This window comes from Macrotis lagotis, chromosome X (assembly GCF_037893015.1).
Source record: "Macrotis lagotis isolate mMagLag1 chromosome X, bilby.v1.9.chrom.fasta, whole genome shotgun sequence".
NCBI classification, from domain to species: domain Eukaryota; kingdom Metazoa; phylum Chordata; class Mammalia; order Peramelemorphia; family Peramelidae; genus Macrotis; species Macrotis lagotis.
In genome coordinates, this window is record NC_133666.1 from 358,701,686 (window position 1) to 358,773,774 (window position 72,089).

Below are 72,089 nucleotides of genomic sequence, written 5' to 3' on the forward strand. Positions count from 1 at the left end.
ATATGTGTGTTTGTGTATGTATATATATATATATATTGGATAAAAATATATACATATGTATGTATTAATCATGGTTGTACACATATATGTTTGTGTTTGTTCTAAAATCTTCAGATTATCAATTTTCTCAAAAAATTCTACTATACATAGAAAACCTAGAAAATATAGGCATTAACTGGGATTATTTCCAGAAGATCATAGATGTAGAAGCAAAAAGTACTACAGAGACTATCTTGTTGAAATCTTTTATTTTACACAAGAGGAAACAATTTTAAGAGATTAAAGAATTTATCCAATGTCACACAGGTAGTAGAAATCTGAGTTTTGAACATTGCACTCCTGACTACAGTGTCAATTTTGTTTTTGCTGTTTCAATTCTAGTTTCACCTGATTTTGTGGAGGGAAGATTTGCAGGAGAGGTTCATACTGCAGCCTCAATGAAATCTATACTCCCAGATGTAGGGGTTTTTGTTGTTGTTGTTGTTATTTTTGAAAAACAAATGTATTTTTATACAAGTTCAAATAACTCTGTTCTTATGGGGTTTTTTTAAGTAATTTTCATTCTTTCTTTTCTTCCTGACCTCATTTGGAGCTTTCTTAGCAAAGATCTTGGAGTTATTTACAATTTCCTCCTCCAGATCATTTATAGATAAGAATATTGAGGCAAATACGGTTAAATATCTTACCAGGATCACATAGTAAATGTCTGAAACCAAATTTAATCTTGCATATTCCTTATTATAGACCCAGCCCAGCACTCTATCCATTGTGCTAATAAATTTCCCTTTAAATATTTGTTTTCTTGTTTCTCTTTGAAGATTATAATTATCTTATCAATAAAATTTCCATCTATGCAGTTCATATCAGTTCATGCTTTCTTTGTAAATGTTAAATGTTATGATATAGTCACATGTTGAGTTGGAATGGTGCTCTTTTGATGGATGTGTGTATGTGTGTGTGAGAGAGAGTGACAGAAGTAATCTTCTATGTGACAGATTCTGAATGAATAGAAAATATAGTGGACATCATGATTTATTTGCAGGGGTAGAGAATATGACACAGCTCTACATTTTAATTAGATAATATGCAAAAGATTTACATTTTAATTTTTACAGACTGAAATGACTAAGCCTGAGGTGCTTATTTTTAATTTACCAATTTCTCTCTGCCAGATAGACATCAAAACTATTGCTTTCTGGACACCAATAGGTCTTCAGGTATTTTGATATTTCCAAGCTGCAGCTGAATTGGAGATGCTTTGTGGTTGCGTTTCTGCCTGAGGAGAGAAGAACATCTGAGTGAATTTGGCATTCTCTAGAGATGAGCTGACATATAAAGTTAACTTTTAGGTTCCAGTATTTAATTGGACCTGACTTTTTTTTTTTTTTGCTCAATTGATTCTTATGCCTCTGGCTTTTTCTTAGTTTTTTAAATGTGGTGGACATTATCTATAGGTTATATTTGTGTTTTAACTTTTACTTTGTTCCCCTTTGTGACTAAAATTTGTAATTTTTTCTTTGTAACCAGCAACACTTTGTACCTTATTATACAAGACCAGTTTTAAGCAAAACTGTGAAATGGACCTATGTATTTGGCACTGTTCTTTCCAAGACTCCTCAGGTTATTATCCAGTGATCCATTCCAACAGTTCCTTCTTCTTAGCAAGCTCTAACTTATGAAAATTTATGAAACTTTAATCCTGGCTAAGATATTAGCAGATAAAAGTTAAAGGTGTTTGCCTTCCTTAGGGTATTTATATTTTAATAGGGAACTCTTTCATACCTAGAACCTTCAAGATCTCCCAAAAATACGCTTGTATTTAGAGAATTTCAGGGGCTTGAGAAATAACAGAAAAAATATTTGAGGATTGAGAGGTTTCCTAAGCACCCCTTATGTCTCACCACTTAGTCACAAATTCTGCTTCTTATAAAATGAAGCATATTATAGGAAAATTTTAATGCATTATTTCTCATCATATAAATGAAATGACTTAGTAAAACTCCATTTCACAGAGCAAGAATTTGAAATAGTGTTTGTGATCAGAATGAGAAAACCTTCCTTGTTTTAGGGCAGGAGAGAAGAGGGTTTGAGAAAATACTTTATAATCGCTAAAGCCCTTGATCTAAGAAAGCAGGTTTGAGTTAACCATTTAGACAAAGCTTCAGGTGACTCTAAGGACAAAAAATATTTTTTAAAGCAATGGATGAGATCATGTTTTACACCTTTTCTCTCATTTTATTAAGTTCCTCCTCTTTTGCACCTTTTTTCTGTTACCTCTCTTCTCTACTTCCCTTGCTAGAACAGGAAATATTATCATTGTTCATAAATGTACTGTTATTTCTTTGAAAATTTGCTACTATCTCTGAAAGATTGGCACATTTTTACATCATTGATCATCAACATAAATATAAATAAGAGATAATATGGAATTCAGGAAAGGTAATTTAAGTTTGTTCAAGGAGGATAGATTTGAGAGAACAAAACAACATTATAACTTTTTAATATCTAAAAGGGTGGGTGGAGAATGCAGGACAATTGAAATAGAGGAGAATGACTATCTAGGGAAGGAGGGCTGTGATAAAAAGATTGAAGAAGGCCAAGGATAGAATCATGAATATGATAGCTAAAAGAGACCTTGGAGACCATTTAGTCTAACTCCTACATTTTACAGATGAGTAAACAGAAGCCAGAGAGTTGAGTAGCCCAAATTATTAACAAAGGCAGTGATTGACAGACAAAGCTAGAACCCAAGACTCTTGATTTCCATATTAAAACTTTTTTTGCACTTCACTGTATTTGTCACAGATTCTATGTCATGTTTTTACAATAGTTGGCTCTATTCCCAGAATCTTCGTCTATTCCTAGATGAATTGCATTATTAATATGAGCCTCCATGGCCCTTATTAAATCCATTTCCTATGTGTCAAATTCTCTTATGTCAAATTCTATGAATTTAATTCTTGTGTCAGGGAGACACTCTTGAAATCGAGAGACAATTGTAGCTTTATACAAGCATATTACATTTCCCTTATACACGTATCATTTAATTTTATTCATATGTAAGTCCTAAATTAATATTTTTTCAGTTGCACCATTCTAGGAATGCCTAAGAAATCCAGGAAAGAGAATAATTTCCCAGGTAAATTTTACTTTAATGAACACAATATAAAAGTGAGTGAATAACTTCTTATTATCCACAAAGATCTGGATTTTATCCTTCTTCTTACCCTAGGAAGAATGATAGTTTCCATAATTAGTCACATTTACTAAGAATATTTCTGAAATGAAGCGAGGAAGTCCCTTTTAAATAATTGAAAATATATTTTGCCTATTAGATTTGTCACTATTTTCTATACTTTGTCAATTAAAATCACTTTGATGATTTGTTTTTATTTCCGTGCTTACTTTTTTTTGGTTGTGGTTGTTAATTATGCTGGAAAGAGTAACAATTCAGAGAACTAGAAGATTACATGCTTAGTCACTAGCTTAAAAATTATAATTGGAGGCAAAAGTCCTTGAACTTGTATGCATTCATGAGATATTGTTTAAATTTAAATCCATCTCTTCCTTAAAATGCCCCAAATATTTTCACTATAGGGTAAGCTAACTTCTTCAAATGCTAAATTTGATGCAATAAATCTCTATAAGTTAAAAATGAAAACTTTAAATTTCATTTTGAAAATTTACTTATAAGTCTAATAAGAAACTAAATAAAACCTGAAATAAAGACTCTCTTCCTTTCTGTTTCCCTCTCCATCTATTACCTGACCATGTACAATGCCTGAAATTTTACCATTCGAAGTTCATTCCCTCCAATTCATGTTGAAATGAAAAAGAAAAAAAAGTGTTTTTTAATACTTTAAACAAACCATTTCTTTTTAACTATAGGTATTCTTCCAACAGATGGGATTGTCTACAGTAGACCTATTTGCTTTCTCTTTCTAAGCTATCCTCCCCCACAAATAGTCCATGGAAAATTTATTCAGGAGAATTTTACTTTAATTTATTTTAATTTTAATTTAGTTAGAATTAAAAGTAAGCAGGACTTGAGATAATTGAGATTCTTGATATCATTTAATCTCATCTCTTTATTTTACTTAGGAGGAAGAAAGAAGGTCCAGGAAAAAAGGAAGAGGTTCACTGAATGTCTGTCATTGATAAGAGAAGTGAGATTGATTTTTCTTAGTTCCAAAAAAAGCAGAGAGAAAAGCAATAGATAAAGGTTACAAAGAAAAATATTTATATTTGAAATAAAGAAACACATCCTAACTGTTAGAGATATAAAAAGTGGACTAAGGTTCTGTGAAAGTGATGGATTCAAGCAAATTATGGATGACCACTTTGATTAAGTTGAAGGGTTAGAAAGACACCATAGCCCATTAAAATGATCCTCAAAGTGAAACGTGGGCTTACTTCGTACCTGGATCAAATCAATGACTAAGTGCAAAAACTAGATTGTACTGTGTTCTCTCTCAAAAAAAAAATTGGTAAAGTTTGTCCCACACCAACCTTTAAAATACTAATACCTTAACACTACTTCCCTCCCTCAGCAGTGTCACTTTCCAACCTCCATGATTTTAAACCATCTTAATATTTTTTAAAGGAAATTGATTTCTAATTACTATGCAGGCATCCAAATTATAGTATACAAATTACAAAACCTGAAATATCTCAAAAGGCCCACCCTCTCCCCCCCCATACTAGTTCCTGGTAGGAGGTAACACTTAGTGAATGGTGACTAAAAGTCACATTTCCCCATTTTTCATTTAGTAGAGTAGCTTTAATCACACAGGATGAAGAAGCATAAATGGGATATGAACTGATCACAGATTTTATTAAACAATCCCAACCAGTCCTTCCAGAACCATAGGTCCTATCTAATTTCCTATTACTTTTGAATCTACCACTAACCTCTTAGTTGTTCAGATTGTCCTTTTCCCCTTCCTCTTCCTCCTCTCCCTTTTTTTGTCTTCTTCCTTTTTATTCATTGGACTTCCTTTCTTTTCTTTTCCATTCTTTTTAAAATAAAAAAATAATGTACTGTCTTTTCAATGCTTTATAGATTTTTATAATACCTTCTTTCATTGAACTCTACATAAAGGAAAATTGCCAATATCCTGGACAGTTCCCCCCCCCCCAGAGGATATAAAGGAAAGCAGAGAAAGACTGATATAAGATGAAATAATATGAAGACATTATGACTTTATCATAAAGATAGCACCCAGACAAATAAATTCAGAGATCTTTCAACATATAAAAAAAAAAAAACTTGAAAATTTTACTTAAAAACTGCAGTACTCCTAATAAAAATGAGAAAAAAAGGAATTCACAGGAATCAAGAAGAAGAAGATACAAACTATAAAGGGAACTCTGTAGGATGGAAAGGCAGGAAAGGAGCAACATGAAAAGGCATCTCAGAAAATAATTTGAAGTCACTTTTAGAGAGCTCTTTAAACTTTACACTTCTTGGTGGTAGCTAGGTGGCGCAGTGGATAGAGCACTGGCTTTGGAGTCAGGAGTGCCTGAGTTCAAATGTGACCCAGACACTTAATAAATGCCTAGCTGTGTGGCCTTGGGCAAGCCCTTGCAAAAACTAAAAAAAAAAAAAAAAAAAAAGAAAAAAAGAAAACCCAGCAACAACAACAACAACCAAAAAACCTTTACACTTCTATTTTTCTCAATAATCTTGCAACTTTTCCTCTTCTAAAACTGGAATCCATGGAAGGCAATAAATAGGAATATATATACTTGGAATACAAATCATGATATCTTTCTTGGGAAACATTTGGGAGAGGGGAAAGCAGACTTCTATTGATGAAGGTGAGACAGAGACCTACAGATAAGAGTACAAGTCTGGGGGGGGGAGGGTAGAAACTTACCTCAACATGCCATCAGATAACTCCTATTTTAATTAAATATTCTTAGCAACTACCTGTTGTTTCTATGATGCTATAGCAACCTAGACTAGAAATGCTGGCTATACCCTTGAAATCTTTCACCTCTGATTTCCCTCTCCAAATTTCTACTTTGGTGGCAAAAGCAGGCTGATCTTCTATAAATTATTAAATTAATATGAAAACTCTCTGACAGTGACTTCTTTTCCATGAAAGATGAGACATGTACTTAAAAGACTAAGAGAAAATCTGTACTATAGCCTTAGTTTGTTAATGGAAAAACACTGATGTTTTATATTCTATTTAGGTTCTATAACTCACATATCACATTGTTGCTTTTAATTTAATTATACTGATTTTGTTGTAAAAAATAATGATACTTCCTAGCAGATTCCAGGGGATTTCTCTAAGCATATCCTATTCATTTATTTTATTATTAGACTTTCTTTAAAAGAAAAACCATTCATTCATTCAGAAAGTCATTAATTCACACAAGACATGGCATAATGAATAGAATACTGAATATTGAATCAGAGGGGCCGGATTTTAATCATGTGATTTCAGATTTCTTCCTGTGTGAGAAGTGACAAAAAATCTCATTATCTGGATCTTGATTTCCTCTTTTCTTTAATGAGAGGGTACTTATTCAGATCAATAAATATTTACTAAACCTCTATAGACTATAGTCACTGAGCTAGTTGATGGAGATACAAAGGAGGATTTAAAAAAGAAACAATTCTTGATTAAACATCCAAGGAGTTTTTAGAATGATGTTGTACTATGTGACCTCTAAGCTTCCTTCACACTTTAGAGCCAGATTCCTAATAAGTATATATGAATACCCAGTTTAGGGTAAATGGACAGTGTTGAGTATTATGAATGAAACATGGCCCATTCTCTTCAACAGCCTATATCTATTTGAGAAAAAAAGAAACAGAAGTAACTGCAGAATTACTACTATAAGATGCAAGTGTTTTATAAAAGATTAATGAATTTCAATGAAGAAATTGATTCAACTTTATTGGATAGTAAAGTAAGTGCATCCCTGCTGGAAGAAAGGGTGAGAGTCTGGACAAACTGTCTTAGTCATAAATAAATACCTTTGCTAACCAAACCATGGGTTCTTGACCTTTTTTAGCATCTTGATCACTTAATTGTAATATAATTGGTTTCATTTGTAATCCTGAGTCCTGAGCATTTTATTTTATGAATTTAAAACTATTACCAGAAGGGTTCCAAAAGCTTCACTAGACTCTCTAAAAAGTCCATGGCATGCACAGAAAGGTTAAGAGCCTTTATTGTAAGGAATTTTTTAAGCAAATTAAGTAGAATTTCAGATAATTAATTGGGTCGGATTATATAAGTATGTTGAAAAAAAACTGGCCTTAGAGAAGGGAAGAGAAATTTGTACCTTTTCTCTTCTTTTCAGGGATGGGAAGCTATTGGTAAGGGACAATATATATGTTGTGAGACTTGATAGAAATACTAATTAGTTATGTTAAATTTCTTCTTTCCTCCTCTTTCTTTTAAAGATATTTTTATAAAGTTTGGTTCACTCAATATGGGAGGTATATATTCAGGAATGGTAATGATGTAAAAATAAAAGTATAAACAAAATAGGTTATAATTTTAAAGTTGTCAAAGCCATTGTCTTTATTTAGCATCAACTTTATTTAATTTAAATTTAATTTTCTGTTTTTATTATGAACAGAATAATAAAGAACAAATGCAAGTATTCAAATATGCAATGACAAAAGAGGATTATATGTGAAACCATGAACTTTTGTTACTGTACAGTTTTCTTTAAAAAAATTCATGTTAAATTTATCTTATGTTAAATATAGTAAGGTAACAAAATAGTACAACTTGCTTTTTTCCTCATGTAATGTTTAAATTTCTTAGTATTTTTGTAGTTTTTTTTTAATTTCATTTCATGAGTATTTTTAAATTTAATCTATTTGTTCTACCACTATTGACCAGATTGAATAATTTTAAAAATCTCTTAATATATCTGGAAGCTAGATGGCACCGTGCATAGAGTATGTTGGACCTGGAGTTAGAACTTCAGACACTTAATAACTTTGTGTCCCTGAGAAAGTCATTTAATACTATTTACTTCAGTTTCCTCATTTATAAAATGAATTAGAGAAAGAAGTAGTATCTTTAACAAGAAAACCCCATATATGGTCATGAAGAGTACTATGTGACTGAAATGACAGAATAAGAAAGATAGAATATGTCTATGCTTTTAGTCAAATTCTCTCATCCTCCATGTATGAAAATGATCATCATTTCTGAAAGAAGGTGAGATTTGCATTTCCTCTCCATCCCTTTGGATATGTGGCTTTTCATTGTTTGATTAGAGCTCTAAAATCTTTCAAAGAAGCTTTTCTGCTTTGAAATAAACAATTTTTAAATCATTCTATCTGTGTTCATTTCACTATGTATTAATGTATAAAAGTCTTTGCTTTTGACTTTGAAATTATCCATTTCATCATAGTTTATAGTTCACTATTATTCTATCCAAATATCACAAATTACTTAACCATTTTCAAATTAGAAAGACATGCTTCTTTCCTCTTCTTTTAGTTCTTTGAGGTATGACTAGTAGCAGTACAGCAGAGTCAAAAGCTATTTTCAATATAGAATTTCTAATTATTTTCTAGAATGACTGCAAAAAGCTGTAGTTTCAAAAGTGAATCAGTGTACCTGTTTTCCCACAACTTCTCTGATTATTGACATTTTCCTCTTATGACATCTTTGTCTTTATGGCAGTTGTGAAATAAAACCTGAGAGGTGTTTTTATTTGAATTTTTCTCATTGTTAGTGATTAACAACAGGAACAACAAAGTATTTTAAAATTATTGTTATAATTAATTTTTTTCTTTCAAAACTATCTGTTCATTTTCTTTAATTATTTAGTCTACTAGACAATGACTCAGTCTTATAAACTTGAGGCTCTTAGTCTTATAAGTATATATATATATATATATATATATATATATATATATATATATATAAAATATAATATATATCAACTAAATGCATAAATTTGTTTTATAAATATATATGTATATTTCTATACCCATACATATGAATATTCTATTAGATAAATTTGTTGCAAAGTTTTGCTAAATGTTTCCTTGTTAAATTTTACTATATTATTTTTGTGTAATGTATATGTGGTGTGTATATGATGAAAATAATCCATTTTAATTTATTTGGTGCCATTATTTAATTATGAATTCTTTTCCTATCCAGAAGTTCTAAAGGTAACATCTTCATAGTTTCTATCCTTTTTTTTTGTAAAGTGATATTTACATTCAGAGATTAGCATTATATAAAAGGGGAGAAGTTGATAAAAATATTTTCTGCTAGACTTCTATTATCTAGCATTTCCATCAGATATTTTTCCCAAATAGTGAGTCCTTAATCCAGAAGCCAGGATTTGCAGTTCCTGAAGTCCAATGCTGATAAATACTAAGCTAATATAAATACACACAAACATTTATATACATATAGGACCACATATACTATACCTATGGAGAAATGGAGATAGGCTTTAATCTGGACATGAACTTTTGAAATAGCAATACATAATCCTCATTCTGGAGGAAAGTCCTGGAAAAATGTAGCTACAGGAGCTACAGTTGCATTTTTAGGAGACCCCCTCCTATCCAAAAAAAAAATCTTTTTTTAAAACTAAAGATCTCACAATAGTCAAATGGTTCACAAACAGCAACTAATATGACTTTTATTGATGGAAATGATTTTAATGAAAAGACATTGCCATATAACTTGTGACTATGCCCTAAGGATTATGGTACCTCTCCTATTTAATTTCAACTAAGACTATCCATATGTGTTTTTTGTTTGTTTTTCATTTAAGTGTTTACTTCATTCATTGAATTCTCCCTTACTTCTAATGACTTCAAAGAGATTATTATAATATGAGCTCCTTGAGAGCAGGAACAACCTTACTTTTATTTCAATCCTCCAAATTTAGCACATTGATTTAGGCACATAGTAAAAGCTCAATGAATGACTTATGTATCATACATAATATATATGTTTATATGTGTGTTTTTTGTGAATTTACATATATATATACACAGTTTTGATATAGTCATATTTATCTATGGAATTTGACAGAAAGATTCTGGCTTGTGGATTATTTCTGTTTTTATTTTATATTCTGCTTTTAGTAGTTCTGTACAGTTTTCTATGTTTTTTTGAAATATGTCATACAGATCTATTTATTCATGGTTTTGATATAGTCCAGTGATTCTTAAATTATCTCTCATCAGTTGCTTTTTTGTAATACTTACATTATAGTATGCACAGTAAATAGACTGTTAGGCATGGACTCAGGAAGATCCCAGTATAAATGTGACCTCAGACTCTAGACGTGACACTGGGTAAGTCACTTAATCCTGTTTGCTTCAATTTACTCATCTGTAAAATAAACTGGAGATGGAAATGACAAACCACTCCAGTATCTTTGCCAAGAAAACCTCAGTGGGAGTCATGAAGTGTCAGACATGGAAAAAATGAACAACAAACTTATATGTTCAACTGTTCTTTTCAGCTCTCTTACATTGTTTAAATGTGTTTTCTTGTTTCATTGAAATGTTTGATCCATACCATTTTTCAGAATATCTTCTACTTGTATGAGATTTTCTACCATCTCTTCTAATATGTTTACCTTTAAATGAATCCCTAATTTTTATATATCATCTCTTTTTTCAACACTTCATTGCTTTTATGAACTTTGGGAGCAGGGCAATCAATTCTCTATTTTCTAGAATATTCTTTTTTCTTTCAAACTTTAATTATACATACACACACAGTGAATTTAAATATAGTAATTTGAAATGCAAAATTATTTTATTATAGCATGTGGAATACTCAGGTTACAAATTATATAGATGGAATGTTATAGACATATAGTACCTTGATGCACAATTAAGTATTTTTCAGTTTAATTCATTTAATCAGTTTCTCAATAGCCTATTGTTTTAGGCTTCAATCATCTATAGGCACATTTCTTTAGCCTTAATTAAGAGTAATTTCTTACTGACTCTCAAACAGAAGATTCAAATAGAGTTTGAAATTTTTGCCTTAATAAGAAATAAAATCATTTTTGTCAAGTTCTTGAGGGAGGAAATTCAATATCATCATTGTTTAGTAAAAGTAGCAATGAGTGTATTCCAGTTAGGAATAATACCTTCTCTGCAATCACAGGACTTTGCTTCAAATTCCATATGACTCTTAGTTACTCTTGGCTTTAGGTGAGTTACTTAAATTTCCTGAAATATCAGTTGTTTCTTCAGTTGTGAAAAGTTGATGTTAAAGTAGCTGGTCTATTTAATTAATTCTATCCCTAGAACAGTGATGAGTGACCTGAGGTTTATACAAATTAAATCACTCACCCATGTTCTTTGAGTATTAATCATCTCATTTTATTGAAAAGGACACATTGTCTCTAAGATAATAATTGACTCATTCATCGTCATATAGCTAGCAAATTCCAGAGCCAGGATTTAAAACTAGATCTCTCTGATTTCAAATCTAACATTTTACCCATAATTCCACACTACTGAGTATACTTAAGTTTTAAAAAAATCATCTTCATTATTTAACATGGGGAATGTGAAAAAAGGCAGTAATATATCTGAAAAAATAATTAGAGTTTTATTGGACTTCATCCTCTATCTGAGTTATTAGTATTTTGCACAGTCTAAGAAAATTGATGGCATCACTAGCTGCATGCATTAAGAGAAGTTAAGTGTCCAGAGATTACAACAGAAATAATCCCATATTCTATAGTTTAATCACATCACATATAGAGTTGCATTTATTTATGATGGTTATTATTTATAAAAGCAAATTGCCTTTAGTACTAAAAGATATGTATGAGAACAACTGGTATGTAGGCTGTGTGGATATGGAGTACTGACTTTACCCTCTTAGGTTACATTTTGTCCTGGTTCTAATTCATTTTCATCCAAGCCAGAGAGTATCTTTGGAGCATGTAAAGATAGTCAAATTATATGCTAGGTCATTTCTTTGCTTACAATAAGAATCAATAAGGATTGTTAGTGATGACATGTGTTGTTTTTATTTTGATACCTGGGTATAGCAACTATGATTGAAGAGATGTCTACCTGATCTTACCAAGGACAACTTCTAACTAGAACACTATAAAGGTGATAGATAATCCTTAAGAGATGAACCCAAAAGGTATTGGGAGAGGGTAATGCCATATCAGAGACACTTAGGCTAGTAAAGTAACCCAGAGGTATGGCTGTGTGTTACAATGGGAAAGACTGCTAGATATGGAATATATGGATTCAGGGAAATGAGTTTTGATATTTTACCTCAATAATTTACTGTGTAACACTGGGATAGTCTCGCTTTACTTATCTATAAAATGGAAATAATAATAACACTCAACTATGGAGTAGTTGCATGAGCTAATGTGCAAATGACCTGTGTAAAACTGACCTCTATTGCATAATGCCAGATATGTTACATTTTACTATTCTTCCAAGGGTTTTCTATTAACTTTAAGGGTATTTAAAATGTGTTTGGCTCTCCGAAAATAATTCCAAACCTATTGATGTCATTTCTTCGATTGTAGGGGTAATTCCCTTGCACACAAATTCCATTTAGCCATGGTCAGACAGATTGCTTTTGCAAAAAGTGTTTTATCAAAGATTTAATCACATATATTAACCTATTTTTCTAATATATAGAAGGCATGATCCTCTCTCCCTTCTCCCTTGTACCATTTAAGTTATAAGGTGGTGGGAGGGAAGGGAATGAATTAGGTCACAGTTTAGCTAAGTTCCCAAGAGCACAGGTGTGCACCCTCCTACCTTGGGCTTGAGTCCTAATATTTTTGTAGGATCAGTAATTTGGTACAGTGAATGGGGTGCCAAGATTGGACTCAAGAAGACCTTAATTTAAATCTGACTTTAATCATTTACTAGCTTTGTGACCCCAGGGAAATAAGTTAACATCTGTTGTTTTCTCAGTACTAAAGAGGTATAATAATAGTACCTGCCTTCAAAAGTTATGGAGAGGAACAAATTACACAATAATTGTCAAGTGTCTGGCACATATAGTAGACACTATATAAATGCTATTAGTAATAATGATGGTAATATTGTCATGGAAATAAATGTAATTATATAATTGTGATGATGATGATGATGATGATAATGATGTTGATGGTGATGATGATGATAATAAACACTCAGGGAGCCAAATAATGATGAAAGTATTACAAAGCAAGATAATTATACCTACCACAGAAAGGAAAATAGGCTCAATTTGGCAATGTTTGTAGTAAAGAAATCACTTCTTCTATCAATATATTTGACCCTAGAATACAATTCGTCTGAGATTTGTTACTTGAATTTGAGTACAAGCAAGCTACTCTTACTCTTTCCTCCATCTTCGCCCTTCCAATAATCATTTTCTTTTAAAAAAGAAAACAGAAGCAAAATTAAAAATGAATAGTTTTGGCTTCTTGCCATCTGTTCATCATGACATGTATAAACAATGTTTTCCTGCTTGTTTTCCTGCTTGTTTTCATTCTCACACATTTTCGTTCTCAAATACTTCCTATTACCTCAAAACTTGAGTATCCTAACCATAATTTCTATAATATCTGTACATAAACTCCATTTAACTTTGGTCAGATTTACAATAAGTGTTTCCTCAAAGATAAAATCACATATAAATATATATATATATATATAATAATTTTCACACACACACACACACACACACACACACACACACACATATGACTTAAAATTTATTCCCCCCAACAAATGGAAGACATAATCCTCTTTTACCCTTTGCACAATTTAAGTTTCTAGGTAGCAGCACATAATATACATATATTTTCTCTTCTTTTCTGTCATGAAATCTATAATAGAAAGGTCCATTTCCCCATAATCATTCTATCATTTATACTGTATAAATCAGCTCTTTAATATTCATTTGGATCATAATATCTATTACCCTTCTCCCATTCTCTATCTTTTTAAAGGTGAAATTTTTATTAGGTTGAGCCAGGAACTAATTGCTCTGTTTGTCAGACGGAGCACTGTGGATGGTGATAGAGTATCTGATGTTCTGCTAACACTACAATATTATGCTTCCATGCTAGGTGAATGATATAATTCCCAAAGATTATGACTATGTCTTCCTTAATTCCATATGATCCAAGTCATACTCGGATTACGAGATTATTTCCTTTTATTCCTCAATTGACCAAAATATCTCTTCGCTATCACCTTTACCACTAAAATTCATGGTGTTTTCTCGCATATGTATATATTAAGTACAATACTGCTACACAAAGAAAATAGAATAGCAGTGTGAGAGAAATAAAGGAGGCAGAGAATGCACATGGTAAACCAATAAATATTAAGTAACTACTATGTGATAGCACTAGAACTAGCACATTATTTCAGGAATTAGGGAGGGCTTAGAGGATGAGGTAGCACCTTAGTTGAGCATTGAAAGAAAACAAGACTTAAAAGAAAAAGATATATTATAAAAGGAAATGAATTCCAGACCTGGGGAATGATTTGTGTGAATTCAGAGAAGTGGGGTTTGGAGTATTTTTTGAATTTGGGGAATAGATAGTGGCTCATCTGAAATGCATATTCCATAAAGGATTGTCAATGAATTAAGGCTGGAAATATAACTAAATTCTGAACAGTTTCAATTGTAAGACTATAATGTTTGGATTTTATCCTAAGTGAGGGGAAGAATATGCATATTGAAGGCATTTGAGAAGGGGGTTGACTTAGTTAGACATTCTATGGTTGGTTGATTTTGGTAGTTGAGTAGACAGTGAATATTATAGAGAAAGCCTAGAAGTAGAGAGGATGATTCAGGGCCTATTTAATTAGTGTAGGAAAGACTCAATGAAGAATGGAGCAATAATGGTGGTCCTTTACAGAGGGAAGAAGTATGCAAATGTGATGGTCATAAGCTATATTTCCTGTGTGAAAAGCAGTTTGCCTCTTTTACCTTAGTACTCTTTATTGCCTTTTTCTCTTTACTACTTTTGAGGAAATATATTGTTGGCCTCACTTATTTCACCTACATAACCACACACTTAATATTTGGCTCTTCTTTGATACTTGAATTATTTCCCTTTGTCTGACTCAGAGGTGGGGGAATCTTTTTTTTTTTCTTCCAAGGACCACTTGGATATTTTTAACATCACTTGCTGGCTATATTTGGATAAACATTTAATCAATTAATCCCTAAAATGTTGAAAGATTTATTGAATTTCAAGTCCCACCTATGCTTGCCTTGGCAATGCTACTGTAATAAGGCCCTTGGGCTAGAAGCCCCTGATCTAACTGAATTCTAACCTTTATCTTTGTCTTAATATGATCTATATAATATAGATTCTTTCTTTTAATTTCTTTTATTTCTCTCTCATGCTTTGCTTCTGATCCTAATTTGTTAACTTGACTCTTCAATTTATAATTCTACTTGGTTTATTTAGCCTGATATATAATTTTTTGAGTTGGTTTAAGTTTTCTTCTTTATCCAGGGTCTAACATTACATAACAAACATAATAATAAATGACATTTATGAGGTGCTTTAAGATTTACAAAGCACCTTCCGCATAATCTCGCATATGCAAGTACTATGACCTCCCTTTTCTAAAAATGAGGATATCCAATTCTATTCAGAAAGATAATGTAATTTGCCCATGATAACATAGATAATCTAAGGTAGATCTGAATTTTCTCCCCATATTCAGTGTCAATTTAATTGTACTAATCAGTATGCTACAGAACAGTAAAAGTCAATGACAATTAGTCATTAAGTAGTTGGATTGGCTTCCTATCCTATGATAACCAAATTTCTGTGTATTTTATTACAGGAATCAATTAGAAAGACAAAATATCATCATGTAGCCATAAAGGACTAAGCTGATATAAAATAAATAATGAATTCACATTCATTGTTCTCAAACAGAAATTGTTTAAAATGAGTGGACTCTGAAAGGCTATACGACAATTTTCCATTTAAATTTTTGAAATGAGTTTCACATTTTCCTTCTAAGCAGCCAAATTAAGTGGCATTGCCGTTTATCACTGAGCTGATTAGGCAGCTTCTAATATGCTTGTAATGAGAAAAATTAGAGAGAATGAAGATTTCCTTGTTAAATTGTGTTGATCCTTGTGTCTCCTTATTGGAAACATGTGCAATAATGACCTAATTAGAACACCAATAATATGAGAATAAAGAGCTCCTAGATATATTTCCTGAAATAGACCATTTATTCTAAGACCTGATGACTGAAGTGATATTGGGGTCGGAAGGTAGAGTTCAGAAAATAACACTACAATGTCATTTCATTTGACTATAATTTCTACTCCTCTTTGGGTTCAACCTGAGCCACAATCTAATATAGTCAACACATTCTACTCTATAGAGCTGCACTTCTCATTGATGAGATAGATTTACATCATTCTATCTTTTCTAATATCACATAATGAAGGTGATGGAAAAATGCAAAAGCAAGCAAACCCCAAAAGAGAACAAATAAAGTTATGAGGAACTTAGAGAAAATTGACCCTGATTTTTTTTAATATGAGTAAGCAGGACAAATATTGGCTCATGATATCAGATTTTAAAAGAGGAATTGTTGTAGTTTTTCATAGGCTCTGAGTCATTCAAAGTTGTGAAGCCTCACTTGCTTTAATATGCTTATATGATTGACTCTAATAGTATGCTTACTGTCTGAAAAATTAAAAAAAAGACTTTAGTGAAAAGGCAGTTTCCCTCCCATGAGCTATCTTCCTTGCTCCCCAGTCCCTTGCTATTCACAAAACCGGGTAACACAAAGGCAAAAAAAGGTAACAAAAAACCCTGACCCCAAGGACATTATACTAGGTATGGAAAGTAAAATAAAATATATATAAAGTAGATATAAAGCAACTTGGGAAGAGAAGAGGTAGTAAGGGAAGAGTCTTATCCTAATGAATTCCCACATTATTGAAATATTGCGTGACAATGATGAATAAATGTTTGAAGTCTAAATCAAACTATGGTTAGTACATTTTTAAAGCATAGTCTGAATTATTTAATATGCAAAGTGCTATAAATGGCCACTCTTCATATGTAGTAATACTCAGCTTTATGGTTCAGCAATTATGATAACAAAGGTTGGCAATAATTGTTCTTTAACAGATGTATGGTGCTGTATTGGGTCTCTCTTTTAATGATCTATGTGATTAAACATATTAGATTAAACATATTACTGAAAAAGCACTCCAACAGACACTTTTAAATGAGTCATTCTCTATGCAATGCTTAGAAAAGGAAATTATATGACAAATACTAGATCATCAATGAATTTGGAAGTGTAGCTTTGGAATTTTAAACCATGAAATTACATGAGGAGTCTAGTTCTTGCTGATAACTAATAACTTATAAGGGCAAATTCCAGAGTCTTTCTTCCAAGAATTCATTTCTGATAAGTATAGCCATGAAGAGTTGTTCACAGTTTCTTAAGAAATCCTATTTCTCAAATTGGTAAAGTTCTTGTATTGCTTATTATTAAATTCACAATAAAAAATAGAAATAAAAGAAGATATTGCAAAAGTGATAAAACCAGAGTATTACATCTATTATCTTCTACCTTAACAAGAAACAATGATCCAAACTCCACTAAATTTATTCAGAATACAGACCAATTTGCTATTTTTGTCTGTGTCAAAACTGCAGGTTTTAAAATATTTTATTGGGAAAATCAAATTAATGTACCTTCAAAGGCCCTGTGTATTTACTCTTTGCTTATGAAGTCCAAGCTAATGAGTTTGTTTTTCAGCTGTTCAGTTCTATCTGAATCTTTGAGACCCCATGGACCTTAAAACACAAATATTCTCCTTGGGGTTTTCTTGGCAAAGGTACTGGAGTACTGGACATCCCTTTCCTGTAAATTAGGACAAATAGACAAAAAGTGATTTGCCCAGAGTCACATATTATGTGAGACTGGATTAGAACTCACCTTGCTGATACCAGTCCCATTGTTTTATCCACTGAGTTAGTTAACTGTCTCAAGAGAAAAGAGATTGAATTGTTTTGTGTGTATCCTAATGTCTCTTTCCCTCAATCAACCTAACATTCTCTAATTTTCAATGCCTGTTGAAAGAATCATAATACCTCAGAACCTGAAGCTAAGGCTGATATTCTATTACTCATTCATTGCAAAGATTAACTTCAGGAGCTAAGGTTAGTGCTTAAGAATATTTCTAATCCATTTTGACCCTAATTGTAAACAAGGGTTTTATTCAGAATGTGACATTATTTTTAGAAGGGATAGCTGATTTATCACACAGTTAATAAGTAATGTGTTCTGTTTTCTAATAATACTAAATTTAAAATGTTAATGCTATTTATATCTGGGATAATATGTACAGGAATGAATTTGAGCAATGAAAGAAACAATATATGTCAAGAGGGAAAGGTCACTAACAACTGATAAGATTGAGATTATTTTAAAGGAAGTGATATCTGAATGGAGATTGAAGAAACTCATTAAATTCAAAAGACTGAGATAAAGAGAAACTTCATTCCTGGAATGGAGAAACACATAGATAAAGGAATAGTGGAAGAAATGGAAGGCATCCTTTATAGCACCTTTGTTGTTAGTCACAGCAGGTGCTTAAATGCTTATTGACTTGAATTGGATGAAAAAAGGTGGGCTCTTTGCATTTTCTTTGAGGGAATAGCTAAAAACATTTGAGGGTTGTGTGGTAAGAGGAATGACATAAAATTTCCAATGGGGAAAAAACTATAAAACTTGAGGCATTGAGGTTAATTCTAATCTAGGTAAATTTAGACAATTCTCTATAGTTTGATATCATTGAGATAATTATGTATAAAAATGCAGTGAGTGTCTGGTACTGCTGAGACAATCTAAGATGCTTCTCTTTCTATATGAAGTTGCTTCTGTAAGAATCATTAAAACAAGAACGGGGTGCTGCTAGGTGTTACAATGGACAGAGCACAGGCCTTATAGTCAGGAGGACCTGAGTTCAAATGCAGCCTCAGACATTTAATAATTACATAGCTGTGTGATTCTGGGCAAGTCACTTAATCCCTCATTGCCTTGCAAAAATCAAAACCAAAGCAAAACAGAACAAACAAGACCAGGAAGTTATAAAGAGAGATAGACTGTGTAGCATATGGAACATTCTTGGCCTGGTTTCTATTAGCTAACCACATATTAAAATTAGAAAATGAAGGTTCTTAGAATAGCTGCAGTGGTAGTTTCATTTTGTTTTTTATTTGTTTTGAGAAGGTCCTCTTGAAGGAACTTAACAACCAGTGAAAGAAGTAGTTTACAACCTTGTGAGTTAAAAATAGCCAATGTGGTACAAGGCTCAATGACAATAGAAAAAAAATCTGCTCCATGGCTTTCATTATCTAGGAATTCTGAGAGGAAATGTATCCAATTTCACCTTTAATTAACTAATTTATTTATTCTTATTTTGTACAAATAAATTTTTTATACATTACTAAAATATTTTTGTCTAAGAGTAAACATAATACCCCCTCCCCTAAGAAAATATAGACCCACATAAGCAATAAACTAAAAGGGAGGGAAAAAAATTAAAATTAAAAAAAAACAATAATAATTTTAGTGTGGTTAGGTGGCGCAGTGGACGGAGCTCTGGATAAAATAGTAGTAATAATAGTAGGGGCAGCTGGGTAGCAGACAGATCACTGGCTCTTGAGCCAGGACCACCCAGTCCAAATCCAGCCTCAGACACCCAACAATCACCCAGCTGTGCAGCCCCAGGAAGGCTACCCAGTCCCATTGCCCTGCAACACCCACCCAGAAAATAATAATAATAATAAAACATGTGCTTCAGTCTGTTTTCTAACACCACCAGCTCTGTTGTGGGTAGGTCACATTCTTTAGGATAAGTCCATCACAAAAGTTATTTCCATATTTTTCCACCCTTGCCATTGCTGATCTCAACTCCCTCCATTCATGCCTCTCTACTGTAATGAACTATATTTTCTCTCTCCTTTCACTATCTCTGCTGTAGGGTAGTTGAGTGGCACAGCAGACAGATCCCCAGCCCTGGGGCCAAGAAGCCCCAAACCCACATACCACCCCTCACCCAGCATCTACCCAGCCCTATGGTCCTGAAAAGGCCATCCATTCCCAGCCCCTTGCAAGAAGTAAAAAAAGAAAATGTGTTATACCTGACCACTCTCCCCCCATGGTCCATCTTCTCCTCCATCCCTCACATCCCCCCCTTCCCCCTGCCCCCCCTTCTTCTTACTCCAGATGCCTACACACCATTGAGCATATGTATATGCTGTTTCCTCTCCTAGCCAACTCTGATGAAGGCAAAGATTCCCTCATTCCCCCTCGCCTTCCCCTCTTCCATATCATTGCAATAGCTCATTGTAATAAAGAAAAACCTTATAATATGAAATATCTTAGCCTATTCCTCCTCTCCGTTTTCTTTCTCCCATTACATTTCCCTTTTATCTATTGACTCCATTTTTATACCACAATATATCTTCAAATTCAGTTTTCTCCTGTGCTCCATCTATAAAAGTTCCTTCTACCTGCTCTATTAACTAAGGTTAATATGACTATTATCAGTGTCATTTTTCTATGCAGGAATACATGCAGTTCATCATCATTAAGTCCCTCATATTTTCCCCCTCTCCTCCAATCACTATGCTTCACCTGAGTTCTGTATTTGAAGATCAAACCTTCTGTTCAGCTCTGGCCATTCCAACATGAACATTTGAAATTCCCCTGGTTCATTAAAAGTCCATCTTTTTTCCCCGGAAAAGGATGTTCAATTTTGCTGGTTAGTTGATTCTAGGTTGCATTCTAAGCTTTTTTGCATTCTGGAATATTCTAAGCCCTACATGCTTTTAGTGTAGTTGCTGCTAAGTTCTATGAGATCCTGATTGCAGCTCCACTATATTTGAGTTGTGTTGTTCTGGCTGCTTGTAATATTTTCTCTTTGACTTGGGAGTTTTGGAACTTGTCTATAATATTCCTAAGGGTTGGTTTTTTGGGATCTCTTTCTCAGAGAGATCAGTGGATTCTCTCCATTTCTATTTTGCCCTCAGCTTCTAGGATATCAGGACAATTTTCCTGTAATAGTTCTTTGAAAATGATGTCAAGGCTCTTTTCCTGGTCATGACTTTCAGGTATTCCAATAATTTTTAAATTATCTTTCCTAAATCTGTTTTTCATATCAGTTGTTTTTTCAATGAGATGTTTCACATTTTCTTCTAATTTTTCATTTTTTTGGTTCTGAAGTATTGAGTCCTGATTTCTCATAAAATCAGCAATCTCCCTGAGTTCTATTCTTTGTTTGAAGGATTTGTTTTCCTCAGAGAGCTTTCTTAGCTCCTTTTCCATCTGGCCAATTCTGCTTTTTAAAGCATTCTTCTCCGCAATAACTTTTTGAACTGTTTTATCCATTTGACCTATGCTGGCTTTTAAGATGTAATTTTCTTCAGCATTTTTTTGGATATCCTTGACTAAGCTGCTGACTTCATTTTCATGTTTTTCCTGCATCTCTCTCATTTATTTTCCCAATTTTTCTTCTATCTCCCTCACTTGATTTTCAAAGTCTTTTTTGAGCTCTGTCATGGACTGAGCCCAATTTCTGTTTTTCTTGGTCTTTAGATGCCGAGCTTGTACCTCCTCATCTTCAGATTGAGTGTTTTGATGCTTCTTGGGATCACAGGCAAAGTATTTATCAATGGTGTTCCTCTTTTTTCTCTGCTTACTCATTTTCTCAGCCTGAGCCTGGTTTTGGGTGTTTCCTGAGCTTTTGGGACACCCCCACAAGGGTCTCAGTTTGTGAGGCTCTGTCCTCCCTCCTAGTCTGTGAATGACCTTAAGCACCCCCCTCTACCATGGGCTGAGGTGGGGGGGGCCCTGCTGTTCTATTGGGGGGGGGGGGTTAGACTGCAATCAGGATCTGAATGTGGTCAGAACCCCACAGTCCTGTTCCAGAGGCACAGGACAGAGCTCCGAACTCTCTCTCTTCACTCCCCTCCCTAGGCTCAATGGGCTCATGTCCTGGGGGCTCGTGCTTACTGGCTCTGCCTGCTTCTGGTTCCTGGATCTGGGCTGCCATGGCCTTGCTGCTTGCTCTGTGCCCTGAGGGCTGGGCTTCATGTGCTCTCTCTGGCAGAGTTCACTCCCCCTGCTGTTCCCCCAAGTTGTGCTTGCTGCTCCCCAGGATGTAGATCAGGAAACTGCCCTTGCTGCTGTGAACCCAGCTCCCAGCGCCCTGGGGCTGCCTCCAGGAGGCTGAAGTTCCTTCACTCTGGCGGGCCACCCCTCTGGTGGCCCACCCCTCAGATTCCATGGAGTCAAGTCTTACCTGAGCCTTTCTGCTCTTTTCCAGGTTACCTTGGGTTGGAGAATTTCCTCACTGGATACCTCTGTGGGTTCTGTCTTTAGAAAATGTAGTTTGAGTCCTTAGTTTATAAGTTTTGCTCCAGAGCAACTGAGAGAAGGTTCTCTCCTGCCGCTATCTTGGGTCCATCCCCCTTAGTCCCATTTCACCTTTAGAAAGTGATATAGAGCAGTGACAACTACAACAATAATACTCCAGCAATTTCAGTTCACAAATAATTATGCAAAAATAATACTAAAGGTGAAAATAGTTTTAAACATTGTTTCAAAATACTAACATAAAATGCACAATTAGGGAAATTGCACCATATCAGAGCACGTCCATTTAAAATTTTAAAACACTATTGTAATACTTTTTGTAATAACAAATAGAATAGGAAAAATTATCAAATGACTGAAGAAATTATGATATATAGAAACATAATAATCCTCTTGTGTCATGAGAATGATGAATATGAAGAATTCAGAGAAACATGGGAACACTTTCATAAATTGATACAGAATTCAGTATAATCAGGAAAATAATGAAGTCACTGTTGCATAATAAAAAAACATATCTTGGACACATACTAGAATTGAGGACCCAAGACTCCCATGTTTATTTGACAAATTGGGAAGCCATGTGTGTAAATGTCATATGTATTACTGGATATAGCCACTGTGTGAATAGGTTTTATTTAACTAATATATCTCAACAGTGCCACACTCTCACTGTATTTTTGCATATGATTATATCAAACTATTGGGAATTGGTTAGTTTCTATTGCTCTCACAAAAGAAGGTTCATTAAAGAGGATATACAGACATTATAATATATGTACATATACACATATTCCTGTGCTTTGATGAAAAAATATCAAATATTTTCTTCACAAATTATTATAATCTGAACACACGAGTATCTAAATTATTTGAATCATTGCTGCAGTCTAGAGAAATCATTTCTATTAGAAAATATTATTATTTGTTTAGTTATAAAATGCTAGCATATAATAAAGTATAACAAAACCAAATAATTTTTAAAGGACACTATTTTCCATAGCTTACATTAGAAAATAAGCAAATTAATTGACTGTCAGAGTTTAAAATGCACAATATGTGTATTTAATGAAGCAGAGCATCCGTAATAAAAATTGTATAGAGTCCATTTAAATTCTACAATAACAACAAATCATGACACTAAAAAAGTGAAAGCTTCAAATTCTACTAAAAATATAAAGAAAAATGGAATCTAAAACAGAGTTTTGGAAATTCAGAACACTATTGTCCTTCCACAAATAATACCTCTCCCCTCTCTGCTTCTAACACATAATAAGAATAGTTTGTTTGTTTTTAATGAAACATTAATGAGTCAAGGCAGTTAACTTCTCTGGGCTTCAGTTACCTCAGCAATACAATTAATGATTTTAGATAACATGGTATAAAAACATTAAAGCTTCATTGGAAGGATAGCAAAGTAATTTTAGGTATCTTTAGAATATTCAAAAATGTTTAGTTAAATGAATGACTTATTAATATTTTAAAGAATATTCCATATCAATTATAAATGATATCATTGTTTGTCCTTCATGTTCCAAAAGGATCCATGATATCCCAGAATCATGTATTGACTCATGGATGAACTGAATTTAAGTGAGGATGAATTTCACTAAGTCATAATTCTCATTTTCTCTTCCTGAGTCATCAAATACCAATGGTAAAACAAAACTGAAGACAATTAATGATGGCCCAAGGTGCAGTGGATGATTTTTATGTCTTCAGTGTCTTACCGTGGCCTAAGTAATCAAATAATCTTCCTGGCTATTGGAACAAATTGTTCACATCTTCTTATTCTCCTGGGGAAATTTATAATATGATTGCATAGACATCCCTCTAAGTCACCAATGGGCTTGAGGTCTGTGGCCACAATCTGATTTAGCCCATCTGGCAGGATGATTCCATAGTATGGATACTGATACTGTGTAAGCTACAGCTTCTTTGAGCCATGGTTAGAATTGAGTACCGGGTGGACACCAATGGAGGAGGAATAGCCCTGAAAAGGGCTCAGCAAGTTTTTTTACTAGAGCTGCTAATTTTCTCTGGACATTCCATTTACCCCACAGAGAGAAAAAAATGCCACGAACATCCAGAATTGGAACACAAAGACTTGGATGTTATTGAATATTAAAATGAGAACTTTGAAGACTAAAATAGAGAAAGAAAGCTTCATTGTGAACAGCAGTGGAACCCAGATCAGCCAGTCTTGAGAGAGATAGGTGAATGCCATTCAGAAGGGTCAGGTGATGGTTTCCATTGCCCTCATTCATTCAAAATAGAATTGGTTTCAGATCCTCAAATACCAAGTAGTAGAGATGGATGCCACAAGCCATTCATTGCCATAACACTACTGATCTGGAGAAGCTGGCAGGAGCCCTGAGGAGAGGTCCCCAGGGACCTCTTTGTAAAAAGCAGGGTCACCCTGGAATGAGTTCACTCACTTACCTTGGGAAACATCACTGTTCTGGAGACATCTAGCTCTAGGGAGTATACTAGAACAGAGCAATGTAGCTCTATAAATGGCAATATGGCAATGTCCTAGTCTTAAATTTATAGTTGATTGTATCACATTAATAATTACTCACAACTCAAAGATGAATTGTTTGAGAGGAAAGATTGTACTTATGATTAGTTGATTGGGATACAGGGTGGGATGTACCTGATAGTTGTATTCTGTCATCACATAGCATATAAAAGTGCCCAACTGGTGGAGGAATCAAAACCATTTAAGGCCAAGAGACTCCTACAGCAGCAAGACCATGTCCAATAGCCCTTTTTCCTATAAACAGGGATAGAATGATTCTGGTAAGAGAAAATGAGAAGGATGCCTCCTCACTATAAGAAGCATAATTGTGCAACCCACACTTCCAGTCATTTTGTTGATAGTGCGACTGCCTTCGATACCTAAGGACTAGCAGTAGAACAGTAAATACTCATTCACATGTTTTTGTTTGTTTCTTTAGAGTAAAACAAGCTATTTTTTGTCAAAAATCCAGTGTTTCCATTACAGAGGAGCTAAAATTCCTTCATCTCTTTCCTACCTAAGAGCTGTTCCACAATGAACACACATAGAATAGCAAAGAAATTCATTTACCCAAATCATAGTTAAAGAGAAATTAGAGATGGTATAAATAGGAGAATATCAACCAGACAATACAGAATGGAGCTCAGTCCAACCAACATAATTGTGTCTTAAGGTATCATCCAAGGGGAATATCTCCAAAATCTCTAGAGTATCTAGTGAAAGACAGGAACATGATGGATATTACCTGCTCCTTTCATATCCTCTCAGAATCTTTTACTTCAGCAATCTGAGGTGTGATTGACCTCTTCCAGCTTCTCTGTTGAATACAGGAGCACCTGAATTATGAGAACCCAAAGGGGCACTACCAAGAACTAAAGCCCACTTCTCATGCAGAGCCAGACCTTCATTTCCATCAATAAAGGTAATCCCATAATAATGGGCTTTGGGTTACATTTACTATATATGAAGCCCATATTGATGCAATTGCTATTACTCTGCCTCAAAAGAAAAAGTTACTGTAAGTTTATTATATATAATATATATTTATAGATATGTATTCTTCTCCAATATAGATTATATATACAAATATATGCATATAAATTTTACACATATTTGTACATATAAGTATGTATATTTTTTCCACATACTTATACATATACATTCTTCTCTAATAGAATGTAAGACAGCAACCATTTCATTTTTGCCTGTTTATCCCTTTTAGCATTAGGTCTGGTGTGTAGGAGATGCTCCATAAGAAGTTAGTGATTGCCCTAACATGAGGGAATAAGGAATATTTAATCTGTCCAGATGAAAAAGATATATTTATTAATGTAAGACATCATGTGAATTGTTTATTATTATTTCTTTCTAAAAAATAAAGAAAAATGTAGTGTAATGTTATCACTTGTAAACTTGTACATTACTGTCTATAACAGACATCCTGTGGATTCAAATTCATATCATTGATATCAATTTTCTCCAATGGGGAAAGAAAAATGGGAAGCATAGAACCCATAATCTCTGAAAAATTAAAATTATATGTTATCCAAAGGCAATACAAGGTTCAAACTACAGAAAGTTATCACTCACAAACATGTTTAAGAAGTGGTGTAAAAGATGCTGTCAAAAATGTGACTGGTAAAAAAGGTGGGTTGATCATGAAGTGTGAATGAGAGAGAACATGTAGTTGACAGTAGGTCTGGAACAAATAGTTCTTTTCCTTCTTGAATATTAACTCATGTATAGTTATTTTAAAGAACAAGAAATGGAATGATGAAAAATTATCTGCCTACCTATATTTGTTGATTGTTTTAATATAAGCATGGAATCTCAACCACCATATATGATTTCTACTTGAATAGATGGATTTGTTCTGTTTCATGCCTTTGAATGCCCTATAAAACTCAGATACCAAATCTTGCTGGTGGCATATATACAGATGTTCTTAAGATTTTTTTTTTATTTAGAAAGTATATTATTTGGATTTATTGCAGATTAAATCCAAATCACGTAAAATAAAATACAAAATCTAAAGAACCCACATAAAATAAGATGGCTACATCAGTCTTGGTGTCAGAAAAAGGTGTTCAGCATTCTAATAAAAGGGGAAAGAATGATAAGTTACTTGTCAAAATACAAAAATTATTGAATATAGCTGCAAATGAAGCTGAAAAATATAAGACTATATATCTCATCAACAAGCTAGCAACTTGATTGCCACTATCAAGGCCATTCCTGTTTGAGTTGGTTTACTTACCATAAATAGTTTTTAATCCAATTGCCTAGAAGTAAAATACCCAAATGCATGTTTTTTACAGGACATTCAATTTCAGTGTTTTATTTGTCTTCAGGCAGATTAAAATGGAAATGATTTGAGGCAAGGAATAAATCATTGTTTCAGAGTTCCTGGTGAGTCAGGGACTTTTTCTTCTCTTCTTTCTACCTTTTTATTCTCTCTTATTTTCCCTGGGTCAACAGTACATTGCCTAATAGAGAAGATCTTGCTACATTCCAAAATGCTGACATAACTTTTGCCAGAGTGCTTGACTGATAAACGAACATGAAACTGGGAGAATTATGTTTCCAGAAAAGCAATCTAGTCAAATCAACACATTTCCTAGCCCATACTGATCTAATGTGTGCTAAAAAGCTCAGAAGAAAAAATAAGTCATCAGCTATTTGTTTTTATTGGGGCTGAGGGATATATAGATTTGTAAAAGTTGGGTTACACAACAAAACAGTTACTAAAACATGGAAGAATTACAGTCTATATTAGTTAGGGATAAGACACAGATATAACCAACTATTTCCAAATATTATTTTCCTTCTGAGTATTAGTGGGTAAATAGTCACAGTAACTCATTTTATACACCCTTTTAAAATAGACAAAGTGTTTTTCTTCTATGACTCCCATGAAGTAAGTGGTACAACAATTAATAAATCCATTCTTCAAATGAGGAAACCAAGGCACAAATTTATTGTAATAATTACTCATGTTCACATTTATAATATATATTCAGGGCCATAATGCAGGATTAGGCATTCTAATTATAACATAAATATAACTTGTTTTATTGGCTAGAGTGTTGGACTTTGCATCAGGAAGACATATTTGAATCCTATTGCAGCTACTATATGACTGGATAAGTTAATTAATCTCTCTATTCCATTTATTCATTTTTAAAATGAGAAAGACTATATAACTTCTTAGGCCCCACTGAGCAATAAGTCTATGATCCTATGGGCATTGTCATACTATTCTGCTGCCATGTAGGTGTAATTATTAGTTTCCCACCACATTTCTAATAGCATGTTCCTAATTTAATCCAAACAAGGAAACGAACATGATGAGAATAGCTCTTTTCTGTCTCCCCACTGAAATTCAAACTTGAAGGGTGTTGAGTCCCAGTGCATATCTGAGAATGAATGTTTGAGCACAGGAAGTTAGAGAGAATCTAAGACTATTATGCTTGTCCTCAGACTAGAGGAAACAGCATGCAGCCTCAAATGGCAAATCTCACCAATTCAAGGCAACAACATAGGTAATTGATTAACAATTGAGAGGAATGGGGGAAATGTTGAGTAGGGAGTGATAAGAGCTAGAGACAAAAACTACCTAGTCTTTCTTATGTAAATTTTTCATTTTAAAATTTGCTTAAGGCTTTATACACAAGTGGCATTTATTAAGTGTTCCTTGAAAGATATTAAATTGAATCAGTATCAAAATTCCAAGTTTCTACTAATTTTGACTAGGAACTCTGATAATGTCTCAGGATTTATTTTATTTCCCACTTTTCTTAACATCATCAAATAAAGAGGTAGTCTCCCATTAGGAGGGCTGGTATTCTAACCTATGTACAAAAGTTAACCAAATCAAACTCACTTGCTTATTTGAAGAATTGATTTGTAGTCATGTTTGCAGGATGAATATACAATATAAATGGAACTTGGATCCTAAGGGAAACCTCTGCCCACATATCATCATTTCTGAATCAAGATTTAAGAAGAAAATTTGGCATAAGTCATATAAAGTCAGTCTGACAATGCTTGATTTTGTTCACACTCTCAAGAACATACTTTCTCAGTTTTATGCAAAAATGTGGCAATTTATGTTCTCCACACAGCAACATGTTTGCCATAAAACTCATGTTTGGTAAACATGTGAACTCTTTCTATTTGGATTCCTTGGTAAATGAAAATGTTTAGCTTTAGCAATCCATGACTGTCTGTCTATTTAATTTCTTAATATAAATCTAACTCTTTTCCTCTCCTTTATCTACTTCTTTGATTAATAACAACACTTTCACTGACTTGAAGAAATTAGCATATTCAATTTATTTAAATATTTCTAAGTTATTAAAAAAAACTGAAGACTTTACTGCTACTGAACATAGGATCAAAATGAAAAATATGCTTAGGCCCCCATGAAGTCATCTTCTCAGAGTGCTTTAGACTTTTAAATGAATGTACCTATATTAATTTCTACATTGACTATTTGAAAAGACTTTCAACACTTAAATCCTAATTTGTTTTTTATTTTGGGGGGTAAAGAAGGTACTTTCTATGTATCTATGCTATTCCAAATATCTCTACTCTCTCCAGGGATGCAGATTGAATTTAATTTGTGCTGTCCTTTCTTGTATGATTCATATCTATTTTTTCCCGTAAAGCCTCCATAACTAATTGATATGAAGTACTTTGGACATTCCTCTGGGACTCTTGACACAGTATGAGTGCTTTTGGCATATATTGCCTGCTCAACATTTAACAATTGCCACTTTTTAATAAAATTTTCATAATTATTGATTAGTGTTTCAGCATCTTCATACCTACTATTCACCTCTTCTTGTCTGCTCCCCCTATTTATTTTTGGAAATGCAATTCAAAAGTACATATTTTGATGTCACTTTAAGTATGCAAGATAATAGTGCCTCAACATGATTGCACATGCATGTACATGTCTATGTATATCCATTCTCCATATAGATATCCACTATATATATATATATACTATAATATGTGTATATGCACATCTATACACATTTATATGTGTGTTTATGTACACACAGAGACAAAAAGAGATATATCAAATGTATATTTCTGTGTGTACATATACACAAATACATACTCACAAAAAGAGAGAGAAGGGGGGGTCTGGGGGAGAGGAGAGGAGAACAGAGGAGTGAAAAGGAGAGTGTGGTTTATGTTACTATATTCCTTGTTGTTTTTATGCATTTACTATATAGCCTCTTATAATCATTAATTAACTGAAACTTTGAAGTGAAGCTTTCAAAAAAGCCAATATAATTATGCCCGGTTAATGCTGAGGAATCTTCTTAAAAACAACTCTGCAGCCTGAGTCCTCTTCTAAGCTTTCTCAAGTACTATTGATATTTCTCCTGCAAAAAATATCCAAGTGAATATTTTCAATTACTTTTCAATTTACATGAAATCTAAATCACTTTGAGAAGAAAAAATTAAATGAACAACTAGGACAATTATATGGAAAACAGAAGTCAAAATACAAACTTTGTCTTAAACATGCATTTTTTCTGGACATGTAATTTCATTTGTTTTAACAATTTATGGTGTGGAAATTTGTCTACCTATGAAGATAAAATTTCTAGCCTTAAATGCTGATTGCAGTTAATATTGATAGCTAAAAGGTATCAATATGGTTGTTTTGAGATGAATCAATGAATTAGAGAAAATATCAACTAATTTGCCTCTGTTCTAGGAGCTAATGTGTATTATAGAAATAGTTTAAGCAAAAAAAATATTTCTCCCCCCCATGCTGACACATTCAATAATCAATGTTACTTAAATACAAAGTTAAATTTAAAAGTGTCTGAGAACTTAAAATTATTTAGATAATTTCCTCACATCTAAACTGTATGTAGATATGAGGTGAGGGGGCAGCAGGTAAGGCAGGGTTGAACCTCACCCCTGATTGCAGAAGGTTGCATGAATATACTTGGTACATAAACTAAGCCTGTGCGAGATGTATGCACTCAACTCTTTGCAATTAGAGATGAGACTCAACTCTGCCTCACCTGCTGCCCCTTCACCACACTTATGGGAGGAAGTACACCAACTATTAGGACTTCTAAAATTCTCCCCAATCTAGTCATAACTGATCTTTGCAGTCTTTTTTTCCCCTCATGTTATTTAATAAACTCAACTTCCTTTATGCATTTGTTCACACTTTCAGAATTCTCCATTAACTTCTAGGTCTTTCTTAAGCATGATATCAAATGAAGTTTTACCCAATTCAGCATTTTTATACCAATCAAGTTTCCACATCAAAGACTAAGAAACCTCCACATTATAGACCCCAAAATATTGAATGAGGAAGTAGAAGTTTCTTACAATGTAAGAAAATGATATCAGGAATAATATGCATAATGGCAGTATAACAGAGAGGCTACCAGCTAGCCAAAAGAAGACTCAGTCGATAGAACACGAGCCATGGGTGAGTTCAAATCCAACTTCAGACTCTTGACACTTACTACTGTAAGACCTAGGCACTTAATCCCATTGCATCATCACAAAACAAAATTGTCTCCATATTAATACTCCACTAATGTCTCAAGCCAGTCCCCACCTCATCCCCCCAGAAATCACTTCTTGTTCTAGAACTTCCTTCTCAATATGGATATTTTGAGGTATATCAGGGAATAAGAGAAGACATTGAGTCATCAGGTCCCCATTCAATCAAAATATCAAGCATACATGAACTTCTGCTACCATCAAGGATCATTTGCCAAAAACTACTCCACCTGCTGTTATCTCTGGGACAAGAAAGATGGTGAGGTCCTATTCACTTTCTTGGATATTTGAACTCTTGCATTAAGTATATTGGTTACATCTCTCTCAGATTTCTGTCATCTGCAAGTTTTATTAGGAGATACTTTTATTTATTATGAATAAAAACTGTACAAAAGTATAAAAATTTCATTCAAATTTGTGAATATTTTCCTTGAACTATTTTTATTTTTTTTACAGGGGAGATTTTTTTTATATTTATAATCATCTCTTGAGAATGAGGGTAAGAGATAAGGATTTAAAAAAAAAGATAAAAGAGGCCAATGACACAAAAGAGAAGATGGATCAAAAAAAGGCATAAAAGTAGGATTACATTAGAATTTCCAGTACTTACAATATACATAATTCATATATACATATATGTTTAAACTATATGAATATATGTACATGATGGATTCATATTGTCATGTGTAAACCTATTTTTGTTTAATTTATATAAACTTTTTAACTATGTTTGCCAAACTTATTATTTAACATGTAAATGTATGTATCAAATGCATGTATAAGATAGGTAATATAGGGGTTTGTTTGGTGTGTGTGTGTGTGTGTGTATATGTGTAAAGTTAGATATACATAGTAAAAATAGAAATGTGGGTTGGGTAGGGGGGAAATATCAACCTGCACTCTGTAGGTTACTTTTTCTCATGACAAAATACTCCTTTATAGCTTAGCCAGAAAGGATCTTGGAGGTAAACATATGAATGAAAACCATAGGGAAGGTACTTACCTACAATGTAGTTTAGATCTATTATCAAGACATAGAACTTAAAAACAACTAGGTTCTCTCTTCCTATTCCTGTTTTATTGGGTTTCATCTATTAATCATTTTTGCTCTACTTTTTACAAGTCAAAGACCATCCTCCAGAGCAGAGGAAATTGAAGGAAAATAGTAGTTTAACAGTTTTCCCTTCAATCTGTCATTCTTTATCAACCTCCCATATATCAGAAGTAGCAGCCTTTTGCCTCCTGTGTTCTTTCTTCTTTCCCTAACATAGGTAAAAACAACAACAACAAGAAAAACCTTTCCCTTGGCTTTCCTTGCCAGTTTCTGCTCCTTCTAATATTTTATGTTTTGAAACTAATATTATATCATTATGACAGCCTTTCAACTTCTCTTGTATACTTTTTACTTTCTAAGACTTGTGCTTTCTTCAATCATCAATACATACCTTTCTAAATCTGTGCAAGCAAATCTTCATTGAAATTATTTCTCTCCTTTGACTGAAGAAATTCAACCCTAAAAAAGTTCTTGACTCATTGACTGACTTTATCATTAAGTCAGCCAATAAATATTGTGCATTTAGTAAATAGAAAGTGTAAGATTTTAGTCCATAAAATTTTACCTATCTTATATCTTAACTTGTTGAAGGTAATTTTCTACATGAAATGAGTTTTTCGTAACATTCCTGTCTCTACTTTAGTTTTCTATCATAAATTCTAAGGTAAAATAGATTTTCTTTATTTCCATTAAATTGAAAATTTTCTCCTCATTGGTCATTCAAATCCAGAATAAAGGTTATCATTATGTCAAGGAAAGAAAATATCATCTTTCTGGCATTGCTTGTTCTACATATATATCAAACCTCCATAGTCACATCTGATATAAACTGGAATGGGATACTCTCAGTAAATTAATTCAGGAATGAATGCAAAATGAGAAGAGAAAGAGAGGGGTGCAGGGGAAGAGAGAGAGAGAGAGAAAGAGAAAGAGACAGAGACAGAGAGAGAGAGAGAGAGAGAGAGAGAGAATGAAATTAAAAAAATTGTCACTTAATCCTTAATTTCTCTATTCAACCACTGTTCTGTGTTTTGCATCAGTCAGTAATTGAACATCAATTTCTCTGTGGACAATAAATATTCTTAATACTGTTAGGTTCAACAATTAATTTTATTATTTATATGATAGAAAAGAAATATATGAAAATATATAAGATAACTTTGTCACTTGTTAAAATGTGAAACCAAAGTCAATATATAGAAACCAGTTCTCTCTGTAGTAAGTGGCCTTTTATGTTGTAAGCCCAGTCACATGTTGATTTTTATTGTCATTTGCCATATTTTAGCTAAAAGCCAATTTTATTTATTTCAATTATAAGGAATCTGATGATAAATACCAAGAAAGGAAGTTTGTATACTTCACTGCACTAAGGTGAGAAGAAACTAATGTCATTTTAGTTGATGAAGCCAGATGGTCTCCTAGTAAATGCAGCCTGCCTGCACATCTGTGGATAATGGAAATTCTAACTGTTATCCGTGCTGTGCTGTTTGCATCCTCATCCCCACTGGGAAGACTGTCAAATGAACTAATTATGTACTCCTGCCAGCTGAAAGTAGGGTATAGCACTTCAGACTTCAGACAAGACTCTGGAGTTGCCTCATCCCGCTCATTCAATAGAGTAGATATCTTTAAAATTGAATGTAAACTTGTTATGCAAGGACTAAATTAATGTAGTCCAGATGATCATGGCTAAACTTTCCAGTACGTTAATTATATGTACCTATACTTTTCATTACTACAGTAGCCTCAGAAATAAATTGTTTCTTAGATATCAAAGTATGAAAATAGGAGACACTGAACATTTTATAACAAAATTGCACTTTTATTATAATAGCTGCTTGAATAACTGAATCTATATTGCTTAAATTTATTGATAATTTTGCCTATCTGGTTTAATCAAGTCCAAAAAGAAAGAAATGTGAAGCCAAAATGTTATTTTTTTTAGCATTAAAATTAATTTAAAAAATTTGTGGGAGGAACTCATTTTGTACAAGATAACATTGGATTGAGAATCATAAAATATGTTCTACTTAAATTCTTAACACTAATTTTACCATGTGACATTTGGAAATCACTACTTCTATTAGCTTTAAGCTACAAAATAAGAATTTGGAGCTACATTATCTCTTAAATATCAGTTTAATTCTATTCTCCTATTCTCAAGGAAAGTCACCTGAAATGATCTCAGTCCTTTTGAAACTTTTGGGATATAATTCACTAAACATTTCCCCAATCATTTAAAAACAGAATCCAAAGGAAATTCTTTTTTGTCCACAAAAGTCTAATTAGCAATCCTGTCCCCTGAACAAACCACCACAGATGATTCCTTGGGACAACCAATTGAGGTTGATTGAAGAGAAAGAAAATTTGTAGACCTTACCTTACCCACACACCCAATTATATTACTCTTACTCAGTACATTCTAATGTCTATTATTTCAATATGCTGTATCATAACTACCATTAATAACCTTCTGCTTAGATTTTGGTATCCTGGAACAAATTTCTGATCCTTCCATGTTTGATGGAGTTACCTGCATGACTCCCTACCCATTTGAAAAAAAAAAAGCAAAACTGAGGATAGAGTTTTGAAAAATTCCACGTTCTTCAAACATTTTGTTATTTGTTCTTTGTCACTTAATTCTATATTCTAAAGGCTCTGAGAGACTGAGAAAGTCTAAGAGCACTGATTAATCTACCCATGAGCAGCAGCAAAATAAAATGGTTAAGTTGCAGATTCAGTAGGATTTAGCAGATTTGAGTTCTATTTGGGGCTCTGCCAATACTCATCATGTGATTTTAGACCAGTTATTTATTTCTTAGGAACAGGATTCCTCAATTATCAGAGGACTGTGGGAGACGAGATCACTCTCAAATTTCTTTCCTACTGACATTTTGGTTCTCTTACTATGATACTGTAGGCTCCTTTGTAACCTTGATTAGTAAACAGAAAAGATCAATGCTGTCACTGGAAAAGAAATAAATACTAACTATATAGAGCTGGGAAAGATTAATAAATTGAACACATAAACATGATTAAATTCTGATGGGTAAAAAAATATAACTGGATATCCTACATATTCAGTGAAGACAAAGGTCTAAGAGGATGAATTATCAAACACCATTTACTATGTTTACAAGTGATGCTAGTATATATATATATATATATATATATATATGTGCATATATGCAATACACAAATATATTTATATATACAGATTTGCAATACACATATATATAGGAATACACACATGTATGCATATGCATTCAAAAAAATTTTTTGATTGAAAAATAATAAGAGTCTGGGGTTAAATTTGTAGCAGACAAATGTCTTCTTACTGATTTGGATTATATAAATTTATAAAGTTAACTACAGACCATTATCTGATTTTTAGTGCCTTCCTGGCTACTAAAATTCATATGCTGAATGGACCAAGTGAGGTATTTATTATTTTCTGAGAAGACATCCTATAGATATCTTACTTTCAGTATGTTTGAGAATCTTTTTAGTGAAGAAACTTCTTTCTAAACTGGAAAGAAGAGTCAGAAATAGAGAGAGACACACACATAGAGAAAAATGAGTGAGATTAAAAAAAAGGCAGAAACAAACAGATTGAGAGGTAGAGAGAGACAGATATGAAGAGGCAGCAGAGAGAGTCAAAGAGACACCAGAGATAGAAGACAAAGAAACAGAGAGGCACAGAGATAGCAAAAGACAGAAAGACAAGGATAGGACAAAAACAAGAAAAGACTCACAAATACATGGAGAGATAATAGAAATAATTTAGAAACTTGATTCTCTTCTTTAAAAAAATTATCCTTGGTTTATATTTTAGCAGTCTACTTATGGCAAAACATCCATAGTAACAACAATAACAAGCACAGTTTTTGCTAAACTAGTGTTAGCTATTCCTGTGTATAATGCATAAAATAATTTGTTAATAAATTACAATATTCTCCCAATGCAAAATACAAATTATAACATGAAATAGTATTTCCAAACCAGTGCAACAAGTGATGTGGTAGATTGCCAGCATGTCATTCATCTAAGTGTTCTAGATTTCCTCATTTCCCCTAGTACAATTTTTGAAGGAAAAAAAAAAGGCAAGAATGATAGTCATCATCATTACGTGAGAGTGGGTGCCCTGGTAAGGATTCCACAGAATGTGAAGGCCTAAAATGACTAGATGAAAGAGTTATAGATATAAAAGTAGGAATGCCTACAGATAAAAAATATATATATTTGTTTCTCATTTACTAATTACCCCTTTTGTTACTTTCCTCTCACCCATAATTATAACAGTAGCTTACAATTCTGATCACTAGCAAAAACCATTTCTCAAACTATAACATAAAGCTATAATGACAAAAAAATGTAATTTGTTTTAAAGAAGAGAAAGGTTGGTCACTGAAATAATTTATACAAATAGCATACTGAAACAAATGATTCTAGCATTCCAAAACCAAAAATTTCCGCTAGTGACTACAGTCAGATCTCAAGATTTAACAAAAAATTCTGAAAATATTGGAAAGGAAAACTTGCAGAAATTAAATTCAGACAAATAACTCCTACCACTTACCAAAATAGGCATTAAATTCCATTAAAATTAGAGAAGCAAAGAAATATCACCTTTCTGATGTTTGGTTAGGATTTATGATCAAACATGCAAAAGAAGGAATTAATAATTTAAATTACAAGTTTTTATTTTTTAATGTACAAACAGATCTAATAAGTATAAAATTAAAAGTATAACTATTAACTGCAAGGCAGGGAATCTTTGTAATAAGTTGCTTTGTGTGTGAATGTTTTTTTCTTTATTTCTTTTTATTCAAATGTTTCATCACTTATGTATATGAAACTGGGGAAAATGTATAATAAAACTATACATTCCCCACTGATAAACTGCAGAACTCAAGAGAAGAAATTCATCCAAAAGAAAAAAAATTCCAAATCATTAATACTTAATGAAATGAAAATAAAAACTAAAATTCAAGTTCTATTTCACAAACATTAAATTAATAAAGTTGATCAAAAATGAAAATTATAAATGATAAAAAGATTGTGGAAACACAGGCTTACTGATGAAACATTGTTAGAGTTTTAGATTTTTCAAAAATTATTTAGAGGGGTTCTTTATTTTTGTCATCACAGAACTAGACTTGTGTTCACATATAAAGGGTATAATAAGAAAATAGAAAAAAAAAGCAAAATTTTACTGAGGTAAAGGTAAAAGCAATCCTAATCATTTGAGTTATCTAAAAGTGATTGCACTTGGCTGCTTGGAGAGCAAAATGGTTACTTCTCTTTAGAAAACTTGAAATAAAAAAATTGAATTATTATCTGTCTTATTCAAGTATAGAATGGAGCAGACAACTTCTGAGTCATATTTTTCATTCCCGAAATTTATGATTCTTCCACGTTGCCAAAAAAATTCTATAGACTTAAAACAATTTGATAATGTGAGAAAATTATCTGAAAACATCTAGTGGACAATAGTTAAAAAAACTTGAATAGATACAAAAGCTTATATTCATTTTGCAAGAATAGCTATCCCCTATAAATATACATCTCATATTTTCTCCAGTATTCTTTCTTCTTCACATCCTTTTAAATGCATGTTGCACATAATCTATTCATATGCTTAACACCCAAAATTATGGGGTTTAACTTTCTGCTACATTGTACCATGAAGTTAGTTTTCAATTAAAGCATTTTATGTTAATTGTCTTTCTTTTATATAAGTGAACAAATTGATCTAATATTTATTACTGAGCCAAGATGGCAGAGCAAACAATAAGTCATTAGAATACTATTATATTCAGTCCTAAACAGCCATAAAAATAGCATCTCACAATAAATTCCGGACATCAGGACCTTGGGAACAGGTTGAGGAAATCTTTCTATATAGGAAACGTGAAGGAAACTGAGAAACGTTGTCTCTCCAGAGCGGGACTTTTGTGGGGAGGAGAAGAAAGGGAGTACCCTCCAGAACAAGCAGCATCCTGGCAAGTCAGCAACAAGTCCCACTTAGCAACTAGCAGAAGTCTCTCAACCCCATTGTGGTAGAGGAGGCAAACACCAATAATAGGAATTTGAAGAACAATTAATTCCAATATTACATAAAATATTTGGAAATATAAGTGAAGAAAGAGTCTTATAAAATGTGATTTATGGCATAAATATGATTCTAATGCTTTAACCAGGAAGAAAAAGCAAATATAGATCAATTTTACTAATGAATATTGATGGAAAAATGTTGAACAAAGTACTAGCAAGGTGATTACAACAGCAATCACCAAAATAATACACTACAACCAGGTTGGATTTATATATAGTTTTGGTTCTATATCAGGAAAACTATAAAAATAATTAACCATTTCAATAACAAAACTGACAGAAATTATGAGATTATCTCAATAGATACTGGAAAAGATTTTGATAAAATACAGTACCCATTTCTATTAAAAACAATAGAGGATTTAGAAGAACAAGATTTAGTCTATCTCTCAGATCTTTGGGGAGAATACAATAAAAATACAATTCAATAAGAAATGATTTCAGAAAAAACCTAGAAAGACTTATATGAATTGATACAAAGTGAAATGAGAAGAACCAGGAGAATATTGTAGGTAGTATCAGTAACATTGTGTGATGATTAACTATGAATGCCCCAACTCTTCTCAGCAATACAATGATCCCAGATCTGAATGGTACCTTCATCATTCAAAACCCTGCAAAATTACTAAGGTAAATTTTATGCTGGATCAGATCTTTATGAAGGAGCAATAGATTGCTAAGAACAAAGTGATGGAAACATTGGAGAAAGATGGGTAATGATCCAATGATCTTGCCTTCTAAGTGTAATAGAGGAGTGGAAAGATGTGCTTGGTATAACATACATTCAAATTTCATGAAAGAAATTTTCATAGATTTCTGAGGAAAGATAGGATAGGATCTCAATGTACAAAATTTTTCAGGGTAGTCTGTCCTGGGGTGGGGGTGGGAAAGCTTTCAAAATGAAATCTTGAAAATGAAAAAGGAAAAATTCCAAGTGAGAGGACACATCCATAAAGAGAGAGAGAATGGGGTGGGGTAAAAGAGATGTAAATACATGGAGAAATCACAAGTTGACTTTGAGATTAAGAGTTAATTTTCTGAAGGTAGAAAGAAGGATAAATAGCGTAATAGGTAATATGAATGCTATGGCTTAAAAAGAGCTGAGCTGAAACTAGTACTAAAAAAAGACATAAACCAAGGGCTTTTTGTTTTTATTTTGAAAGCTATATAGAGATAAATAAAATGTGTATATTTAACATGTATATGATAAAATTTTCTGTAGCTAGGTAGATAGATAGATACAAAACCTGAAAAAAGAATAGACAAAGAAAGATAGTATAAAGAAAAATGATAGAATGGTCTGTATTTAGTTAGATGAGATGGAGATAATTAAATAGAGATGGATGTTCCATAGATAGATGGATAGATAAAAGATAGGTAGATGGTAAATAAAAACAAGAGTATCCCAGCATTTATTGAACTGCTATGTGGAGTAGGTTGAATGTTGGCAATGGACAATGTATGGAAGACCATTCTATTCAACACTTATTTTACTCCTTTCTTCAGGGTCAATGAGAATGATGTTACATTAAGGATTTCTCACATACATAGGCCATAGAAGAATTACTAGATAAGAATAAAGAGCAACCAGTTGCCACTGATGAATTCAAGCCACCTAGATTAGGCAAACAGTAACTGCTTTGATTAAAGGACTGTCTGGTGTTATTGATGAGTCACTGTCACTTATAAATGAAAGATTGGTATAACTGTGAGACTTGACATAATTGTTATAAAAACGGAAGAGAAGAGAATTAAAAACTGTAGTTTTAATGAAGTGACTATGCAATCAATAATTGTCAAAATTCTAAAATATATATTTAAAGGGATGATTACTGAATATCTGGAAAAATAAATTATTAGTGTAGATTAAGCATGGCATCAAAAGAAATACCATGATAGATATTTCTTTTTATTGCCATTATTAGAAACCAGAAATTTCCAATAAAGATGATTAAGCCTCCATGTCAGAAAAAAATCAAGGCAAAACAAAGAAACAAAAGACAAATAAAAACTTCTTGGCAATTGGCACCATGCAAAAGTAAAATGGGACATAAAGGAAGATAGTGAGATTTTTATTCTTCCATATCTTTAAAACAGCATCTGTGTCACTACTTCTCTTGTATTAGGGATTTCTTTTCTCAGAAAGTATTGAACTAGATACTAATTTTCTTCCATTCTAGTTCTCAAATTATGTGTATTTGTCTATCAATGTCCTGTAAGTTATGATCAGAAGGCAATAAGGTCTAAGATTTGAGATCTACAAGTTTATCAAAGAAAGTATGAAGCAAAGATATAGACTCTTTAGCCTGGAGGCAAAAGAAAATCAACCACAATGTAATATATTCCTCCTATCTTCAAAAGTTGAGTAGCATAGTCAGATATCCTTCCCTAATAAGAGAATTATCACAGATATATAAATATATCACAATATATAAATATATATAGTGAAAGCTATTGGAAGTTCCTAACTCTAATGGTTATGTTATTCAATTTTTCCTCTAAATTTAACCTTACTCTTCCTCACAATTTCAGGACTCTGGGTCTGTGAACTTTGTGTTATGAAGGATATATTCCAACATAAGTACTGGAGTCCCTGCATGAATAGAATGATGCCAATTATGGTGAGTGTGGGAGGCTGTTGCACTTCCTAACTGTATTTCCATTAGGCGGTTTCTTAATTCTTCAGTTGAGATTTTACCATCTTTATTGTACTAAAAGTATTTTAATATAAAGGAAAAATCATTAGAAGTTATGGTAACAGCAATCTAAAATAAGGTTAAAACATATATTATATTATTTAGAAGATAATAGTCCTGACTTAGCCAGGAGTCTGGGGGAATAAATGGAATTTAGTATGATAAGTTAGAGGCATAAAAGGTAAATATCAGAAGCCCTGAATTTCCAGATATTGCAATGAGATTCGAATCCTTTGTTATCCCCTAGAATTCTTCCAAAGATAACATAGAGATACTTAGTACTTGAGAAATATTAAAGAAAATATAAAAATAGATATTTGTGTTTGACATATTTAAAAAAAACACAATGCAAAAGAATTTACTAATTATATAGAATGCATAGTTTTAAAACTGATACAAATTTCTTTTACAACAATATATAGCAATTTTTAAAAATTGTCATTTATTTATATATGTAAATTCTTTTGAATATTTTATTTGTATTACTGATGATGAGAATGATGTTTATTAAATTTTACTATAACACTACTATATATTTGTCACTTATTGATTATATGTGTTTTTGTATCTGTGTATAGAAATTTCTGACATATATTCTAATCTATTCTAACAACTCATCCTTCTCTTGAAATACATGATATTAGCATTTAACTTTAAAGAAAGTACAAGAACAAAATTCTCATTTATCACTTTATGGTACAATAATCAGAAGAAATAATAATTTGTAAAAATGATCTTGCAAGATTTTTATATATTAAAATGTTCCTAAGAATTTTGATGAGAATAGTTTGTGAGGTGAGATTCTCTGGCCACAGATAATGATCAAAGTGACCTTCAAAGACATTGGCTTCAGAAAATTAGACTAGCTGACTAAGGTTTTCCTGAAATATTGCTGTATTTTTCTCCGCACAATGATGCAAATGTGATAATAAATCAACCATTAGGCTTCTATATGCCATCCTAATTATGAATTATTACTTTGTATAAGTTAAAATGACAATGTCAATTTTAAATGTTTGAATTGAGGCAAAAATTTAGGCACGTGACCTGAATTTTCTGAAATTGAAACTCTAGGCTAGCATCTTTATTTCATTTATCAGATAATCACTATCTCTAAAGTGTTATATGATTCTGAAAATAATACATCATTTCTTCTTCATAAAAGAAAACCACATTAAAAGTACTGACCCTGGGGGAGGGGGCAGCTAAGTGGTACTGTGGATAGTGCACAAGCTCTGAAGTCAGGAGGACCTGAATTGAAATAAAACCTCGGATATTTAATAATTGCCTAGATGTGTGACCTTGGACAAGTCACTTAACCCCATTGCTTTGAATAAATAAAATTTTAAAAGTAAGTACTGACGCTGATCTCAGACATCATCTTTCTCTGTATAGTTAGTTTTCATGAATTCAAGATTCTATATTAATTGTTATCCTATATTCTTGAAGAAGACCAGGACATCAGGGAAGTGATGCCATGACAAGCATATAAATTGGATTTGAATGACAGAGTGCTGTGCTAGGTCACCAGTCTCACTTTCTCCTTCAGAATCATCTGAGTACAGTGACCAGATATGAATTAGGATGACTGGAGATGGACCTGGCTGGGGGTGATCAGGGTTAAGTGACTTGCCCAAGGTCACACAGCAACTAAGTATCAGAGGCTGAATTAGAACTCCCATCCTTTTGATTCCAAGGCCAGTGCTTTATCCATTGTGTCACTATATCTAAAATATACAAGGATCTTTCTTCTGAGAACACCGATAATAGTAAAGGATAAGAAATCAGTATAGTCCAGTTCTTCCTCACGTATATTTCAAAAGACTAAGTACTGAGCTGAGTTATAACCAAGAAATCTAAGGGAAATAAATCATGAATAATTTTTTTCCAGCCCAGGTAAGCATATTAAGATAGAACACAATCTTTGAGCACTGGTGTTCTATTGTTGAGGGTAATGAAAACAGCTTTACTTTGCATTGCCTATGTAATGAGGCATTTGTTAATATTAAAGAAATAGATCTTGTCTTTTTTTTCAGGGAGGAAGATAGATGACATATTTGATATAAGAGGTGCTTACACTCAGAGGTGACCAGCCTGTGGGTTCCATGAACCAAAGAGCAGTCTTGGGATAAAATGGTATATAACACACGGAATAGAAAAACAATTTAGCAATGGCTTAACAAGTCTGAATCAGGAGCAGCATCTCAGATTCATCCTGTAGATCAGGGGATGGGGAAATTTTTTTTCTGCTACAAGTCATTTGAACCTCATTCACAGTCTTTATTTGGTCAAACATTAATTAATTCACCCCTAAAAAGCACCTACTTTCATTGACTAATAAGACCCATAGGTCAGAGGTTTTCCTACCCCTGCTATAGATAGTCTAAGATCTGTAGTTAAATAACCAGGGCTACTAGCAAGGGAGAAATTGCAGGCCTAATGCTTTAACCCAGGCTGTCCAAACTGTGACCTGGGGCCACATGTGGCCTGTCAGTCAATATTATGTAACCTGTCTGTGAGTTTACTAAATGAATTAGTAAAGGAAGCTGAGCTACCACAGAGCTCTCACTAAAATGGCAAATGAAAATATATTACTGTCAAATTATTTTGGGCATACATAAACTTCCTGATCCCCTAGGATCAGGACAGTGCTATCTTCTGCCAAGGGGAAACTACCTAAACTGAAGGGAAAAATTCTAAAGTGTTGACCATAGAAAGGTATTATAGAGATGGAGTAGATCAAAATACCATTTCAAAAGAGGAAATCAGTAGAAAAATTTCTACATGTAGTGCTTCAAAGGGGAATATGAACTAGTATGAAGCCCCAAAATTTCTCTTTGAAGAGCTCAAAAAGGATTTTTGAAAATCAAATTAGAGATACAGAAGAAAAAGTGATAAAAGAAATGAGAGATTTACAAGAGAGAGTCAACACTTTGGAAAAGGAAGCATAAAAATTGACTGAAGAAAAAAGTTCTTAAAGATATATTTGATCAAATAGAAAAAGAAAAATAGAATTAGTTAAATTAGGAAAAAAATGTCAAATAAAAAAACAACTTCTTTAAAAGTAAAATTTGCTAAATGGAAAATACAGGCAAAAACTAACTGAAGAAAATATTTCCTTTAAACTAAGAATTGGAGGGCAGCTAGGTGGCACAGTGGACAGAGCACCGGCCCTGGAGTCAGGAGGACCTGAGTTCAAATTTGACCTCAGACACTTAATAATTGCCTAGCTGTGTGGCCTTGTGCAAGTCACTTAACCCATTTGCCTTGCAAAAACCCCAAACAAACAAACAAAAAAAATAAGAATTGGGCAAGTAGAAGTTAATGACTCTATGAAACATCAATAATCAGTCAAACAAATTTTCTTTTTAAAATGAAGAAATGGAAGAAAATTGAAACTTCCTCATTGGAAAAACAACTTCCTGGAAAATAGACTCATAAGATACAATTTAGCTATGCGAAAGTTATGATTAAAAGAATGGCCATGACAACGTTTTTCAAGAAATTATCAGAAAAAAAAAAAGACTGTCATGTTATCCAGAATCAGTTAAAATAGAAACTGAAGTAATCCACGAATCACTTAAAAGTCATCTCAAAATGAAAACTCCAAGGAATATTGTAACCACATTTCCAAATTATCAGGTCAAGGGGAAAATACTGCAGGCAGCCAGAAAGTAACAATTAAAATAATAAAGAGTCACAAATAAAAATATGTATTACAGGATTACATAACACTGAAGTATTATAAGACCTGCAGTCTGATACTGAGGAAGGTAAAGGAGTTTAGACTACACCAAGAATAAACTATCTTGAAATTTGAGCATGCTCTTTCAAGGGGGGAAAAGTTGGAAATTCAATGCAATTGGAAACTTTCAAACTCTACTAATGAAAATACCAGAACTGAACAGATAGTTTGATCTTCAAATAAGGAGAATCAAGATATAAATTAAAAAGGTAAACAAGAAGGAAAAAAATAATTCCAAAAGATTAAACTCTTTACATCCCTAAACAGGATGATAATACTTGTAACTCTTGAGAATTGAAATTCCATTAGAGGGAGTATTCTTAGATAGAGGGTATATGCATATGCTGATTTTCATGTGATGATATAAAAAAAAATAAGGAATGAAAAAGAGATAGTAATAGGAAAAGATGAAAGAGAAAGAAAATAAGACAAATTTCATTACATGAAGTGGCACAAAAGGGGGGAAAAGAGAAGGTGTAAGAGAAATGTTTGAATCTTATTCTCATTGGGTTTGACTCAAAAATGGAACATGCACCCCCAATTGGGTTTAGAAATATATCTCATGGGGCAGCTAGGTGGTACACTGGATACAGCACCAGCCCTGGAGTCAGGAGGACCTGAGTTCAAATCCAATCTCAGACATTTAATAATGGCCTAGCTGTGTGATCTTGGGCAAGTCACTTAACCCCATTGCCTTAAATAAAAATTAAATTAAATTAAAGAAATGCATCCTATTCTACAAGAAACTAGGAAGGCAAAGAAGAAAGAAAAGAGAGAGAGAAGGGTTGAAAAGGAAAGGAGGTAGAAGTAGGAGATAAAAGGAAAAAGAAAAGGAAGTACATTTGAAAAGGCAGATTGACAGAATGGGTGGTTAGAAGCAAAACATCAATGAGGAGGATAGGATGAAGAGAGATAAAGTACAAAGATGGAGAAGATAGGATGGAGGCTAACACAAAGTTAGAAATCATAAATGTGAATGGGATGAATTCTCTTATAAAATGGAGGGGGGACACATAGTGGAATTAAAAAAAAACAGAATCCTACATGTTGTTTACAAGAAACACATTTGAAACTAGAGAAACACAAAGACTAAAGGCAAAAATCTGGAGAGGAATCTAATATACTTGAACTAAAATAAAAAAAAAATTACCAAGGGCAGGAATTCTGACTTCAGATAAAGCAAAAGCAAAAATAAATTTAATTAAAAATGATAAAGAAGGAAACTATATCTTGCTAGTAAATACCATAGACAATAAACTAATAGACAAGGTACCTTCGACAAATAAACACGTATGCACCAAGTAGCACAGCATTCAAATTCTTCATTAAGTTAAGAGACAGAAAAACTTAAACAGCAAAACCAAACTGGTAGGAGCCTTCAACTTTACCTTCTCATAACTAGGCTAATTTTGCCACAAAATTAGTAAGAAAGAAGTTAATGAAGTGAATAGAATTTTAGAAAAGTTAGATATAAAAAACCTCTGGAGAAAATTGAATGGGGATAGAAAGGAATATAACATTTCCTTGGAGGTACATGTCATCTCCACCAAAATTGATCAGGGCAAAAAAAAAATATATAATCAAAGATGGAAAGACAGAAATATTAAATTCATCCTTTTCAGATAATTGTGCAATAAAAATGCAATGTAATTTAGGGTCATAAATAGGTAGATTTAAAACTAATTAGAAACTAAAAAGACAATCCTAAGGAATTAATGGGTCAAATAACAAATCTTAAAAACAAATAATTTCATCCAAGACAGACAATAAAGAGACAATATAACAAATATTATGGAATTGAATCAAAGCAGTTCTTAGAAAAAATTTTATCTCTAAATGCATACATAAAAAATTGAAAGGTGATCAATAAATTGCACTTGCAACTATAAAGGTTGGAAAAAAAGAACACATTATACTCCCTAATTAAAAACCAAATTTAAATTTAGAATATCAGTGGGATTAATAAAATGGAATATAAGAAAAATACTGTACCAATAAAGAAAATTAAGAGTCATCTTATGAAAAATACATAAAATAGATAAATCATTGGTTAATTTTATTTTAAAAGGAATAAAAAGTAAAATTACCAATAAAAAATGAAAAAGTGAAATCACCAATAATGAAGAAGAAATTAAATTAATAAATTGGAGCTATTTTGCCCAAATGTATGCCAATAAATCTGAGATAGCCAAATATTTACAAAAAATATAAGTTATCCAGATTAACACAGGAGGAAATAAAATATTTAATTAACCTTTTCCCTTTTGAAAAAGCAATTGAAAGAACTATCATTGAGCTGCCTAAGGGAAAAAATCTACAGGGTCAGATAGCTTTATAAGTGACTTCTACCAACCATTTAAAGAACAAGCAAGAACAAATATATAAATTATTTGGGAAAGCAAGCTAAGCAGGAGTCCTACCAAATCCCTTTAATGACACAAATATTTTGCTGATAGCTACACCAGAAAGAGTCAAGACAGAGGAAAGAAAATTATAGATACATTTCTCTAATTAGATTAATTTGATAGAAAATTATCACAATGTTGATATAAAATACTGATACAAATAATTTTAAATAAAATATTACCAAAGTCAAGAATCTCCAGGGACTTTACCAGTCTTAAAATTATATTATAAAGAACCAGTCATCAAAATTATTTGGTATTGGCTAATCAACAGAGTGGAGGATCAGTGGAATAGACTAGGTGCAATAGCAGGAATTGTTTATAGTAATCTGCTGTTTGATAAACCCAAAAGAGTTCAGCTACTGGAATAAAAACTCTCTCTTTGACAAAACTGTTTGGAAAATTGGAAGTTACTGTGGCAGAAACTTAGATTAAACCAACACCTCCGACCCTATACCAAGATAAGATCAAAATGGATACAGGATCTAAACATAAAAAAAACCAATTTTTTAAGCAAGTTAGGTTATCAAGGAATAGTCAGATCTTTGGAAAGGGAAGCAGTTTATGATCAAGGAAGAGATGGAGAACACCATTAAAATAAAAAACAATTTTGATTACATTAAATTTATAAGAGCTTTTGACAGACAAAACCACTGTAACCAAGATCAAAAGAAATGTAGTAAATTGGGAAACGATATTTTTGACCAGTATTTATGACAAAGGATTCATTTCTAAAATATACAGAGAACTGAGTTAAATTAAAAAAAAAATAAAAGCCATTCCCCAATTGACAAATGGTCAAAGGATATGCAAAGGCAGTTTACAGATGAGGAAATCAAAGCAATCCATAGTCATATGAAAAATTGATCTAAATCACTAATTATTAGAGAGATGCAAATTAAAACATCTCTAAGGTACCACCTCACACATCTCAGACTGGCTAATATGAACAGAAAAGGCATTGATCAATGTTGGAAGGGATGTGGGATATCTGGGACATGAATACATAGTTGATGGAGCTGTGAACTCATCCAGCCTTTCTGGAGAGCAATTTGGAACGATGCCCAAAAGACAACCAAAATGTTCATAACCTTTAGTCCAGCAATACCACTACAGGGTCTATACCCTGAAGAGATTATTAAAAATGGTAAAAACATCAACTGTACAAAAACATTCATAGCAACCCTGTTTGCAGTGGCAAAGAATTGGAAACTGAGTGAATGCCAATCAGTTGGGGAATGGCTTAATGAACTGTGGTAAATGTATGTGATGGAACACTATTGTTCAATTAGAAACTAGGAGGGACGGGAATTCAGGGAAGCCTGAAAGGATTTGCATGAACTGATGCTATATCTCATACTTAATGTTTGTTCCTTAAGGATATGATTTCTCTCTTATCACATTTAACTTAGATCAATGCATACCATGGTAACAATGTAAAGACTAACAAGCTGCCTTCTGTGGGGGGGTGGGGGAGGGAAGCAAGATTAGGGGAAAATTGTAACATTCAAAATAAATAAAATCTTTCAAAATAAAATAAAATGCTAGAAAAGAGTGAGAAGGAATTTATAACCAGGATTATACATAATGAAAAGGTGGCATTTATGAAATAAATGAAATAAAGAGTTGGTTCTGCAGTGGGAAAACAATCAACATAATTAATTATATCAATAAAAATATTAGCAGATTACCTCAAAGTCTAGCAACAAGAAAGAGAAATTCAATTTAAAATAAATATAGACATTATAAAATATTTGTAATTCTGCCTTGCAAAACATACCAGGAACCATAGTAACACAATTACAAAGCACTTTTCTTACAAATAATGTTATATCTAAACAAACAGGAAAATATAAATTATTCATGGACAGACTAAGTCAATAAAATAAAAATGTCACTTTTATTTATATTATTCTACTAATTCAGTGTCATCATTCAAGAAAATTTCCAAAATTTTTATAGAAGTAGAAAAATAACAAGAAAATTCATTTGGAGAAAAAATGGTCAATAATAAGGGGATTTATGGGGAAAATGCAGAGGAAGTTATCCTAGTTGTACCAGATCTAAAACTGTATTATAAAGGGCCAATCTTCAAAACTATTTGTTACTGGCTACAAAGTAGAGTGGTCCATCAGTGGAATAGATTAAGAACACAAGACATATTAGTAAATGTCTATAGTAATCTACTCTTTGGCTAACCAAAAGATACGAGCTTCTGATATGAGTTCACTATTTGACTAAAACTATTGGGAAAACTGGAAAATAATATGACAGAAATTAGACTTTAGAATCAAAGAATAGTTTGGAGAGGGGATGAATTTATGACCAAACAAGAGTTGGAAAATTAAGAAATTCAAAAAGGATCAATTTGATTATATTAAAATAATTTTTTTCACAAAGCCAATGAAGCCAAGATTAAAGTGAAAGCAGAAAGCTAGGAAGCAAATTTTTCAGTCTCTATTTCTAATAAAAAGACTAATTTCTAAACTATATAGAGAATAGAGTTATATTTATAAGAATACACATCATTCCCCAATTGATATATGGTCTATGGATATGAACAGGGAATTTTCAGATGAAGAATTAAAGCTATGCAACTTAAAAAAAAAAACCTCAGCTACTACCTCACTGATTAGCCAAACAGATTAGCTAATATGACAAAAAAGGAAAATGAAAAACTTTGAAGGGCATGTGAGAAAACTGGGGTGCTAATGAAGTTGATGGAATTGTGGACTGATCCAACCATTCTGAAGGACAATTTCAAAGTAATAGCTTAATGACTGATCATACCTTTTGATCAATAATACCATTACTAGGTCTATATTACAAGGAGATTATTGAAAAAGGAAAAAGACCCATTTGTAAAAATCGTTAAAGAAACTCTTTTTTATGATGACAAAGAATTGGAAATTGAAGGAATGCTCATAAATTGAGGAATGGTTGAACAAATTATGTCATATGAATGGAATGGAGTAGTATTGTTCTAAAAGAAATGATGAGCAGGCTGATTTCAGAAAATCGTGGAAAGTTTTACATGAATTCATACTAATAAAAGTGAGTAAAATCAAGAGAATATTGCATACAGCAATAGCAACATTTTGTGATTATCAACTATGGTAAACTTAACCCAGTAATACAGTGATAAAGGAAAATTCGGAATGACTTGTTATGTAAAATGCCATTCATATCCAGTGAAAGCACCATGAAGTCTGAATACAGATCAAAGCATAGTATATTAAATTTTTTGTTTTTTCTTTTCTTCTGATTCTCCTTTCACAGCATAGCTAATATGAAATTAAGTTTAATGTGACTGTGAATATATAACCTATATTACATTACTTGCTGTTTTCAGGAGGAAGTAAGAAAAGAATGGATTTTAGAAAAATTAATGTTGAAAACTATCTTTGTGTGTAATTTGAACAAATAAAACTCTATTAAGATTTAAAAAAATAATATCTATACCAGACAAAAGAATTGGATATAAATTCAAATCTAATCCTTTTATGTACTAGTTGTGTGATTCTAGGCAAGTCATTTAAACATGCTTTCTTTAGTTTCCTCATCTATAAAATGGGGATAATAACACTTTTTTCTCAGAATTTTTATGAAAATGAAATGAGATTTTATTTTTAAGTTTCTTTGCAGACCTTCAAGTATCATTTAAATTGGGTATATTATAATTAGAATGGACCAAGTAAATGTTATTGACTTTATTAGATAAAAATGAAATACCAATTTAAAATCTTCCTTCCAGCAAGATGTGTTCTGTGCATGTTATCAAAACTAAAATTCCTTCAACTATGCAACTATACAAGCCTGGATTCTTGACTTTATGATAAAGTACATTTCATGGATATATATATATATATTTTTGACTTGGTATATATATATACCAAGTCAAAAATAGTTGAGGTTTTTTTTTTAATTGTAGTGGAGGATAATAAAATTGTACAAGTAAAGGTATAAATGATCTTCCATTTCAGATAAGGAATGCACTAAAGCCAACTCATACCCAGAGTTTATTGTTAAATTTCTATTGTGAACATTTGTATCTCAGAAATTGGCCAGCAATACAAATTAGGAATAGAGTTATTGTTCTGTTGATTTTCTAGTCTTAAGAAAGCACTGGAGAAAATCTTAATAACACAAATTAAATTTTAAAGTATGTACATATGTATTTACTGGCATGCAGTTGTATCACTCAATAAACATTGCTTGCTCTCCCTGAAAGTGCAGTAGAAAGGTAATGAAATAAAATCATCCAACAGGACTGGTAGCTATAGGTATCATCATCATTTATCATCACCATCCTCATATCAGGCATTTGTGTACCACGTGAAAGTTCAGAAAAATGTTTCACATTCATTATTTAATTTGAATCTCATAATTATGGATTAGGAAACAGAGTCTGTTTCTCATTTTTAAAAATGATTTCTAAATTAACTTCCTTTTGTTCCTTTCCTCTCATTGTCCTATACCATATGATAGACTTCTATACCCAGTTTAGTGTGAATGATTTTTCCCTCTTTGAGCCCATTATGATTATAGTAAGGTGCAAGCATTCCTTGTCACCTCCCCTAGTTTCCCTTCTACTGTAAAAAACTTTGTTTACCTTCTTTTATGTTAGATAATCCCCCATTTTACCTCTTTCTTCCCCTTCTCCCCACATTTCTCTTTCTCATTCTTAATTTTGTTTTTTAGATAACATCTTTTCATATTCAACTCACTCTTGTGCTTTCTGTCTATTATACTCATAATTATCCTATTAATGAGAAAGTTCTTATGAGTTATAAGTATCATCTTTCCATGTAAGAATGTAAATAGTTTAACTTTATTAAGTCCCTTTTGATTTTCTTTTTCTGTTTAACTTTTTATTCTTCTCAAGTCAAATTTTTGATTTAGCTCTCATCTTTTCATCAAGAATGCTTGAAAGACCTCTATTTCAGGAGATTCCTATTTTTGTCCTGAAGGATTATCTAACTATCTAAGGTGATCCTTGGTTGCAATTCTAGTTCTTTTGCCCTTAAGAATATCACATTCCAACTCCTCTGATCCTTTAATTTAGAAGCTGCTAAATCTTGTCTTATACTGACTGTGGCTCCATGATCCTTGAATTGTTTGTTTGTTTCTTTCTTTTTGCAATAATTTCTCCTTGACTAAGGAGATCCAGAGTTTAGCTATGATATTCCTGGGACATTTCATTTTAGAACCTCTCTCAGGAGGCACTCAGTGGATTCTTTAATTTTTCTACTTGAACCTCTGATTCAAGAATATAAGGGTAATTTATCTTGATAATGTCTTGTACTCTTTTTTTGATTTTTAGGTTTTTGCAAGGTAAATGGAGTTAAGTGGTTTGCCCAAGGCCATACAGCTAAGTAATTATTAAGTGTCTGAGGCCGGATTTGAACTCAGGTACTCCTGACTCCAGGGCTGGTGCTCTATCCACTATACCACCCAGCCGCCCCTTGTATTCTTTTTTTAATCATTACTGTCAAGGAATTCAATAATTTTAAGTTCCCTTTCCTTAATCTGTTTTCCAGCCCAGTTTTATTTCTTTCCAATGAGATATTTCACGTTGTCTTTGATTTTTTTTTATTCTTTTGGGATTTTTTCATTTGTTTTTTTAATGTCTCATAGAGTCATTGCTTTCACTAGTTCAATTCTAGTTTTTTAGGAATTATTTTCTTCATTTCCATTTAAGCAATTCTGCCTTTTTATGACATTTTTCTCATTGGTTTTTGCTACTTTTTTTTATCATTTGGCCTAGTTTGTCTTTTAAATTGTTGTCTTCATTGTATTTTTGTGTCTCCTGTTGATATTTTTTCATGATTTTCTTACATCTCTATGATTTTTCTTGTCCATCTGTTCTCTGCCTTTCTTACTTGATTTTTAAATTCCTTTTTGAAATAGTACATGCCCTGAGGTAATTTCATCTTTTTTTTTCTAAGAGGCCATGTATGTAGGTATTTTGATTTTACAATCTTCTGAGTTTATTTTATCTTCCTTGCCCACCATAGTTTCTTTCTATAGTCAATGTTTTACCCTGTTGTTTGCTCATTTTTCCAGCCTATTTCTTGACTTTTAATTGTTTGCTAAAGTGGATCTCTCTTCCAAGATAGAGAATTCTCTTTCCCAAGCTTCAGGGAAAAGTACAGCTTTTTTCAAAGATACTTCTAGGATCTGTAAATTTTAATATGATATGATAATATGATCTAAAGAGAGGTGATTTTACTACCATCCTATTCTATGCTCTTGTCTGTAAGTACAAGTATTGCCCATACTATATTGAGGGTTCCTATTGCACTGCATTGTGCATTGATGCAGGTGTTGTAAAACTGTTCCTCTTTCTGGGACTGTCAGCCAAGATTGCAACCTGGATCTTAGTATCAGAAAGCAAGAGTCCTGGCTATCAAAGAGACCCCTGTTATCTTTGTCTGACCACCTGTTTGAACCCCTTACCGTCTGTGGGTTAGTAGATGCAGAAGCAGCTACTGGCACTCCTCCTGATTCAGTCGCTCCCAATACTGCTCTCCTGTCACTGGGGCTGGTGTTCCTGGCACAGCCCACACTTGACTACTCTCATCGTGAGACCTTTCCTTCTATGATTTTATTGTTGGTTCTGCTGCTTCAAAAATTGTTTTAGGGTAATATTTGGAGGTCTTTGGAGGGATTATGAAGGACAGCTCAGATAATTCCCTCCTTTTTCTCCACCAGCTTGGCTCTGCTCCCTAAACTGAATATTAAAGAAATATAATGACTTGCAGTATATCATAGAAGATGAGGTGGGATTTCTCTATAAAACAGCATATGTGGCATGCTTTTGAGACCATGTATAAAGTTGATTTCAGAGAATCATCGACATTTTTGTATAGTATCTCAAAAAACTAAGTCTTGAGATAGAAAGACTGAAAACTTCTGAAGAAGTTGTTTATAAATAAGATAAGAATGAGTGCCATAATTATTATGTTGATTCCACTTACATCTACTTCCCACCCTCATTGCCTAATATTTCGTGTATTTGTTGTATTTAGTGTGCATGTATTAAGCATATTTTTATATACTTATGTCCATAATACCTATTTATCATTTTTTTAAATTGTGATTTGTAGTCTTTATAACTTATTTATATAAATTCAACATATGCTCCTTGAAAGCAGGGATTTTTAATTTTTTATCTTTGTTACTACAATATCTACCAGAGAACTTGTCAAATAATAAGCATCCAGTATAGGCTTGATGACAGATTATTTGATTGATTACTATATTTCTATAGAATTATGGAAAAATCTAAAAATATCTGAATTAAAGACTCTGAAAAAAGAAAGGAGAATAAATGTCACATGATATGAGCTCAAATACCTAGATTATCTGCTGGGTTATCATTGATATTCCCACATAAAATAAACTTTCAAAATGTCTGTGACAGAGGAAGGACAATAAAGGACCTATTCACAAGTGGAATTCCTTCAACTGAAATATATTTCCAAGGCAATTTCAAGAGCATTTCGAGTTTCCAGTGGTTCACAAAGAAGGTATTTGGTGACATTAATCACCTGAATATCTTGACATGACTGGACAGCCTTTCAGTATGTGGAAATTTATTGCAAGTACAAATGTTTCCCTTAAAAAATAAATGAAAACATTAGATTGAATGCAAGATAGTTTTTGAAGTAGTTAATTGATAAGTTACAGTTTTTCACTTTCTCTATCAGACACACAAGTCACAGAGTACTTCAGAAGAGAATAAATACTGAGGTTGAAAAAGACAAAAGTCAGATTTAGAACCTCCAAGAACTATTATGATCCCAGGTTCTAGGAAGTAGCTCATCTATGCTCAGTGCCTGGAACATAATGAGACCAACTAGATGACTCCTTAATTAGCACAGATTTGTTTTATGCTAACAGATTTTATCTGTTGTTGTTCAAAAGGAGACAGACAATGCAGAGAGAAAGAGAGAGAGAGAGAGAGAGAGAGAGAGAGAGAGAGAGAGAGAGAGGAGACAAATTGAAGATGAAAGCTTCGATGAAGACACTCCAGCCCCTCCTTCTCCAGTATCTCTACTTTTCCCCCAAATGGTTACTTCTCAAGTAAATTTGGCTGGAATGGATCAATTATATGCTGAAACATTCTTGAAACCCTGAAACTAAATTAGCTCTCTTTGTATTACACTACAAATATGAACAGAATTCTCATTATACTTGGCTGAAAGTTTTTGATTCATTATTTCATTCATTGGGAGTGCCTAGACCTTGTTCATATCTCTATTAAATTCAATTGCAACATGTTCTCACCTAATAAAAGTATCATGGCTAATTAGGGTGAAGTGATTAAATGATTTCCTCTAAGAACCTGTACTTTTTGGCATTTACAGCAAACTATAGCTCAGGTGGAACATTTGCATTATTGACAGAAAATGAGCAATACTTTTAAAATTAATTCCTAGTGACAAAAAGAAAGGAAGAAAGAAAGGAAAAAAGAAACATTTCATGTAAAATAACTATATGCAATAAAAACTAATTTAATTTTCTATAGGACTTATGAGAATCTGTCTACAAAAATAAAAGAAAACTCAAGAACTACACAAATACAATTATAAAATACTTTTCACACTAATAAAATAAGATGGAAACAATTTAAATATATTGTTTGTTTCTGGGTAGATCAAGCCAATATAATAAAAAAATGATGATTCTACCTAAATTAATTAGTTTATTCAATGCCATAACAAAAATTATTTTTATTGTTAGAAAAATAATTACAAAATTTACATTGAAGAACAAATGGTCAAGAATATAAAGAGAATTAATTAAAATTGAGAAGGATGGTGACCTAGTGTTCCCAGATTTCAAATTGTATTATTAAGCACTAAACATCAAAAAAATCTGGTAATGGCTACAAAGTCCAATGTTGGAATAGAATAGTTACATAATGCAATAGAAAATGATCACAGTAATCATATCTTTGATAAGCCCAAAGATCCAAGCTTTGGGGACAACAATTTACTATTTGGCAAAAATTACTGGAAAAACTGGAAAACAGTCTGTCAGAAACTAGGTATAAATGAAAATCTCCCAGCATATACCAAAAGGTCCAAATGGGCATATGATTTAGCGGGATACTAGAAGTAAATTAGTAGAGAAAGGAATAGATTACATGTCAAATCTATAGATAGTGGCTAAGCAAGAAACAGAGAATATTACAAGATGTAAAATGGATAATTTTGATTATAATAAATTTTAAAAGTAGTTTTATACAAATAAAAGTAGTACAACAAAGATGAGAAGAAAGGCAGAAAGTTTGGGCAAAAAAACTAAAAGTGCCCTAAGAAAGTTTCATTTCACAAGGATATATATATATATTATAATTTATAAGATATGTCATTTCAAAATTGAAGGATAAGAATAGGAAGTTTCTAGGTAAAGAGTTAATAAAAGTCATCTATGGTTTTAGAAAAAAATGTTCTACACCACTATTGGCTAAAGTTAACATGAAATAAAAGAAAAAAATGATCAATATTGGAAGTGAACTGTGAAAACTTGGGCACTAAAGGCATTGTTGGTGGAGTTGTGAACTAGCCCATCCTTTCTAGAACCATGCCCCAAAAGCTTTAAAACTGCATATTCTTTGATCCTACAATATCCATACTACATCTGTATTCCAAAGATTTTTTTTAAAGGGTAAAGGATCTATTTTTAAAAATTATTTATAGCAACTCTTTTGTGATAGCAAAACTATTGAAAATTGAAGTACTAAACATCAATTAGAGAATAGATGAATACATTGTGGTAATAATTGTAATAGTATTCTCCTGTAAGAAATAATGAGAAGGTGAATTTCAGGAAAAGACCTCAGAAAGACTTACATGAAATGATACTGGGAGAAGTAAGTAGTAGCATAACAACATTATACACAGCAAAAGTTATATTTGTATGATGATCATTTGTGAATTGCTTAGTCACAGAAATACAATGATACAAGACAATGGCAAAGGACTCAGGTTGAAATACACTATTCACCTCTTGCCAAAGAAATGATGGAGACTTAATGCAGATTGAAACATATTTTCCCCCATTTTTGTCTGTTTTCTTTCATGACATAACTAATATGGAAATAATTATCAATGCAAAACCTCTATCAAATTCCTAACTATCTGAAGGAGGAGAGAGTACAGGAAAGGTGAAAGATAATATGGAACTCAGTTTTTTAAAAAAGATGAGTTTTAAAATATATTTTACAAGTAACTGGAAACAAAATATTATTCAAAAATAAATTTATCTTCAACTTCTTATTCTATTAGCTTACCTCTTTTCCTTCCTTTTCAAAATCTGAATATTCAGACAAATGATATCATCATAATTAAATGTTTTTGTTTTAAGTTCACCAATTTATCTCATTTCATTAGAGTCTTCCTTTAGATTTAGTTTTATATTTAATTTCCAAATAGTTTCACCATTTGTGATCTCTGAAAACATTCAGCAACATTTAGCCTTTCATTTTTCTCTTTTTATCCTCAGAGAAATCACTTAATGGATTTGAATTGAATGCATAAGGTCTAAAATAATTTATACTTTCTTGATTTAGTTTTTAAAATCTCACAGCAGCTTTGAGAAGATATTCAAAGTATTAGGATGATAAAGGAGGACTGTAGAATAAAAATGAAAATCATTTCTATATTTATAATATTTTTTCTAATGTAAGAACTTAAAAAGATCTCACAATTACAAGAGAATATCACCTCAGAATAGGTTAAGATTATATTCATTGCTAAATAGCATAGGCTTGTTTTTTTTTAATAAGATGGTTTTTAATCTTTGAATGTTTATTGCTGATCCTGCTTTGATGAGAAAACAAAAGTTTCTTTCTTTTGTAATTTTTTATTTATTATAAATAATCCATCAATTAGTGTTCTCTCAAAACATTGAAACATAGTGAGGTCTCTACTCTTCACAAGACTGATATTTTCAGAAAATATAAAAAAAATAGGGAGGCATCAAAGAACTTTTGTAAATTTTTTTTTCATTGAGAGACACATATGTTCATCATATGAAAATATACTGAGGTGCAACACTAGAATATAATGTTTCATGAACATAAATTGATTGGTTTTCATCAAATAGAACTCTTCACTTTTGATACAGAAGATATATAGTTACAGAAATGATTAATTTATAGATGCAAGTTTTTCATCTTGGTACCATAGCATTTGAATAGTTTTATTATTTTCAATTAAAAGCTATGAGTATTTTCCTTTGGAATAAATTTACATCTTAAAATTTCATGACAAAATGAATACCATGTTAATTTTTGAGTTGCTTTGCTTATAAATCATAGTATTATAAGCCCATAAAAAGTATTTTTCATTATGTTTTCTTTACCCTTTCCGTAAAATGTAGCTTTGGCTAGCAACTATCTAAAACAGATATAAAAACATTGAAATAACCCTCACTGTTGTATGATGTACTGATGTTCATTCAAAGTACAAATGCACAAACTGAAGATTTATCTATCTAAAAAAAAATCTAAAAAATATATTTTTAGATACCTAAAACTTTTCTTCAGTGCTGGGAATGATGTTTTTCCAGCAAAGATATAATGCTAATGGTTTTATCAATAACAAATATAGAAGAAGAAGTAAAGAAATAATCATGAATTTTGCTTTAAATATTTTACATTATCAATCCTTATTAATTTTTGTAACAATGACACATATCTAGTTTTTCAAAAGGTAACATAAAAAGCATTTTTGAATCAAGTACTCCTATATACAAATGGGCAACAATGGTACAATTATCTATTTTGTGCTTCTTATGGTCCATTTGCCAACACAAATACAGGATTTATGCACACAATTTATATGATCACTTTTGAAAATTGTCCTCCTTAGGCATTGCTTTAAACAGCTTAGCCCAGAAATGAAAGTAAAGATTGAGGAATTCTTTGGGGAATGGAGGGTGGAGGACAGGAGCAAAGCCTACTTCATTTCATATATTATTCACCATTTCCTTGAGAACATACCAGAATGCTCCAAACATGTTAACAAGATATAAAATAGCCCTCTCTCAAAATATTAAAGCATACATTTAAGAATTTTACCATTTCCAAAAGTCTTACAGTAGGCTCACTCTAAGACAGATTGATAAAGAGAATAAATAAAGTGAAATTTTGCATTAAAAAGTCTAGCATCATGGCAGAGCTTGTGAGCCAGGTAGCTAGCTCAGTGGATAAGATGTTGGATTTGGAGTCAGAAAGATTTGAGTTCAAATTCAACCTAACACAGCTAATAGTTGTATTATTGTAAGCAAACCACAAAACGTTGTTTGTCTTGTTCCACTTGAGAAAGAAATGTCAAATCACTACAGTAACTTTGCCAAGGATACCCCTTGGACAGTATTGTCTTGCTATGGTTTTCAGGATTGCAATGAGTTGGACACAACAGAACAGCAAAGCATAGAGTCAAAGATACATAAAATAAATTCTTTACTAATAGAAATATTCTTCTTTTTCATACTGAAATTTATTTCTTGATGATATACTTTTTGATTAATTCCCTGAAATGTATAAAAAATCAGACATATTTCCCTAGATCCTGAATTCATTGTTGGTAGAATTGTGAATTTATCCAGCAATTCTGGAGAACTATTTGGAATTATTCCCAAAGGAAATTCAAACTGTACCTACCCTTTGATCTAGCAATACCAGTTCTAGGCCTGTATTTCAAATAATTTTTTTTAAAAAGAATCGATTTGTAAAATAAATAAATATATATATATACATATACATATACATATATATGTGTGTGTGTGTGTGTGTGTATAGCATCCTTGTTTTGGTAACCAAGAATTGGAAATTAATTAGAGAATGACTGAGAAAACCATGATATATGATTGCAATGGGATATTATAAGAAATGACAAGCAGGGTGATTTTGGGAAAACCCATAAAGAGATACAAAGTGAAATTAGTAGAAACTTAATACTGTATATAACAGCAATATGGTACAATGAACTATAAGTGATTTAGCTATTTTTAGAAACAAAATATATGAGATATTCCTAAGAGAGTCATGATGAAAATGTTTGTCTCCTTTCAGAAAAAATAATTGGTATTTCTGAATTCAGACTTAAACATAAAATTTTATTTTTTTCTTCCTCCCTTCTTTCCTTACATCCTTTTCTTCCTTACATCCTTTCTTCTCTCTTTCCCTTTTTTTCATGTCTGGTTGCACAAAAATGACTAAAGTAGAAATGTTTTACATGACTTCACATGAATTGGTAATAGCTTACCAATTCAGAGAAGGAGGGAAAGATAGATTTGGAATTGAAAACTTTAAAAAATATTAAAATTTATTTTGCAAGTAATTGGGAGAAAATAAAATATTATTAGAAGCATTTTCTTGCCTAAAAAAAGAAGACACACAATTTTGAAAGGAATCAAAACTCTCCACAGATTTCATACTCTTCCCTCCAAAGGAAAACATAACTCTTTGAAACATGCTCTTGAAAGTCCATTTTCCTCCTCATCTCAGTTTTTTCTTTGTTTTCCATTAATACATTATAAACATTTTAACTTTGCCCAAGTGCTAGTATATAGAGATCTCACTTTCATATATTACACTATCTCAGTGAAAAAGTAGTTACTCTTTTTTTTTCCTCCTGTGTTCATTTCCTGTTCTTCCCCTTTGGAGCCCTGTGTTCAAATCATACCTCTAGTAGATGCTTGGCATGTAATTCTGGGAATGTTGCTTAACCTCTCCTGTTGCTAGTGTAACATGTGCAGGAGATAACAAACTACATTGAAAAAAAAGGTTTCTCATCCCAGAGTTCCCAATGTCATTGAAATCACTGGTCTAGGAAAGTTTATTTTTACCTACTGTATGACAGCTCAAATTAAAATAATAATCAATAACTCTTGCCTCTAAATATCTGTGGCTTTATTTTATTTTAGCTTTACCTGCCTCTGACCAATTTCTCTCAGCCACTTGTCAGATTTGCTTTTTTATCCTGGAATATATTGATTTATTTTTCGTTCAGAGAATGTAAGTCATCTGGTAGGATGACTTGATTTCACCAAGGGGTAACTCAGGGCTCCATTACTTTATCTCCTTATTTATATTGCATAGTAGGTCCCTGTTATCATTTCAATTTTTACAACTCTAGTAAAAGGCCATTTTCTTTGAGAATAGTGAAACCATAGGAGAATTAAATAGTTCTGTGTTATTTCTTTTATCACTTCTATCATTCTCTTCTCTGTCCTGATACCAAAAATAATAATAATAATAAAATACCCTGTTATCTTATTTTTACTTGTCAACCTAAGCTCATTCAGAGTTTTAGAATGTTTGCAACTTTTTGAACTGGAGAGTTCCATACTAAACTTATATTATAATATTGGGTCTTGCTTCCATCTTCTGGGAACATCTTTCAAAGAATGAGTTGATTGGAGAATTTCCTTTTCACTCATTTAGACAAATCTCATGTTTTTTCCCACATTGAAAGCATTTGTCTTTGCATTTTTAACATTTCATAACTGAGAATATACCCTTTCTCATGGACTGACATCACCCATGTCTTGAGATATAGTTTAACTTTGCTAAGAAACTTAAAACATTTTAAATGTTAACATTTGAAACAATATTTTAAACATAAACCTAGGTTGTATGTCAGAATATGCCCAAATTTTGTCTAATGTTCTATCACACATACAAAAAATGGAATGGTAATCTCTCTCCAGGTTTCCTATCATTTTTACCCTACCAAGTACTTCCTCCCTATAACATGAGAATCATATCCCAATGAAATCCTCTCTCTCTCTCTCTCTCTCTCTCTCTCTCTCTCTCTCTCTCACACACACACACACACACACACACACACACAAACACACACACACACAAACTCTTCTTTTGCAATTTTTCTTTGTGAATTTGAATCATCTCAACTGCTATTCACTATTATTTTTCTTCTACTTTCTGTTATCTAAGTTAGTGTATATTCAGGATGGCTTCTCCATTCCCTATTGATTTTAGTTTAGATTTAAAAAGACATCTACATCTGGAGGAGAAAACTTCATGGGGATAGAAAAGAATATAGTTTTTATTTGGCAGTAAATGGTGCCTTTATCAAAATTGACCATGTACTAGGGCACAAAATCCTTATAATCAAATGCAGAAAGATGGAAATAAATACACTTTTCAGACTAAGATGCAATAAAAATTACGTGTAATAAAGTGTCATGGAAAGATAAACCAAAAACTAACTGGAATCTACATAACTTAATCTTAAATAATGGGTGGATCAAACAGAAAATAATAGAAATGATCAATAATTATATACAAAAAATGATAATGATGAGATATCATACCAAAATTGATGGGATGCAGCCCAGGCAAATTTAAGGGGAAGCTATATATCTCTAAATGTCTACATGAATAAAATAAAAAAGAGGAGATCAATGAATTGGATATGCACCAAAAAAGCTAGGAAAAGAACAAATTAAAGACTCATAATTAAATACCAAATTAGAATTTCTGAAAAATCAAGGGAGAAATTATAAAATTGAAAGCAAGAAAACCATTGCTCTCATAAAAAATGATGGTTTTGTGAAAAAGCCAATAAAAAGACACATTTTTGGTTAATCTGATTAAAAAAGAAAGAAGTTAACCAAATTACCAGTATCAAGAATGAAAAGGGATGAACTAAGCAATAATGAAGAAGAAATTAAGGGGAAATTCAGAGCTCATTTGAGGAAATGTACACCAATAAATTGGGTAATCTGGGTGAAATGAATGAAAATTTACAAAAAAGACAAACTGCCCAGATTACCATAAGAGGAAATAAAATACCTAAATAACTCAATTTCAACAAAAAGAAATTAAAGAAATCATCAATAAACTCTCCAAGAAAAAGTCTTTGGCTTCAGATGGATTTACAAGTGAATTCTATGAAATGATTAAGGAGCAATTAATTTCTATTCTACGTGAATTATTTTTAAAAATAGGAGATCTGCCAAATTCCTTCTATGAGACCACTTTGGTACTGATAACTAAATCAGAAAGAATGAAGATAAAGAAAATTATAGATCAATCTCCCTTATGAATATTAATGCAAAATTTTTTTAAAAAATTTAGCAATGAGACTACAGAAAGTTGTTATGATAATATACCATTTTCAGATAAGACTTATACCAAGTTGTCAGGGATGATTCAATATATTAGAAAAACCCTCAAAATGTTTGAACATAGAAAAGCAAGAGAAATCATATAATTATCTCAATAGATGCTGAAAAATCCTAAAATACAAGACCCATTCCTAATTAAAAATACTAGAAGACTTCTGGCCAAGATGGCAGAGAGGAGACAGGCACAGTTCTAAAGTCTCCTGATGTTTCCCCATCTATGATATGAAACAAACCTCTTAACAGAAATCAGATCTACAAAACCCAGACAGAAAAGCCAGGAAAAAGAACATCTACCACAGGATTTGTGTTCCCGAGGTCCTGGATGAGTCCGAGTGCAGAGGGCAGAGCAGCCACTGATCCTCCTGATTAGCAGTGGGGTTGCAGCCCCATGAGCCTGAGGGCCTGAGAGCTAGACCCACTTGATAGGCCTGGTCCACTGTTGGGGCTTGGGTCAACTAGGGAGCAGAGGCATGGGTGTTGGCGCTGACTTTCTGGAGCTTGCCAACAGGTCTGGGTCGGGGGTGAGTTGTGGTGGAGGAGAGCTGGAGATATCATCCCTGGGCTCCTTGGGTCTGAGCAACTCTGAGTCCATGCCTCCATTGCAGCTGAGGCCTCTTCCCAGAAAAAGCACAATTACAGATTATTCTGCCCCAGGCACAGGCGTGTGAGCAGAAGAATCAGCTTAGCTGACAATAAAGAGAGGGATGACCTCACCCCAGGGTATAGCCACCACTAATTGAAGACAAAGTATTTAACAGCTTCAATCACTCCCTCCAGGCTAAGGGTGAGGGCCTCAAATAAGTTCACACGCACACACACACACACTGCAGAGAAAGCAAACAGCATCTCCTACTGGTCTGATGGATAAATCACACTGAGTGACCAAATCCTCAAGCACCCCCTACTGGCCAGCTTGAGATATTGTACTCAATGAGCAAAGCCTCTAGGGATCCCATCACCAATCCTCTGTGAAGCAGTCCCTCCCCAACTCATAGTCTTAGCAAAATGAAGGAAGGACAGTGGAAAAGTGGATTCATATAAAAATTTTTGGAAGGAAAAGACCTTAACTGAGAGAGACCAAGAACCTCTGATGATAATATGTACCCAAGACAGAAAGACTTCCTTGAAGAAATAAGGAAGGAGCTTAAAAATCAATTGGAAAATATGGGAGAGTCAATTAACACCTTGCAACAAGAATGCAAATCATTGGAAAATACAATTGGACAAATACAAAATGAGAATAAATCTCTCAGATCATGAATTGGACAAATACAAAATGAGAATAATTCTCTCAGATCATCAATTGGGCAAATGCAAAAAGAAAATAATTCTCTCAAAACCTCAATTGGTCAAATGGAAAGCTCTTTCAAAAGTAGAATTGACCAATTGGAAAAGGAGTTGCAAAAAGTAAATGAAGAAAACTCCTCTCTAAAAGAAAGAATGGAATTTGTGGAAACTAATGACTTCATGAGACAGCAAGAGCCTATTAAACAAAATCAAAAAAAATGAAAAATTGAGGAAAATGTAAAACACCTCATCAGCAAAACCACTGACCTTGAGAATAACTCTAGGAAGGCCAACCTGATGATTATTGGACTTCCTAAAAACATTGAAGAGAAAAAAAAAAATCTTGAACTTAATATTACAGGATCTATTGATGGAAGATTGCCCTGATACCATGGAACCAGAAGGCAAAGTAGTTATTGAAAAAAATGCATCAATCCCCTCCAGAAACAGATCCTAAAATGAAAACATCAAGGAATGTTGTGGCCAAATTCCAGAACTATAAGATAAAAGAGAAAATCCTGCAATCATCCAGAAAGAAATAATTTAAATACCAAGGAGCCACAGTGAGGTTTACACAGGACCTGGCTGCATCAACATTAAGGGATCAAAGGGCCTGGAATGAGATATTCTGAAAAGCAAGGGAGCTTGGAATGCAGCCAAGAATCCACTATTCCACAAAGCTGAGCTTTCCTTTTCAGGGGAGAAGATGGACATTTAATGAAATGGAATAATTCCAAAAATTCCTGATGAAAAGACCAGAACTAAATAGAAAATTTGGACATCAAACAGGAGGTCTAAGAGACACATGAAAACTTAAAAAAGGGGGGGGGGGGGAAGGGAAAAAAATTGCTATCCAATAAGTTGAAACTGGCTATATCCCAGCATGGGAAAAAGACTCTCATAACTCTTGAGAAATATAACTCTAACAGAGAGACTATAACTAGCCAGAAGTGATGGACAGTCATGACTTAACCATGATACGCTATCCAATGGGATGAAAGTGGCTATAACCCAACTTGGGAGAAAGACTCTAATAACCCTCAGGAATTGTAATTCCATTAGATACAATGTACTTAGCTAGAAGTGATGGATACTCACAATTTTCTATGACCCAGATAGGATGATTTAAAAACACTATCCCCTTAAAAAGGGGGACAGGAAGGAGATGGGAGAAGGGAGGGGATTGAATGGGGTAAATCTCATTACACTAAGAAGTATAAAATAGCCTATGGTTATAGAGGGGAAGAAGGGAGGAGATGAGAAACACCTGAATCTTCTTCTCATCAAACTTGGCTTAAAGTCAACTTAAACACATTCTCAGTTAACTTAAAAAACATCTAACCTCCCAAGTATTAAAAGGAGAAAAGGGGAGGGGAGAAAAAAGGGGAACAAGGAGAACAAACAAAAGGAAGGGAATGGAAAAGGGAAAAAGGGAAGGGAGAAAGAAAGGGGAGGGACTGGATATAGGAGGGCAAACACACTGAAGGGGGTGCTATGAGAAACAATATACTGGGGAATATGGATAAGGGGGGGAAGGGGAAAATACAAACAGAGGGAAGATAGCATGGAGGGCAATAAAGAATTAGGAATCATAACTTTGAATGTGAATGGAATGAACACTCGCTTAAAATGTAAACAAATAGCAGAGTGGATTAGAAACCAGAATCCTACAATATGCTGCTTGCAAGAAACTCATTTGAACCATAGAGATACATATAGAGTAAAGGTAAAAGGTTGGAGCAAAATATATTTTGCTTCAGCTGAAGTGAAAAAAAGCAGGGGTAGCAATCTTTATCTCATACAAAGCAGCTGCAAAAATATATAGTGTTAAAAGAGATAAGGAAGGAAACTATATCCTCCTAAAAGGCACCATAGAATATGTGTGTATATATATATATATATATATATATATATATATATATATATATATATATATATATACATATGCAGCCGATAGCATTCAAATTCTTAGAGGAGAAGCTGAAAGAACTACAGGAAGACACAGACAGCAAAACTCTACTAGTGGGAGACCTCAAACTCCTACTCTCAGATTATATAAATTGAATCATAAAATAAATAAGAAAGAAGTTAAGGAGGTAAATAGATTGTTAAAAAAACTAGATATGATAGACTTGTGGAGGAAGTTGAATGGGGATAGAAAGGAATATACTTTTTTCTCTTCAGTACATGGAACTTATACAAAAATTGACCATGTACTAGGACATAAAATCCTAATGATCAGTTGGAGAAAGGCAGAAATAGTGAATACGTCTTTCTCAGATCACAATGCAATAAAAGTCACATGCAATATTGAGCCTGGGAGATATAGGTCCAGAACTGAATAACCTCATTTTAAAGAATGAGTGGATCAAAAAACAAATTATAGAAAGAATTAATGATTTTATCCTAGTTAATGATAATAATGAAACAACATAAAGAAACCTATGGGATTCACTCAAAGCAGCTGTCAGGGGAAATATTATATCTTTAAATGCTTGCAAATATATTACAGAAAGAGGAAATAAATAAACTAAATATGCAACTAATAATTAGAGAAAACAAATTAAAAATCCCCAATTAAATACCAACTTAGAAATTCTAAAAATTAAATGAGAAATTAATAAAACTGAAAGCAAAAAAACTATTGAATTAATAAATAAATAAAACCAAAAGTTTGTTTTATAAAAAAATAAAATTGATAAACCTCTGGTGAATTTGATTAAAAAAGAAAGGAGATCAAATTTCTAGTATCATAAATAAAAAAAGTGAACTCACCAACCATAAGGAGGAAATTAAAGTAATAATTCAAAATCATTTTGCCCAACTCTATGCCAAAAAAATTTGTCAATCTAAGTGAAATGGATGAATATGTAAAATAACAAAATTTCCCCAGGTTAAATGAAGAAGAGATTAAATACCTAAACAGCCCTATCTCAGAAAAAGAAATTCAACAAGCCATCATTGAACTCCCGAAGAAAATATCTCCTGGGTCTGATGGATTTACAAGTAAATTCTACCAAATATTTAAGGAACAATTGGTTCCAATTCTACACAAACTCTTTGGAAAAATAGGGAAAGGGGGAACTCTGCCTAAATCTTTCTATGAAACCAATATTGTGCTCATACCTAAACCAGGAAGAGTTAAAACAGAGAAAGATAATTATAGACCTATCTCCCTGATGAATATAGATGCAAAAATCTTAAATAAAATCATAGTAAAATGATTACAAGTTATCAGTGGAATAATACATTTTGACCAAGTAGGATTCATCCCAGGAAGGCAGGGTTGGTTTAATATTACGAAAACTGTTAGTGTAATCAATTATATCAACAACAAACCTATCAGAAATTATATGATAATATTAATAGATACAGAAAAAAGCTTTTGACTAAATACAGCACCAAATCCTACTTAAAAAACTAGAGAGTGAAGGAATCAATGGACTGTTCCTAAGAATAATTAGCAGTATCTATTTGAAACCATCAACAACCATTATGTTCAATGGAGGGAGGCTAGAGGTATTCCCAATAAGATCAGGGGTAAAACAATGATGCCCATTATCACCACTACTATTCAGTATCATATTAGAAATATTAGCTTCAGCAAATAGAGAAGAAAAAGAAATTGAAGGAATTAGAATTTGGAAGGAAGAGACAACACTCTCACTCTTTGCAGATGACATAATGGTATACCTAGGTAATCCCAAGAAATCATCCAAAAAACTACTGGAAACAATTAGCAATTTTAGCAAAATTTTAGGATATAAAATAAACCAACATAAATCCTAAACTTTTCTATATATGACTAGCAAGATACAGTAGGAAGAGCTAGAAAGAGAAATCCCATTCAAGGTAACCTCAACACTATAAAATACCTGGAGTCTATTTGCCAAGGCAGATTCAGAAACTTTTTGAAAACAGTTATAAAACATTTCTCACACAAATTAAATCAGATTTAAATAACTGGGAAAATAACTGCTCATGGATAGGTAGAGCTGATATAATAAAAATGACAATTCTACCAAAACTAAACTACCTGTTTAGTGCTCTACCAATCAAAATTCCAAAAAATTACTTTAATGAGTTAGAAAATGTTGTAAATAAAATCAAATGGAGAAATAAAAAAGTCAAGAATTTCCAGGGATTTAATGAAAAAAGTGCAAAAGAAGGGGGCTTAGCCCTACCTGATCTAAAATTAAATTATACAGCATCAGTCATCAGAACTGTCTGGTATTGGCTAAGAAACAGAGTGGTGGACCAGTAGAATCGACTAGTTGTAAAAGCAGGAGATGATTATAGTAATCTGCTGTTTGATAAACCCAGAGTCCAGCTATTGGGATAAAAACTCTCTTTTTGATAAATACTGCTGGGAAAATTGGAAGTTAGTAAGGAAGACAATTATATTACACCAACACGTCACACCCTATACCAAGATAAGATCCAAATGAATATAGAAATTAGACATAAAAAAATACTATAAGCAAATTAAAAGATCAAGGACTAGTTTTCCTGTCAGATCTATGGAAACAGAAGCAGTTTATGACTAAAGAAGAGATGAAGAACATCAGTAAAAACAAACTAGATGATTTTGATTACATTAAATTAAAAAGCTTTTGCACAGATAAAACCACTTCAACCAAGATCAAAAGAAATGTAGTAAACTGCGAAAGTCTTTACAACTAATGTTTCTGATAAAGGACTCATTTCTAAAATATACAGAGAACTGAGGCAAATTTTTTTTGAAAAAAGCCATTCCCCAATTGATAAATGATCAAAGAATATGCAAAGGAAATTTACAGATGAGTGGAGCAAAGAAATCTATAGTCATATGAAAAATTGCTCTAAATCATTACTTATTAGAGAAATGCAAATTAAAGCTTCTCTAAGGTAACACCTCTCACCTCTCAGACTGGCCAATAAGACCAGAAAGGATAAAGATCATTGTTGGAAGGGTTGTGGGAAATCTGGGACACAATTACATTCTTGGTGAAACTGTGAACTCATTCAACATTTCTGGAGTGAAATTTGGTACTATTCCCAAAGGGCAACAAAAATGTGCATACCCTTTGATCCAGCAATATCACTACTGGGTCTCTACCCTGAAGAGATGATGAAAAAGGGTAAGCCCTGTTTGTGGAGGCAAAGAATTGGAAATCAAGTAAATGTCCTTCAATTGGGGAATAGCTTAGCAAACTGTGGTATATATATGTCATGGAACACCATTGTTCTATTAAAAACCAGGAGGCATGGGAATTCAGAGAAGCCTTCATGGATTTGTATGAACTGATGCTGAGTGAGATGAGCAGAACCAGAAAAACCCTGTACAACCTAACAGCAACATGGGGACAATGATAAACCTTGATGGACTCGATCATTCCATCAGTGCAACAATCAGAGACAATTTGGGGCTTGTCTGCAATGGAGAATACCATCTGTATCCAAATAAAGAACCCTGGAGTTTGAATAAAGTCCAGGGACTATTTCTTTTAATTTAGTAATAAAACTGTTATCTTAATGTCTGATCTTGTTATCTCTTCTACTTTATGTTTCTTCCTTAAGGATGTGATTTCTCTCTCATCACACTCAATTTGAATCAATGTACAACATGGAAACAATGTAAAGACTGACAAATTCCTTTCTGTGGGGGATTGGGGGAGGGAAGTAAGATCGGGGAAAAATTGTAAAACTCAAAATAAATAAAATTTTTAATAAAAAAAGCAAAAAATATACTAGAAAGTTTAGGAATAAATGTAGTTTTCCTTAAAATAATAAATAGTATCTACCTAAAACCATCAACAAATATTATATGTAATGGGGATAAACCAGGAATATTTCTTATACTATCAGTAGTGAAAAAAGAATTACAAGTATCTCCATTAATATTCAATATTGTATTGTAAATGCTATCTATAGCAATAAGAGAAGAAAAAGAAATTTAAGGAATCAGAATTGTCAATGATGAAGCAAAACGTTCATTCTTTGCAGAATGTATACTTAGAGAACCTGAGAAACTCATACAAAACTACTCCTTGAAACAAATTAACAAATTTAGCAAAGATGCAGCATACAAAATACATGACATAAATCTTCACCATTCCTATATATGATCTACAAAGCCCACAAGCAAGAGATAGAAAGAGAAATTCAATTTAAATTAAATATAGACAACATTAAATACTTGGGAATCTACCTCCCAAGACAAACCCAGAAACTGTATGATCATAATTATGAAGCACTTTCTCACTCAAATAAAGTCAGGTCTAAATAAATGGGGAAAATGACAATTTCTCATAATTAGGTCAAGCTAATATAATAAAAATGATAATTCTACTCATATTAAATTAATCATTTAGTTCCATATCATATCAATCAAACCACCAAAAACTATTTTACTGAACTTGAAAAAATAGTAACAAAAGTCATCTTGAGCAACAAAAAGTCAAGAATAGCAAGGAAACTTATGGAAAAAGAAATGTTAAGGAAGGTAGCCTCGCTCTACCAGATCTAAAACTATACTGTAAAACTAGCATTCATCAAAACTGCCCGCTACTGATTAAAAAAATAGAATAATGAATCAGTGGATTAGAATAGGTTCAAAAGAAACCACAGTAAATGACTACAGCAACATACTATTTGGCTGACCCAAAATATCAGCTTCTGGGATAGACACTCAATATTTGACAAAAATTGTTGGAAAATCTAGAAAATAGTATGGAAAAAACTAGGCATAGATCCACATCTCACACCCCATATCACAATAAACTCAACATGGGTACAGGATTTAGACATAAAGGATGACACCATACATAAATTAATAGACCAAGAAATACTCTATGTATCAGATGTATGAAAAGGGAACAAATTTATGGCCAAACAAAAACAGAGTACATTATAAACTACAAAATGAATGATTTTGACTATATCAAATTAATAGGTTTTTGAACTAATCTATGTTGCCAAAATTAGAAGGAAAGCAGAAAGCTGGGAAACAATCTTCATAACAAGGAGTTCTGATAAAGGTCTCTTTTCTAAAATATTTAGAGAATTGCATCAAATTTATTAGGTTACAAGTCATTCCCCAGCCAATAAATGATCAAAGGATATGAATAGCCAGTTTTCAAATGAAGAAATTAAAGTTAT